Below are 72089 nucleotides of genomic sequence, written 5' to 3'. Positions count from 1 at the left end.
CATGAAGGAATGTTGAATTTTGTCAAATGCTTTTTCAGCATCTATTGTGATAAACATATGGTCTTTGTCCTTGAGCTGGTTGATGTGATGTATCGCATTTATTGACTTTCATATGTTGAACCATCCTTGCATCTCTGGGATGAATCTCACTTGATCATAGTGTATAATTTTTTAAATATGTTGGTGTATTCTAATTGCTAATATTTGGTTGAGGATTTTAACATATAGGTTCATCAAGGATATTGGCCTGTAATTTTCTTTTTTTGTTGTGTCTTTATCTGGTTTTGTTATCAAAATTATTGTTTGTTCAGGTTTTCTATCTCTTCTTTGTTCAGTCTTGTTAATTTATATGTGTCTAGAAACGTATCCATATCTTCCAGATTTTCAAATTCATTGTTATACAGTTGTTTATAATAGTCTACAATGATTCTTTGTATTTCTGTGGTATCAGTTGTAATGTCTCCCTTTTCATTTCTGATTTTTGTTATTTGGGTCTTCTCTCTTCCTTTTTTGTGTTAATCTAGCTAATTATGTGTCTATTTCATTTATCCTCTTGAAAAACCAACTTTTAGTTTTGTTGATCTTTTCTATCATTTTTTCTGTTGATTTTGGGGTCTCTATTTCATTTAGTTCTGCTCTGAACTTAATTATTTCTTTCCGCCTACTACCTTTAGGTTTGGATTGTTGTTGTTTTTCAATTTTTATGCAGCACAGTGTTAGGTCTTTCCAGTTTTTTGATATAAGCATTAACTGCAATAAATTCACCTCTTAGTACTGCTTTTGCAGTATCCCGCAAGTTTTGGTATGATGTGTCTTTATTTTCATTAGTTTCTATAAATTTTTTGATTTCCTGTTTAATTTCTTCTTGGACCCATAGGTCATTCAGGAGCCTATTATTTACTGTCCATGCATTTGTATAGCTTCCAGTGATTTGTTTATTGTTTATCTCCAGTTTTAGTCCATTGTGGTCTGAAAAGATTGTTGGAATGATCTCAATTTTTTAAAATTTGCTGAGACTAGATTTGTGACCTAATATATGGTCTATTGTGGAGAATGTACCATGAGCTGATGAGAAGACAGTGTAATCTTTAGTTGTTGGGTGAAATGTTCTATATATATCTGCCAAGTCCAGTTGGTCCAGAGTGTAGATTAAATCCTGTGTCTCTTTGTTGACTTGTTGCCTGGAAGTCCTATCCCATACTGAGAGAGGGGTGTTCAGATCACCCACTATTAATGTATTAGTTCCTATCTCCTTCTTTAGGTCTAAGAGTGTTTGCTTGATATATCTGGGTGCTCCGGTTTTGGGTGCATACATACTTACGATTGTTATGTCTTCTAGCTGGATAATTCCCTTTATCATCATATAATGGCCTTATTTGTCTTTTTAAATGTTTTTTGGTTTAAAAATCTATTTTGTCCAATACAAGAATAGCTACTCCTTCTCAGTTTTGGTTTCCATTTGCATGCTATATCTTTTTCCATCCCTTCACTTTTAGTCTATGAGTGTCATTACAGGTGAGGTGGGTCTCTTGAAGACAGCACATACTTGGGTCTATCTTTTTAAACCAGTCAGTCAGCCTGTGTCTTCTGAATGGGGAGTTTAGTCCATTCACATTTAGAGCAGTTATTGAGAAGTGTTTTTTAATTCCTGTCATTTAATTGCTACTTTTTTAGGTGGTTTAAATATCTTTTGACCATTATTTCCCCTTTTATTTCTCTTCTTCAATGTGAGTTGGGGATTTAAGGAGGAATGATTTAGCTTCTTTCTCTTTCTTGCTGGAATTTTTGTTTTAACTGTGGGTTTTGCTCTTTCTTGTGTATTCATGGTGATGGTGACCATTATTTAGATTCCAGATGAATGACTCCCTTGAGAATTTCTTTCAGGGCTGGTCATGTGGTGATGAACTCCCACAACTATTTTTTGTCTGAGAAATACACTATTTCTCCCTCATTTCTGAAGGAGAGCCTTGATATTTAAAGAATTCTTGGCTGGCAGTTTTTTTCTTTTAGTGTTTTTAATATATCATTCTACTTTCTTCTGGCCTATAGGATGTCAGTTGAGAAGTCTGCTGTTAGTTTTATGGGGGTTCCCCTAGAAGTGAGATGTTGCCTTTCTCTTGCTGCTTGTAGAATTCTCCCTTTGCCTTTGAGCTTTGAAAATTTAAATATCATATGTCTTGGGTATGATCTTTTTGGGTTGAATCTGTTTGGGGACCTTTCAGCTTCCTGGATCTGAGGGTCTGTATCTTGCTCTACACCTAGGAAGTTTTCTGTTACTATTTCCTTGAGTACGTTTCCAATACCTTTTCCTTTCTCCTGCCCTTCAGGAAAACCCACAATTTGGATGTTAGAACACTTGAGATTGTCTGCTATCTCTCTTAGGTTTTCCTCATTGTTTTTAATTCTTTTTTCCTTTTTTTTGTCTGCCTGAGTTATTTCAAAAAGACCATCTTTAAGCTCTGAAATTCTTTCTTTTGCTTGCTCTACCCTGCTGCTCAAGCTCTCAGTCATGTTTTTTATTTCATTGAGTGAGTCTTTCATTTCTAGAAGTTCTTCTACATTCTTTTTTATGGTATTAATCTCTTTGCAGATTTCCTCCTTCGTATTCTGGATATTTTGTCTTTTTTCATTGTGTTCTCTAATTGAGTCTTCCTTTATTTCTTCATGTTTTCTTAAGATCATTGCTCGAAATTCTTTTTCAGACATTTCAATGATTACCTGTTCCATGGAGTCTGACTTTGCGGCATTACTGTATCCTTTCAGTGGTGTCATTTCTTCTTGATCATTTGTACTTGTAGTATTCTTTCACTGATGTTCGGTCATTTAGTAGGGGGTTTACTTCTTCTATTACACTGAGGTTGGCTATGGAGTGGCCCTGGTTGCTACTGTGGGAGTTGAATTGTCTTTGCTTGACAGTAGGTGTGGTGGTGGTTATGTTAAACCACCTTGGTTCCCGTTGGAGACTCTGTGGTCATAGAATGAGCCCCTAGCACCACAGACTTCTGCTGGCCCAACCTTGGTGGGTCGGATCTGTAGGGTGGTGCTCCTCCCTGGGTCTGAGGCAGGTTGAGGGGCTGTGTCCAGCTGTGCTGTTCTGCTGGCTGGTGTTGCTGCCAGCCACTGCCAATGGGCACACCTGTGTGGCGCTGGTTCAGGGCATGGGAGCGGGGACTGGAACACTCCTCCTGCCTGTGTCTGAGGTGGCGGGACAAGGGAGCCTCAAGGAACCATGTGGTTCTGCTGGCTGGTACCCGAAAATGCATTAATTTTAAAGACCCTATTTCATTCCATAATAAGCATCAAATTGTTCATAGTAACAAATCATTGTAGCTTTTCTTCTGATGACCTCCTAGAAAAATGCAAAATCTGAGTAAACAAATAAGAAAATATATTGTCTTACATGAGCATTCTAAATATATAAATTGAAGTTATTCCTATCTGATTCATTTTCTTAAAGAGAAAATCCATTTAGTTGTATAAAAGATCTATTTTTATTTAGGATGGACTTTTGAAAATGAATGAAAATCTAGATCTCAAGTCACTTTTATATAATGCCACAAGTATTTATAGAAGAAATACAGCTGTAAAAATTATTTGCTGTAATTAAACATATAATACTCTCTAGTGTGTTCTTCATTTTAAAAAGACTTTCACATTTAGTTGCATATTTGACCAGCCTTCCCATAAGTGAGGCAAAAAAAAATAAGTTAAAGGAAGCTTGAGATAAGACAAATTATATGAATCTGTCCATTCTCCTGGGGAGATAGAGGGGGAAAGAAAATCAAAACATTATACTGTAAATAAATAATTCTCTCTTAGATTCGAAGCTTTATATTTGTGGGTAGAAATAAATAATTATTATAAGACCATATGCCCCTGTGGATTTTATTAGTCTGAATGTTATGTGATATAATTTTAATGATATTTCATAGTATATTATTGCTTCGTCTCACTGGGTAATCCTTATAAACATTGGTACATTTGTAATATTTTTAATTTTTGGTGATGTGTATTCAAATATTTTATATATATAGCTGGAAAGATGCCACAGGCAAAAGTCAATAAAAGGGAAACAACTATATTGAAAAAAATCATTGACTTCCTGTTTATCTGAGCTAATGTTTGGTATATTTGACTTAAGAGTAGGAAATCATTTAATACTCAAGTGAGCAATGCAAGTGAAAGCAAGTGTCTTTGGCATCTGGCTTTTATACCTCTTATATGAAATTATGTGCTCCTGTGCTCTTTTTTAATGTTAATGTGAATGGAGGGAATGAACTCAGTGTGAATATACTTCATGCTACAGGAAATAATGCCAAATATAGGACAAGTAGAATTAGTAATTAAAATTAGACATATACTAGTTATCACAGCATGAATATGTACATCTATATTCTCATTGATGAGCCTCATTGAAGATAGCATTGAAAATAAGTGACAAAAGCTTATTTCATAATACAAGACAAATGCAGTCTACACTGAGGACCTCAATAAAAAACTGTTTGTGTATGTGTGCATATGTGTGTAAGTGTGTATTTACCTGGTTTTCACAGAGGACAGCAACAAATGTAGTCAACTGATTATGTTAATACGTGAAGCCCCTGAGTACAACTCTTTACACAAAATAAGCTTACATTTCGAAAACTTTGTTCACTCACTAGCAAAGTTCTAATTGCTGCTACATCAAGTCCTGACATTTAAAAGCCAAATTGGCACCTCAAGCAGAACTACCAATTGCTATAGGATTAGAAACTTTGTAGTTTCTCACAACAGTCAAAGCCATTGAATGCTAAATATCCAAACTCCACAACTGTCTTCCATCATCACCTCTTTGACACTGACTTTAAAAAAGAATTAAAATAAATAACATGTGATGAGTAAGAGAGGGAGAAACAATGAGAGAGACAGGGACAGGGAGAAAATTAATAAAAGTCCAATACTTTCATAATCATTATTCTTCAGAAAATATAGTCAGTTGACTGTTCAGATTCATTTCATGTAAACCATACAAAGTCATTATCAATCCACCCATAAATATTTGCTGATTATCTGAGATGTGGAACTAAAAAAGATTTAGAACTTTGTTTGTCTTAGGTGTTTTTAATAAATATATATTAAGTGCTTATAGGACTTAATAAAAAACTGATAAATAAAAGATAAATAAAAAACTGATACATTGTCTAGAATGAAATTTAAATGCTACTAATTTACTAACCAAAATTTAAATAAATAAAATTTAAGTTACAATGATTTCAAAAAAAGTTGTGTGAAATACGACTCAATAATGAATTAATATCTATAATATGTAAGTAAATAGACACACATATAGAAACAGGCACTTCATCGTAGGAAGAAAATAAAACTTTCAATAAGAATATACTCCAATATGAATCAAATGTACAGTTAAAATAATAGCAGAACATTTACCCCATTAATAAATATTAGAAGAGAATGAAAATAAGCAGGTAGGTGAAGTGGTGAAATTTAATTTCTTATAATTACTAGTGAAAATACAAACTGTGGGAGCCAATCTAGTAATAACTGTTAATACATTTTAAGTACATATGTATATGCACATTTTATCTAATCATTAGTGCTATAGAAATGTATCTTATTAAGGTATATATGATACCGCTCAAATATATAGGTAAAATAAGCTCAACTAAATTCTATTTTCATATTAACAGTACAAATGTAAAGGATCAAAGGCCAAGTCAACTACATAATTATATAAAGGAATAGTGCAAAATGATTAAGTGCTGGGCTGCTGTTATAAGAAAAAGGGGAGAGTGTGTAGTGAGCAGCCATGAATAAGGGATGTTCTTCATAATGAGAATAATAATGTAAACTAAAACAAGGATAAAGATTTTATTCTGAAAAGTCGTCTCTGTTTTCATCCACATCACATATATTATGAATGGCCTCCATGACATGAAGCCATTGAATGCGTTCAGTGCTGTGCTTTTACATACCCACTGTGCAAAACCAGTGGCCATGGAAAATACTTATATTTACAGTAAAACAGAAGGGAAATCAAAGGAAGCCATCTATAAAACTCAAAATTTGAATGGCTACATATTTTAAAGAAATCTAGATTGTACTTTACAGAAAACGCTTCTTAGTGAGATTATAATAAAATTCTGGTTGGTATATTTACTACAATTTCTTCTGACTTTAATTTCCCACATCAGTTGGCAGTGCTGACCTCATTCTACATCCTAATATGGCCCCTATTCTTCCAACATTCTCTGGTCTTTGACAGCTTTCTATTAAATATGTCCTCTTAATTCTTTTATCACATCTTTGTCTTCTCTGTTTCTGTTTTTTCACTGAACTTTCAAAAAAAAAAATGTTCTACAAGATTTCAACCAATCTTTGTAATTGTTCCACTTCTATGACTTTATAACCATCTTTGAACTAATAACTAATACATTTATTTTTTTAGCCTAGACTTTCTAGTGAGTCAGTTGCACATTTCCAGCTACTAGTTTTCAATACCCAGATCAAAATGTTTTAACTGTGAGATAACTGACCCCTAAATTCCAGGTCTTATACATTGTCTTTCTTTCTTCTGTGATCTGTATTGCTTTGAACATATTCAACATGGTTTTCTACTATTTGAAAATGACTTATTTACATATCTGTCTTAAAATGATAAATAATGAATTTTTTAAGGAAATGTCTGTTTTATTGTTCTATACACAAGACCTAGATCACATTAAGCCATTAACTAGTCATGTAAAATAAAAGCATCTTCTTTAGTAAAATAATATTGATGTTGATAGTCATTCAGAGACTGCATAACTTCCTTGTCTATTCAATCAAAGAAAACCTAAAATTAGATTTTTTCCTAGGTAGTTGATTCTTTGAAAGACAATAGGTAAAAGTGTATCATCTTAATAAATCATGGTGCAAGAATTTCAATTTTCCACAAAGGAGTCTAATGCCCAGAATGTGATGAAAGAAATCACTGAAAAATAGAATGATAATAGAACCACAGAATAGGAACAAAGAATATTTTCTCACTAAAAGTTATTTCAGTGCAAAATCTAGCTTAATTGAGTTGCTTTCTGAAAACTTAATCCTAATGAAAAATGAATTTTGAATATTGTAGAGTAAGTACCATTCCAGTGATTACTTCCAAGGTTTGTAATAACTATCATCAATAGGGCCACAGAGATTTTAGAAGGCAACAAGGAGTGAAATAGGATTTGAATACTGGGTGCACAAAAGGAATGTTCCATGAAGAATCCACCCCTTGAAAAACACTGGCTGTGGACTTCTCTACTCCCAACCTTGAAGAAATCAAAGAAAGTACTATTATTCTTCTCTAAATCCCACTCTCTTTCTCCTGGCTCTTGCTAGATAAGAGAAAAGGGAGAGTGAAAAGCATATCCATGTGCCAAGGCCTATATGAGATTAAGAAATAGAATAAAAACAAAGGTATACCAATACCTAATACTCTGCTTGGCTAGTAACATGTACAAATGTAATGATCCATTAGCTGCCAAATAAAATTGTTCCCAAATGGAAGTACGTGTCATTTATAATGGGGAATTACATAATAAAATCAGTGCTCAAGCAATCGGGGTAACCAGCTGGAGAATTACTTTCAGGACCTACTGAAGGATAGATAAAATATGAACATAAAACAGAAGGAAATAAATCTGTACAAAATATTTCTTTGTCATTAATATTTGGGAACATTCTGATCAATTTTAGTTCTATATTCTCCTGGTATCTATTATACAGATAAAATGAGCCATAGAAAATATTAAGTGACCCTTTTATATTGTGGGTTTACTATTTTAATCATCTTTAGAATTTTAAGAACCATTACATTCAAATAAATGAGTGATTCATGAACATTCATAGAAGTAAAATTCATAGTCAGCATCTGAAAAGTGGTCACATTCCCAGACGTAACAATATAACTTCTGAGATAGTCAAACAAGGAGAAAGAATTTTGCTCACATTTCTGCATGAACAATTTGCAATATAAGAATGCTGAGAAATTCAAAAGCCAAGCCATATAGACTTGAGTATATTCATTGTAAAAATCAATTAGTTTGTGGTCATTTAGGGTGTTGGATATGGTTGCTATTAACCATACTATACTGGGATAAGAAATAAAATATGCATAAGTATTTCGGGGCAATTAGAGAAAATTATGAAAGCATAATCAGCCTCTACATAGTTTTTATTAATAAAGGTAAACCCAACTTTAGTAGAAAATCAAAATGTGTTGAGCTCATTGGAATATTTCTACAGATTTAGTCAAAGTGCATAATGCTCTGTTTTATAAATGGAAAGTTATCATCTGGAACACACTAAAAAAAAGGAGTCCAGAAATGAAATAGTTGCACTATGGTAATTGTACATATCCAAATATTGTCACCAGGAAAAATCTCAGATAGATAGATAGATAGATAGATAGATAGATAGATAGATAGATAGATAGATAGATAGATAGATAGACAGATAGACAGATAGATAGATAGATATAGATATAGAACATTTAATTCTTCTATTTCAAAGAACAACTGCATAAATGTGACTGTGATTGTCAAAACAGTAGTCCCATACTAAGTGGATAATGTGCAAAGCATTCTTGTAAACAATAGAATCTCAAAGGTGAATAAGATCTGATTCTTTTCTCAAAGTACAAAAAGTAGAGTTAAATTCATATATTTTTGTGTAACTGTATCTAACCTGGAAATATGTGCATGCATATGTAATTTATAAAGATGAAAATGATTCCTTTCCTATTTTCTGAATGAAACAACCTATAAGTATTACTTTTATGCCTGATTATTTCCAAAGAAGCTCAATAATGTAGAAAGTAAGTTCGCTTCAGCGCTGCTTTTCATCTTCCTGCAGTCTCCTGGCATGTAACAAACAACAAATGCTTCAACAGCAGAGGGGTATCAACAGGTAAGTAGGTCACCTGAGGGAGACTGGAATGAACAGAGTAAATATTTCATGAAGGGAATTAGTGGGAATTGCTGTTCTTGTGAACAAATCAAGAAAAAAATGAGGGGGCTTTGAAGTCCATTAGCACTTGATTGCTTTAAGCTTTATGCTGATTCCAAGTTTTATCAGTAAGAAAGTAAGGGGGCTGGATAGAAATGTGACAGACTTGGCTTTGGTAGACCTTAGTTCTAAATGGCCCCGTCGCTGTAATATTTATTACTACTTTATTCTCATTCTGAATTTCTAAATGTACTGAATTTTTTATTGTACAGACTAATGGAAGAGAAGATTGACATAGACACAACGAATTCAAGAAATATAAACTTTTTAATATTTAGCTTTAGTATATAAGATTTTCTTCCAATCCTCACTGAAAATTTCTTAATTATATTTAGTTTAGACAACATTCAAATAATGATTCAACATGTGTTGAAAATACATAAGTTGCCACTGGTAAACATGAAGTCTCTTGAGAGGCAGAGTAAACCAATTGTTAATGTGTTTAGGACATTTTACATATTGATTTTTTTAGTGCAGAATACAGAATATATATATTACCACTAATCTGAGAGCAAATTCTATTTGCGAGCTAGGCGCAAAAATATTGATCACATAAACAGTGTTTTTAGATTATAAATCTTAAAAAGTAGAGCCTTACATTTGCTTTTGTACCTGACCAACCTAAACTACAACACGTAACAATAAATTATGCAAGATCAATGACAAAGGCTAGTATGAAATTATCAAAAACTATAAAAACAATTTATACATATGGATAATCACAAAAATATGTTACATATTATTCAGTGTAAATTGAATAATACAATGTAACAATTAAACATAGCTGCAATCATGTAAAGATCTCTGTGCATACAGACAATAATAAAAAGAAAATTAAAATAAAGCTAAGCTCTAGAGATACTGTTGACATATCAGCTTTTCATTAAATGTTTACATTCTTTTGTGATATTATACTGCCTAAGAAGGAAACTACTAGAAAAAGATATACAAATATAATTAATCAGGGATTTTATATTCTGAAATATGACTTTACTAACTAGTGGTTCTTTTATTTTCATAACAATTTCCTCCATCTCAAACTTCAATAATAGTAAACATTAATTCAGTTACTAATGGATTAATAGATGTGCCCTTATGTCCACAAACTTTTGTGATATAACTTCAAAACTATCACATTATGATATACAAATAACAAGAACAGAAAATAAATTAATATAATTAAGTAATAATATAATGTGATTTTTATCAAAGGGAATATAAAGGAAATGTAAGTAGCACAATGTTTATTTATTGAGTGTTCCTACATTTGATACAATATTCTGGAAAAGAGATTTATTGGTGGGATACAATCTCTTGGGTTTTTCTAAGACAAGACAAAAGATAGGGAGATTTTTTTTTAATAATAGCTATAATTCCTAACCAGGATTTATTTATTCATTTATTCATTTAATTATTCTGTCCAATTATTAATTCATTATTCAACCCTTTATCCATTCAACAGATATTTGTTGAACAGAAGGTTGGTGCATGAGAATTGTATCCAAGTGTAAGCAAACTCTCATACAAACAAATGTTGCTGGTTTATATTTATCTATGTAACAAATAATTGCAACAACAACAAAAAACCCTCTATATAACAACAATGTATTCTAAATAACATTATATTTGAAATTATCAAGGGAACTCTTTATTCGAAGGTATCTTGAGGAAAATTGTATTCTGAAATGTAAATAAAAACTACTGAATTTATAAACATGAACTATTCATATGTGATTTAAAAATATACTACATAATTTGTTTTTACTACTAAAAAAATACCAGGAAAAGACTTAACCTTAAAAAAGTCTTCCTTTTAGAGGGTAGATTATCACAAACTTAGTGGCTTACACAACACAAGTGAATTACTTAGAGTTCCGTCAGTCAGGAAGTCTGACAGGGTTCTCACTTAGCTAATATCAGAGTCACAGGGCTGCATTCCTTTCTCAAGGCGTTAGGGGAGTCTCCTTTTTGGGGGGTCCTTCTCGGATTCCAAAGTCCTCTCATATTCCTTGTCTCATGGCCTTTTCCCCTATCCTGAAAGCTAGTCCCATCGCATTCCTCTGACTTTCTCCAATTTCACATCTCTCTCTGACCACAGCCTGGCAATATCCTCTGCTTTTAACATCTCATGTGATTAAATTTGGCCCACATAGATAGTCCAGGATATACTCCCCATGTCAAGGTTAGTAAACTCAATCACCACTTCAAAGTCATTTTTGCCATCTAAAGTAACATGCTCACAGGTTCCAAGGATTAGGGAGTAGACTTCTTTTGAAGGACGGCATATTCTGCTTTTCAAAGAGGACAATAGAAAAGAAGAATTGCAATTACAGCCCAGTCTTTAGAGAAATAATCATGTTCATCTTGATTTGAAAATGATCCTGACCACCAGAGAAGAAGCCAGAGCAGGGATATTAGACTTTTTTGCACTCCTGAGAATGGATAATAGAGTTTACTGCTTTTAAACAAAAATCTGGTTTTTTGGTTTAAAAAAGCATTCAATTATGATAGCCATCTATCCTTACTTATTTGTTTCCCAAATGATTTGCTATCTCATGAGTGTGGTTATGAATATAAATCAACTTTATCTGTAGAAGTTAACATTTTGTCAAATTCTGTCTGAAGAAAAAATTGTTACGTTTTTCCTAGGAAAAACACATTACTTTTTTCCCGAGGAAAAAAATGTGACACTGGAAGCACATATTAAAATAATAGTAATAATAAATTCTTAACTTAAAGATGCATTGAATTCTCCATATATATTGGAAAAGACCCTGACAATTCTTTTCCACTACAGATCCTTTTTAAAGTCCTGTGGGAATGCTATGTATACCAGCAGTCTCCTATCTATATCATAAGGAGTGCATGTCATACATCTGATCTGTCATGTTTGGATGTGCAAGTTATGCACTACCCCACTCTAGGAAACTTGCTTTATATGAACGTTCTAAATTTGCATATTTTGTTGCCACAATATTCTGGCAAATGGCCATGATGTATTTAGGATGATAATACTTATATTACAACAATTTTCTCACAGAGAAAATGGAGACATTGTCTAAATTCAAAAGCACAATATTGCCTAGTGGAATATCTGTCCTGAACTACTATTCTTGTATTTATAAAGCTTTTGCTTTAATTTAATTAGAAATTATTAAATGTCCTAGGCACCAGAACTGTGAAAAATTAAAAAAAAAAAAAAAAGGAAAGGAAAGAAAAGGCATTGTCTCTCCATCAAGGTACTTAAAATCTTTCAGAAAATCCAAGATATGTATATTAATAACTGACAGCAGAAAACTTAATATATTAGGGTATATTAATGTGTTTCTGATGCTTATAACAGAATACCTCTAACTGGGTGATTTGTAAGAAAAAGAAATTTATTGCTTCAGTTTTGGAAGCAAAGTCCAGGGAATGCATCTGCTGAGAGCTTTCTTTGGTGATGACTTCAAGGAGGCAGGGTATTACATTGTGAAATGGCAAAGCAGAGAGAGAGGAGAGAGAGACTCCCATGTGTTCTCCTTTTAAAGCCTGCAGAACCACACCCATGACCATTATTAATCTATTCACTACAGCATGGTCCTACAATCTATTCACCTCTTCAAAGCCCCACCTTTTGATTACTATAATAGGATTTCCCACCCACTTAGCAGTCAGAGTGGGGATCAAGCTTCTATAAAACTTGGAATACACAATTCAACCCATATCATTCCGCTCCCTAGCCCCCCAAAGTTTATATCCTTCTCACAGATAAATATGTTCATTCCATCCCCAAAGTCTTAACTTGTTTCAGCTCAAAGGTCCAAAGTCCAGTGTTCCATCTGTGACATCAAAACAAGTTATCTACTTCCAAGACACAATGGTGGGACAAACATAGCGTACATATTCCTATTAAAAAAGGGAGAAAGAGATCAAAGGACAGGGGTAGCAGGTCTAAATAAGTCTGAAACCCAGCAGGGCAGGCATTCTATCTCAAAGCTGGTGAATCATGAACCTTGACTCCTTGTTTGACATCCTCTGCACACTGCTGTAGGGTTTGGGTCCCCAAGTCCTCGGGCAGCTCCCCTTCTCTGGCTTTCTGGTCTCCCACCATGCTTTACCTCTGGAAGGCAGGTGTTGCACATTGGTAATTCCACAATTCTGGGATCTCTATGGCAGTCCTGCTCCCATGGTTCCACTAGGCATGGCCTTGATGGGGGCGGTTTCTGTTGCAACTCTGACCCCAGGTTTCCTCTTGGCATTGCTCTAGCAAAGGCTCTATGAAGTGAATCTTAGGCAGGACAGATTTCTTCCCAGGTCACTGGGCTTTTCCACGCATTCTTTGAAATTGGGGTGGAGGCTCCCAAGCCTTCACAGCTCCGGTATTCTACAAGCCTGCAGACATAATGACACATGGATGCTGCCAAGGCTTCTGGAGTGTGTCTTCCAAAGCTGCAGGTTCAGCCACACCTGGGGCCAATTTAGCTACAGCTGAAGCAGCCAAAGTAGCTGGAGTTTTGGTGCTGGAAGCAGCTTTCTGAGGTAGCCCTGAGCAGCGAGCCTGTGGAGTATGCCTCAGGCCTGTTCACTGAGACTATTATTCCTAGGCTTGTGGACCTTCAATGGAAGACATAGCCTCTAAGACCTCTGAAATGCCTTCAAGTCCTTTCTCTCATTCTCTACCACATGGCCAGGATTCTGCAAACTTTCCAAATCTTTGCACTCTGCTTCCTTTTCTTCTGTATTAATTTCCTTAGCAAATGTTCGCTGGGCTACACCTTGCATTTTTCTCCTGAAAATGCTCTCTACATCTCTACCACATGGCCAGGCTACAAATTTTCTAAATCTTTATATTCTCCTTTCCTTTCAAATTCTGGATTTATGCCATCCATGCCTTTGCTGCCATAACTCAGTGTTGGCTGTTACAAATAGCCATAACACTTCCTAAATATTTTGCGGCTTAGAAATTTTTCCACCAAATACCCAGAGTCAGTACTTTAATTTCTGCATTCCATAAAACTTTGGGGCATGAGCAGAATGCAGTCATGTTCTTTGCAAGTTCACAGCAAGTGTGATCTTTGCCCCAGCTTCCAATAAATGTCTTCTCATTTATATATGAGATCTTCTCAGAATGGCCTTTACCGTCCATACTTCTATAAGTATCCTGCTCACCACTATTTAACCAGTCTCTAAGAAGTTTCAAACTTTCTCTGGTTTTCTTGTCTTCTAAATTCCCACCCACAGCTAGACTTTTTCTAGCCTGTTCTTTCAAATTCTTCTAGCCTCTCCTCAACACCTAGCTCCAAAGCCACTTCCACATTTTCAAGTATTTGTTAAAAGTGACACCCTACTTTCAGTACTAATTTTCTATATTAGTCTGTTTCTGCTGCATATAAAAAAAAAAAAGAAAATACCTGGAACTAGGTGATTTGTAAGGAAACAAAATGTATTGCCTACAGTTTTGGAGGCTGGAAGTCCAAAGTCCAGGGAATGCATCTGGTGAGGGTCTTCCTTGGTAGTGGTTTCAGTGACACAGGGTATCACATTGCAGGAAGGCTGAGCAGAAAGACACTCTCACGTGCTCTCCTTTTAAAGCCCTCAGAACCATGACCATGACCACCATTATTAAGCCATTCACTGTAGCCTGGTCCTCACAATCTAATCACCTCTTCAAGGCCCCACCTTTCAATTACCATAATAGGATTTCATGCCCACTTATCAGTCACAGTGGGAATCAAACTTCTAATACATAAAATTTGGGGGACACAATTCAATCCATATCATAGAGGAAATGTATATTAAGGATGAAACCATGAAAAAAAAAAAAAACCACCATTACATTGGTACTAATTTAGAACCTGGAGAGTATTTAGAAATTATTTAGACCATAGTCACACAGTGTTACTAGGACTCAAGTCTCCCAACATCAAGTCAAACACCACTTCTGATGTTGTTTCTCTGTGTGTTTCACTGTAGAGTGAAAGTTGAGTCAAATGACCTCAAAGAGAGAAGACACTAAAGATTCACAGAAATTGGTCTTATTTTAAAACGCATATACTTTTAGCTGATGGTATGACTTCACAGTATAAGAGTGGTTTAATAAACAAAGTAGGATGGTAACTAAAAAGTGAAACCAAAGATTAATGACTTAGAAACCTCTTCTGAAACTAAAATTTTTATTTTTAAAATATTTTTCAGGATGTTTCAGCTAATTGTTTGCCATGGATCTGTTTGTCTAGCCTTTGCCTAAAGTTCTTCTTTCAAGCTTCTCTCTTTCCTTTTAGTAGGGATTGTCTCCTGGCCTCTTTGCCACATCTCCTTTCTCTACTCCACAAAGGAGGAGTAACCTACTGCCCTGTGTTCAGATGGGGTTAAGCTATCAAAAAAATTAAATGTGGTGAATTTATTTTCTTTTTTATTGTCTATTCACTGTGGCTGTAGCAGGCAAAAGAGAGAGGGAAGGAGAGACAGAGAGAGAGAGATAAAGAGAGAGAGATAAAGGAAGAGAGGGGGAGAGAAAGAAACCAAATTTTCTGCTAGGTGGGATTTTACACTGTGTAGTTTGGGGGTTTGGAGAGGATGGTGAGAAGAGAGAAAGCAAGCCTATTTTAGTCCTTGAGCTACCTATGTCCTCTAATCTAGCATTTATACATAATCTCAAAGTCACCACTGACAGAACATCCTCAGATTCTTCATTATACATTTATTTCCCAAAGTGTTCACTCAATTCCTCTGCTTTTTCTCTATTTATTTTAGGTAGCACATGCATGGATTTATATACTGTCAATCCCTCCATTTATGCAGTAAATTCTGTATTGTCTCATCTTCTCAATATCCCTGCTCCAACAATTCTTTTTGATTTATCCTACATGATTACCTCTTGTACTTTATTATATTAGCTCTATAATTTTACAAATATGCTGGTGTTTATTCTCTCTTAAAACAAGCACAATAATAAATTCTCTCTTGACTCCATTCTCCATTTTTGCCTACTATTTCTATGCTCACCTCCATAGCAAAATTCCTCAAATTGTCTCTATTCACATTTCTGATTCCTCCCTTTCATTTCTCATAAGCCTGCTCCCATTAGGCTTTCTCACTCACTTCTCTACCCAGATTGGTCTCATTAGTGCTCCAATGACCTCATATTGCAAAATTCAAAGGATAACTCTTAGTCCTCATGTTAGAAAATCTATCAGCAGTATTTGAAACTATGGATCATTCCCTCCTCATTTTGCTTAAGTTTTTATTAGTAATTAAAACTTGTATATATTTTTGGTGTACAACATGATGTTTGCATATATGTATACATTGTGGCTAAATCAATCTAATTACCATATGCTTTACCTCACATACTTATCATCAGAAGCAGAGAGTAAAATGGTAGCTACCGGGGGCTCTGTGTGTGGTGGCACGAGGGGGGAATTAAGGAGATGTTGATTAAAGGATATCACATTTTAGTTAAACAGGAGGAATAAGTTTGAGAGATCCATTGTAAAATGGTGACTATGGCTAATAATGTATTGTACACTAGAAAATTGCTAAGAGAGTAGATTTTAAGTGTTTGCACTACTCCCTCCTCTTTAATACAATTTCTTAACCTGTCTTTCAGGATATCATTGTTTCCTTCCTACCCTACTGGTAGCTCTTTTCTAGTCTCCTTACTCATTCTTCTTTTTCTCTCTAATCTTATATGAGTATTATATTGACCTATGGGCATTATTTAATCTTCCTCATTCTATATACAATCTTTCGAAGTATGGTTCAGTTCTATTCCAATGCCTTCTGAAAATTCTGAAATTAATATCTCAGATAGTCATCTCTTCTAAATCTAGACTTGCTTATCTAACCACCTACTCAAATGCACACCTGAATACTAATAGAAATTTTAATAGTTAACTGACACAAAGAATGATTATATATTGTAGTGATGAGTAAGTTAACTATCCTGATTTGACTATCAGAGATTGTACAAAACAATTGATAGTCAACTTTGTACCCCACAAACACGTATAATAAATTCTCTTTTAATAAAAAAAGAATAAATAAATAAATATGAATAAAAGTGAGCTCATAGTGTTTTTGTTTAAACCTGGAATCCCTACCATTTTTACCATGTAAGAAATGAAACCCCAATCTTCTGGTTTCTCAGGAGACAGAATTTGAGATAACCCTTCACTCGTTATATCCAAACAATTATAAATACTGATCTATTGCAATTTTCTGGAAGTTGGTGTTGGAGAATTCAAAGGTATTTATTTATCGATTTATTTATTTTTTTGGCAGCTGGCTGGTATGGAGTACTGAGCCCTTGACCTTGGTGTTACACGGACGCACTCTAACCAACTGAGCTAATCGGCCAGCCCCTAAAGAAATCAAATTTAAAAGCCTCTTTAAAATTGTTGCAAGAGTGAGGGGACATGAACCTCTGTGTACATAATGCTTGTAATGAATGTTCTGGATACAGAGCCCAATAACAACAACAACAACAAACAATGAAAAACGTTCACTCTATGGAGAGAAAGATGAAAGATTAAAGGCAAGCTTAAGACTTCATGATCAGTAAAAGAAGCCTTTTTCCTATATACATTATGTAAACTATTGGCTCTGTCTTATTTGCAAATAATTATTAAGGATATTAGAACAATTTCTGTGAGTAACCAGAAGTTCCTACTTGCTGTGTTTATTTTCATAACTCAGGTTAAAAAATGTAGAATTCAATCAAACCTAGTTTTCCTGCTAAAGTTGGTTTTTCCCTAGCATCTTGCAAAATGCTTAAAAATCAGAGCATATAAAAGAGTTACATACATTTTTTTTTTCTTTTGCGAGACCATTTTTAGAGTCCCCCCAATGCAGTGTCAGAAAACCTTCTGTAGGTCTTCATAATTTCATCGGACAGAAGCCATCATAGATAATTACCTTGACAACTGTTAAAGAAATAATTATTCTGACTCTTTTAAAATGATAAGGAAGACTTTATTCAGCACTTTTGCAATAGGTGTCAAGACTACTGTGATATGGGAGAAAGATTGTTCTCAATTCCAAATACAACAAAGACAGAGATTTATAGCCAATGAGCAGAATGAGAGGGTCAGTGACTGAAAAATTATCAAGAGAAGATCGCAAGGGCAGAGGGATTCTTGATAAAGTGACTCAACAGCATCCTTGTTGAAGGCATGCCAGGGTGATCATACACCAAGGGTGGGGGATGAGGAATTTGATCAGATATTGAGGAAATCAGATACCAAGAATGGGGGATTCTCACTAACCTGACTCAGGAGGATTCTTGCTATAACTGAGCTAAGAAGGCCAAAGACAAGGCTTAGGGAAAAGGCCTACTTGAAGAGAGTGCTCAGGGGAGCCTAAGTTTGGTCAAGGAGAAAGTCTTCATGACAACCACTGTTCATGAAAGACTTAAGGGCTTCTGGATGTTCTATTGCTTTTATTGTCTCATAATACAACAATTGACCAAAATTTTCAAGTCAATGTGGTGCCTTTAACAGCTCTGTACCTGAACCACTATATGACACACTACTTCTGTCTTCCAATTCATATATCTCTCTCCCAGATAAACATCTATGAGCCTTTTCAAACCTGCTTCTTCATGTATTTATTTTGCTATCTCCAGTTTTATTCCTAAGGTTTACTTTGCAATTTTTGCTCTTTGTTATCTTTTTGGATTATTGTTTACTTTGGCCTCTACCTTGGGCTTTTCCAAGCTGCTCTGTTTTATACCTTCAAATCATACAGCAGCATATTTATGTCAGGTGTTCTCAGGGGGAACATACCTCATAAGCCCTACCTTATTTCAGTTTCAAGGACTCCTACTTGTCTTAGAAGAGCATCTGGGACAAATTGTTCAATTAATATAATACTTTAGTTTATTTAATTTAATTGAGTTACTAATTACAATAGTGATTTAAATTCTTTAAATACCAAATATTTTTTTTTATTTTAAAAAAATCCTTGAATTAACTGACTGCCTTAATATAACATGTTTTATTAGTTTTAAAAATTAAAAGTGTTTTTTCATCTCTGAAAGTTATGATTCCACAGCTTTCTCCCTCATCATACCAAGTTATAATCCCAAAGTATTTTACCAGTAAGCTCAATGTCACCTTGTTTTTTTGTTTGTTTGTTTGTTTTGTTTTTTAAACCTGAACTGGAGGAGCACTTTCAGAACCTAATAAGTCCAGTTTGTTATGAGATTTGGATTTCTTTTTTTTCTTAAGATGGTCTATTTTTCAATGTGATTACGGCAACTTATAGAAATAAAATTAGTGACCAGTTGCCATTCTTTCTTCTATCCCATGTGATTCAATCCTCTGAGTGTGATTTCTATGTCAAATTCCTCACTGAACACTCAGTTTTTATTAAGACCAATGGTATTTTTGAACCACAGACCATATGTTTAAAATCCTAACACCTTTTCCAGTCTTTTCTGGATTCTTCCTCCTGAGAAATGGAATCTATTATATATAAATATTATAACCTGAGTATTTCTTATAAATGTTTTAAATATTAAACCCATATTTTAATTTTTAATATAAAATTTATTTAATATAAAAATTTTATTTAATATAAAATTCATATTTTAAATTTATTTCTTTGAATGTCTTCCCTCTAAGACTGGGAAGAAGGCAAGGATTTCTACTCTCAGCAATCTCATTCAATATTGTAAAGGAATTTATTTTTAAAAAAAATAAATTCTAGCCAATTAGAAATGAAGAAATAGAATTTTCTTATTCACAATATCTATAAAAACTACAAAGTGTTAATAAAAGATGTTAAAGACCTAAATAAATGGAGAGACATACTGTTGATATATTGCAAGACAGCAATAATGATATCAGTTCTTCCAAACTTTCCAAATTTATCTATATGTTTAATGCAATTCTAATTAAATTACAGAAAGCTTTCTTGGAGGAATCAACATGCTGATTCTAAAATTTATATTGAATATCAAAGGACAGAGAGTAATAAAAACAATTCTGAAAATGAAGAAAAACTTGGAGTACACACACTAATCAACTTTAGGAATAACTATAAAGCTACAGTAATGAAAATAATTTGATCTTGGAAAAATCTTAAATACATAAGTCAATGTTACAGAATAGAAAGTCCAGAATTAGACATATGCAAATATGGTCAACTTACTTTTGTGAAAGGTATAAGACAATTCAACAAAGAAAGCTTTTTTCATCAAATAGTATTGAAAAAATTGGACATCTAAATGAAAAAAAAAAAAAATAGCCCATGCTACATTTCACACCTTTCTCAAAATAAAACAAAATAAAGCAAACTTATCAAGTTCTATGCATTAAATATTAGCTTCTTAGGTTTTTTATATGTCAGTTATACCTCAATTCAATAGCTTAAAAAATTAAAAAGCCAATAATGAAATGTGAAATGAAAATTTGCATGATTTAAAGATAACAAAATAGATCATGAGAGCAGGTATAAATGTAAGACATAAAACTATGAAATTTTCAAAAACCTAAGACAAAATCTTTATTACCCTGGGTTACACAGAAAATAAAAATGTCTTAGATATAGAAGCAAAGATATATCTTTAAAAGAAAAAATTGGGTGCAGATATTGGTGAGGACCCAGGCAGGCGGAAAACTAGGGCAGCCACTGCCGCTTCCCCACCCCACTCACGCCACTCATGAAGAAGGCGGGAAGTCCACTGCCACTCATGGGGAGACCTCACACAGGCTGCACAACATCCATGATCTCAGCTTCTTCTGCTGCACGGACAGCTTGCAGCCACAGAAGTATCCATGACCACAGTGCAGTTGGCCCACCACCTATTTGACTTCATTGACACCAGAAGAGTCACTTGAGCAGCCTGGAAAAAGAGGAAGAAGTCTTCCTCCTCAAAGTTTACTCTACTGTGATAAAGAAGCAACTGATCTACCAAATGACTAGAAATCAATGTGGAGATACCAGAAATAAAAAAAGAACAAAAGAAGAAAGAAAAGAAAATAAGACACCACCAAAGGAATTTAGAAACTCTCAAGTACCAGACCCTACAGATCAGGAAAACCTTGAAAAGACTGAAAAGGAATTCTGAGTAACTATCTTAAGGAAATTCAGTGAGATAAGTGAGGACTCAGTTAGACAACACAATGAAATGAAAAAAGATATCCAGTATATGAAGGAGGACATTTACAAAGACATTAATACCTTGAAAAAGAATGTAGCAGAACTTCTGTCTCTGAAAGACTCATTTAATGAAATAAAAAACTCATTTAATGAAATAAAAAAAGAGCTTAAGCAGCAGATTAGAGCAAGGAAAAGAAAGAATTTCTGAACTCGAAGATGGTCTTTATGAAATAACCCAGGCAGACAAAAAAAGAAGAGAAAATTAAAAGGTGAAGAAGGTCTAAGACAAGTAGCAGACAACCACAAGTGCACAAACATTCAAATCATGGGTGTTCCAGAAGGGGAGGAGAAACGAAAAGGTATTGAAAATCTATTCAATGAAATAATAATGGAAAATTTCCCAAGTATAGAGAGAGACATAGACCTTCAGATCCAAGAAGCTCAAAGATCCCCAGACAGGTTCAATCCAAGATCCTGAAACACATTATAGTTAGACTGGCAAAGCCCAAACACAAAGAGAGAATGCTAAAAGCAGCAAGAGAAAAGCATCAAGTCATCTATAAGTGAGCCCCCATCAGACTTACAGCAGACTTCACAAATGAAACTCTACAGGTAAGAAGAAAATGGGATGACATATTCAAAATACTGAAAGAAAAAAAACCTTCCAGCCAATAATACTATACCCAGCAAGGTTATCCTTCAGAAATGAGGCAAAAAATAGTGTGTTTTCTGGACAAACAAAAGCTGCAGGAGTTCACCACCACACAATGAGCCCTACAAGAAATCCTCAAAGAAGTTCTGCATCTGGAATCTGAAAGAAAAACAATAATCACCACCATGAATACACAAGAAAGAACAAAACCTACTATAGAACAAAAATGCACATGATAACGAAACTAAATCTTGGCACCACAAAAAGCCATAGTGACAATATAATAATGCCTCTGCTTTATTTCTGATGTTAGTAATTTCAGTCTTTCTTTTTTCTTGGTCAGCCCAGATAAAAGTTTCCAAACTGTTGATCTTTTTAAAGAATGAACTTTTGGTTTGTTTTTTTGTTTGTTTGTTTTTTTCTGTATTGTTTTCTAATTCTCTGTTTCATATATTTTTGTTATAACCTTTATTTCCTACTTAAGTTTGCTTTTGGTTTAGTTTGCTCTACTTTTTCTATTTTCTTAAGGTAGAAGTTTATATTTCTGATTTAAGATTTTTCTTGTTTTTAATATGGGTGTTTACAAGTATAAACTTTCCTCTAAATAATGCATGAGCCCTGAATCCTATGAATTTTAATATGTTGTGCTTTGATCTTTATCTCAAAATACTCTCTCTTTTTCCTGTGATTTTTTTTTTTAACTCTTTGTTTATTTAGGAGAGTATTGCTTAATTTCCATACATTTGTGTGTTTTCTAAATTTCCTCCTGTTATTGTGGTCAGAGAATATATTTTCTATGACTTTAGATTTTTAGAGAGAATAAAAGGAAAAATTTAAACAAAATTCAGGGAACAATTTCCGTTATCTTTCAATTCTATTTTTCCACGAACTTTTTGAAGTGGCTTTGTGTTTATATTCTGTTTTATTGATTTTTATGCAATTTATATTGGTAAACTTTGATATTTAATTTATGCTTTTGATTTCTTTTTATTAAGTGGACTTTTTGATTTGCTTAGAAATTAATTGGCCTTTGAGTTTATTCATATTCCTCTGTTGAAATTAATTTTATATTTGCATGTTTTCAAAAGACTTTAGAGAACTATTTCCAATAATTATAGTGATTATAAAATAAAATATGAAAATTTTTAATAAGTTTAACTTCTCCAGTTCTCGTGAAAATTGGAGGCCTACTTTCTACAGAGTATTTCATTACTCATCCATTATTCAGTTTATGTGTGTGTTATTTGAACAAATAAATGTGTATGTCCTTGTTAGAAAAGTAATAAAATAAGAATAATATAAAGTAAAATAAAAATAAACATTCCCTTTTTTGTAATATATATTAACTTCCCACTGATGTTTTCCAATTGGTTTCTTTGGCTTTAGAATAACGGTATTTTATATCCATAATCTCAAAAAAATCAATTTTATTTCCTATTTTCTATCCTGAATCCTTGTGCTCTTACAAAGGATTTTCTAGTAAGTACAATTGAGAGATAACACAAACATGTTGGGAAAATAAGCAGATCATAGATTTTTTTTTAAGAATGACAATTGAGAGGTTGAAAGCATTTATGGAAACTTTTCTTTTTCATAGGATTTAATTGTCTTGTTAAATCTCATATACAAATAAAACATTTAAAAACGATATTCCTATAGTCTTTGAACAAACTGGCATTAAAGAAAACGTCAAAGTCTTCTTTCTTTATAAATACTAATGCCATGTCTTTCTGTGATTGCACCAGACAACAGGGGTGATGAGTTTGTTCATGTACTGTATAAAACCACTGACCTGAAACGCAATAGTAAAACTCATCTTTACATCAAATAATGATCCTTTTGTGTTGTTTCTTTCTCTGAAAGATTGATTTCTTAAAGCATGACAATGCTTGCTTTATGAAACTCTGCTGGCCTATTTTCAGAATCAGACTTTAAATAGGATCCTATGGGAAATCAATTTCCTAAATAAGAAGCCCAGACATTGTTTTTCTTTACTGTTTTTTATCTACTGCTACTATGTTGTATTATTAGTAAAATGAAAATCCACCATCAACATAAAATAACCAAATAACATTTCTAACACACATCATCCAGGTTAATAATGGATTTTTTAAAATTATAAATCAAAACCATCCAGTTTATGGATTACAGAAAGCATACAATGCACAAGAAATGTACAAATATATGGCTAAAGGCATTCTTTCTGTAGCATGAATATATTAGAAGCAAGGGGCAAAGACCAGAAGAATGATGGTATGTGCTGGTCAGTGAAAGATTTTAATTGCTGAGCTTTGCTTTGTGTTGAGCCACTTGGTTCTGCCACTATCACCATGTTCCTCAACAGTAACACTAATTACAGCAGTTGACTTCAAGTCCCTACTCCTCCCTAACAACCTGACCCTCTGCCATTATTGGCCAAACTTTATAACTTACTCAGTCTGAGCTTTACAGCCTTGCAGCTCACATGACTTGTAAACTCATCTCTCTTTGACTAATAGGACAGACTACTGATGAATCTACAACAGTGTGCCAGGCACAGCACAGCTCATAGCATCAAAAGTCAAAAATAGTACCAGCCAAAACTTTCAGGAAATTGCTGCAATCAAGATTAGAAATAATGCTCTTTACCTATGAACTAAACTGATTGCACAGCATGTGCTTCATCTTAAAAATACAGATGAATTTTAAATATGTCTTATAAACAGACATTTCTGTATTTTCTTCTAAAGTATCCAACTGATTTCCATGTGGGTCCCCTATATATGTTCTTATCAAATCTTGACAAAACACTTTCCTTCTTTAGATTAGACAGCAGGGCAGTTTGTTTTTATGTCATTATCTTTTCTTGCAGATTTTTTGTAACAGGCTCAAACTCAGTGGGTCTCAAAATATATGCTCACAAGTGTTACCAGAAATCTTTTTATAGATGTATGTATTTTAGTAGAGCCCACACTACAAATGAGAATCTTCATAGTTAAGTTATGAACACATATTAAATAAATGTAAAAAAGTGTCCTCACCAGAATTCTTATTAGGGATTACATTTTTTTTTTCTTTATGAGGAAGAAACACTTTCATAAACTACTAAATACAGTAGAAAAGACCTCAAAGTTGTGCTCAACTTTAAAATGCTATTATCATATCCACTACCTCATGCCAGAGACAAGAAGAACAATTTATTGTAAGCAGAAATATTTTAGTGAGTGAGATGGAGGAGAAGTAAAAGGAGAAATATGACGTGAATCTTCCCTTTAATCTCAAATATTTATTAAAGTCCAATAAAGTCATGAAACAATTGGCTTGAGTGGGCGTGGGGGTGGGGGAGAGAGAGAGAAAGAGAGAGGCAACCTGCAATAACTCAAGATGAGGGGAAAACAATATAGAATAGAGCCTTAAGTGTTTGAAGAAATCATGGGGAAGACTTTGAACATTCAGAGATCATGGAAACAGGAGTTTCATCCGAATTTACATATAAATATAAAGTATCATTGCAGAGTCGACTCTGGAACCAGATTACCTGTGTTTCAATTTTGACTCTGTCATTTATTAGTTTTGGCAAATAACTTATCATCCTTGTGCCTCAGTTTCCTCATTTGTAAAACAGGGATAATAATAAGTACCTTGTTGTATTATTTTGAGGTTGAAATGAGGTACTATATGTAAAGTGCTTAGAACAGTTCCTGAAACTTATTAAGTACAGTCATGTGTTGCTTAACAAAGGGGATATGTTCTGAGAAATGCAACCTTAGGTGATTTCATCATTGTGTGGACATTCATAGAGTGTGCTTACACAAACCGAGGTTGTGTAACGACACAGCCACTCTACATGATATAGCCTAGGCTACAAACCTCTACAGCATGTTACTGTACTGAATACTGCAGGCAATTATAACACAATGGTAAGTATTTGTGTATCTAAATATATCTAAACATGGAAAAGGTACAGTAAAAATATGGTATGATAATCTTATGGGACCACCATTGTACATGCAGTCTCTCATTGACTGAAACATCATTATGTTGTGCATCATGGTAAAAATATTTGCAATTATTATTATCATTATATTTTTTGTTGTATCTCTAAGAGGAAGAGGAATTCCAACATGAACAAGGTAAAAACTGCTCTGTTAATCAGGACTGCCTGTTTCCAGAATCATTAAATTTCCATTGTCCTTGATTATTCCAAACTGATCTTTGTGAAAAGTGTAAATCTTATTATCTTTTCTTTTTATAAAACATTTTATTCATTAATTCAAATAATTATTTGGAGCTTATTATGCCTTGGCATTTTCTTTCTCTCTCTCTCTTTTTTTTTTTTTTTTTTTGAAATACAAAAAATAATCAAATAGAAACAAATTTTTGGGCTTATGGAATGGAGAATACAAGAAAATAAATATAATCAATAGGTAAAATTTAGGATACACTAAACAATGGTAGGGTTTAAGGAAAAAAAGATAAAACAGCGAAATATGAAACTGTTGAGAAGTTTTGAAACTTTATATGGGATTTCCAGGAAAATACTTACAAAGCAGATGATCTTAAAATAAAAAGTTAAATGACAAGGTCTCATGTGCACTTAAGGAAAAAGCATACCAGGTACTAGGAACAGCAAAGGCAAAGGCCCTGAAAGGTGAAAATTGGCTGGAGTGGAAAAAATGAGTATAAGTAAAAGGAGATAAGGTCAGAGAAGCTGATCTATATGTAAGGATGTTAAAAATGAGAACAGTTGAAGATCCTGATCAACTAGGGCTTTGCAGGTAACTTTGAATTTGACTTTTACTCTGAATAAGATGGCAATCACTCACAGGGTTCCAAACAGAAGAGTTCCGTACATTGACTTGCATTTTTAAAAGATCAGTTTGGCTGCTTAGTTGAAAATAGATAGTCATGAGACACAATCGGGATAGTAGGAATGCAGCTAGAAGGTGATAGCAACACACCAAGGGAGAGACAATGGCTGCCTGGACTAGATGAAAGTGTCTAAATATTTTAAAGTTAGAGCCAACACTGCTGGTGATGGATTAGATGCTGAGATGTTAAAAATGAGAGCAGTTGAAGATAACTTCCTCGAATATTTTCCAAAACCATCCTTTCCCAGAATTTTGTCTCATTTTAGCCAATAATGGCCGTTGATGATGTTTTTTTTTATTTTGGAAACTCATAGAAAAGGAGTTGAAGTATATGTTTATTTCTTGTCAATTAACTCTTTGCCAAACGTGCATGTCAAACATGTTAGAGAGGATAGGGTGTTACCAAGCAACATCGAAAACCAAAATTCAAATGGATTTATCACAGAGTGAATTAATACCTAAATCCACTTAAAAACATCATTGAAGTTGTAGGCCAACTACTCATCAAAATTTTCTTTCTGCACGTTTACCAAACCTACAACGCTCTTTCTTGAGGCATATTCACAAGGACTATCCTCTATGCTTAGGATATATCTTGTACCATGTCTTTATCTTCTTTGTTTCCATATTCAGTTTTGGCATCTTCTAGTCATAGCCTCTTCCTTGTAACATTGTCTGAACACCATAATTCTCTTATGTGCTGTGAAGTCACCTTATGTATATATATACATTAACATTCATCATGAACTCCAGAAATTGTTTCTGTTTCTTACTAAAAGGAAATTTCTTGAGGAATGAAATGAAGGCTGTGTGCTGCCTTAACCTGCATAGTTCTTGGGGAAAAAATCATTAATTAAACTCAAGTTATTATAATAAATATTAACAATATATATGACAGAAAAGTGTTAGTATGAAGTTGTCAAAACTACTTTAGCAACTATTTTTGTATTTTCACTAAGATCCCCTTTACACTCACCCTTACCATGTGTGTACTATGTCTTTGATTATGCCCAAGGGCTTTCTATATTCCTGAGAACATACTCAGTCTAGGTGAAGGGTACATGGCAGGGGCTTCAGATCCTCACCATCAGGAGAATGATCAAAGACTAACAAGAGTTAATCTAGCAGTATTTTTCTCAGCCCTCGAGTGGGACAATTCTGAGGCAAGTTCTACACAATTTCCAGTCTCCAACATGATTAAGCTTCATTTGCCAGCAGTAGTAATATGCTATTTAATAAACATGTTTTAGTTTCCTCTTGGTGCTGTGACAAACTACAGCAAACAGTAGCTTAAAATAGTGTGGATTTATTATGCCACAGTTCTGGAGGTCAGAAGTACAAAATAGTCCTCCTCCATGGGCTAAAATCAAGGTGTCAGCATGGCTTCATTCCTTGTCAAGGCTCTAGCAGAGAACCCATTTTCTTGCCTTTTTCAGCTTCAAGAGGACGCCTCATTCCGTGACATGTGTTTTCTTTCTCAGTCTTCAAAGCCAGCCAGATAGCATCTTCAAATATCTGACTCTAATACTCCTGCCACCCTCTTATAAGGACACCTTTGATACACTGGACCTACTCAAATGATCCATGATATTCTTCCCATTTCAAATTCCATAACTTAATCACATCAGAACAGTCTCTTTTTCCATGCAGAAGCATAAGCAATAAACATATATGCTATTTTCTAAAATAAACAAGAAAAATTTCAAATAGTGATCTGATTTTCAGAGAATTAAAATAATGTGACTGCAAAGTAAATAAATAGTGGTTAAGTGCTATTTTAGATTGGGTGGTCAGAAAACAAAGAATAAATAAAATATACATAAACTTGGAATTGTTGATGAGTTTTTAGACATACCAAAAGCATAATCAATGAAACAAAAACTTACATTTGGACTTTATTAACATTAAAATATCACTCTGAAAGCAATAGTTTTAAGAAAATTAAAAAAAAAAACACACACACACACAAGCCATAGACTGGGAAATATTTTTGCAAAATACGTATCTAATAAGGTTTGTATCCAAAATATTTGAAGATCATTTAAGACTCAACATTAAGAAAATAAACAATCCAATTAAATTAGGTGAAAGATCAGAACAGACACTTCACCAAAGAAGAAGTACAAATGGCATATATGCATGTGAGAACATCTTCAACATAATTTGTCATTAGGGCATACAATGCACATTAAAACAACAAGTGTTCACTAGATACCTATTAGAATGAGTAAAATCCAAAAATCTGACAATGCCAGTTGCAGGCAAGAAAGCATAATGACGAGAGTTCTCAATTACTGCTGGTAAGAATACAAAATCATACAGCCACTTTGGAAGACACTATGGCAGTTTCTAACAAACTAAACATTGTCTTGTCATTTAATCCAGCAGTTGTATTCCTAAGTATTTATCCAGCTGAATTGAAAATTTATTACAAGTGCTCAACATCACTAACCATCAGGGCAATGTAAATCAAAACCACCTTGATATATCATCTCACCTTAGTGAGACTGGTCAATGTTAAAAAAATGAGAATGACAAATGCTGACAAGGATATGGACAAAAGGGAATTCTTATACACCATTGGTGGGATGTAAATTAGTACAACCATTATGGAAAACTGTATAGAAGTTTCTTAAACCACTATGGATAGAACTGCCATATGATCCAGCAATCCCACTACTGGGTATATACTCAATAGAATGGAAATCATCATGTCAAAGGGATACCTGCACTCCAATGTTTATTGCAGCTCTATTTACAATAGTCAAGATATGGAAAAAACCAAAATGCCCACTGATGGATGACTGAGTAAGGAAAATGTGGTATATATACACAGTGGAATACTACTCAACCATAAAAAGCATGAAATTCTGCCATTTGCAGCAACATGAACAAGCTTGGAGAAAATTATTAAGTGAAATAATCCAGGCACAGAAAGAGAAATACTGCATGTACTCATTCATGAGTGGAAGCTAAGAAAGAAGGAAAGAAAGAAAGAGATAGAGACAGAGATAGATGAGAGAGAGAGAGAGAGAGCACATTCAAACATTGAACTTTCAGAAAGAGAGAAAAGACCTATATATTTACTAGAGGTGGTAAAGGTGAAGGAGGAGAGGGGTTAGGGAGTAATTGAGTAAGGAACACAAAGAATAATTATGACTTGTAATGAAGAACATGCTAATAATATTGATTCGATCATCACATACTGTATGCAAATACTGATAGTCAACACTGTATCCTATAAATATATAAAATCAATTATGTTTCAGTTAGAAAGAAAGAAAGAAAGAAAGAGAGAGAGAGAGAGAGAGAGAGAGAAAGAAAGAAAGAAAGGAAACTATGACCACACAAACACTTGTACCACAAAGATTAATAGCAGTTTTATTTATAATTTCCCAAAACTGGAAGCAATTAACATGCCCTTCAGTGGCTGAAGGGATAAATAAACTGTGATACATCTGTGCAATGGGTTCTTATTGATCTATAAAAAGAAATGAGCTACTAGGTCACACACAAAAAAGGGTGAACATTAAATGTATATTGCTAAGTAAAAAAGCCATTGTGAAAAGTCTACATATACTAAAATTCCAACTATACAACATTCTAGAAAAGGCAAAATTAAAATGACTATGTAAAGGCTAGTGGTAGTCAGGGGACTGCAGGTGGTAGGATTAATTAGGTGAACCAGTGGGGTAATAAAACTATTCCATATGATATGTAATTGTGGATATATAACACTATGTATTTGTCAAAGCTCAGAGATCTTTATAGCACAAAGAGTGAACCTTAATGACCGTACATGTCAAAAGACCATTTAGAAGGTCAGAGAATCTCAGAATGGAATGCAGAATGTGATAGGACAGTTTGATAAAAAAAAATCTAACAATCTATTACAAATCTATGAAAGAACCTCACTGAGTACGTGAAGGTGCTAACCTAAGCAACTTTGAAAATGAATAGAATCTGTGTATAGTCCATTTCTGTTGCTTAAAATAAATATCGAACTAAAAAGCTTCTGCACTGCAAATGCAACAATCAACAGAGTGAAATGACAACCTATAGAGTGGGAGAAAATTTTTGCTAACTATGGATTAATATCCATAATATACAAGGACAAAGCAATTACGCATTAAAAAAAAAAAACAACAACAACAAATAACCCAATTAAAAAATGGGAAAAGGAACTGAATAGACATTTTTCAAAGGAAGACATACAAACGGCCAATAGGTACAAGAAAAAATGCTCTACACCACTAGTCAGCAGGGAAATGCAAATTAAAACCACATTGAGATATCACCTCACTCCAGATAGACTGGCTATAATCAAAAAGACAGAGAATAACAAATGCTAGTGAGGACATGGAGAGAAGGGAATGCTCCTACACTGTTGGTGGGACTGTAAATTAGTACAACCACTATGGAAAACAGTATGGAGGTTTCTCAAACAACCACAGATAGATCTTCCATACAATCCAGCCGTCCCATTTCTGGGTATATAGCCAAAGTAATGGAGAGCATCATGTCGAAGGGACACCTGCACTCCTATGTTCATTGCAGCTCTGTTCACAGTAGCCAGGATACGGAACCAACCTAAAGGTCCATCATTGGACAATTGGATAAGGAAAATGTGGTATATATACACCACAGAATTCTACTCTGCCCCCCCCAAAAAAAGAATGAAAACCATTTGCAACAACATGGATGAGCTTGGAGAAACTTATGTTGAGTGAAATAAGCAAAGCACAGAGGGATAAATACCACATGCAATCGCATAGGTGGAAGCTAAGAGAGAAAGAAGGAAGGATAAAAAGACCACAGTGGTGCATTGGACTTGCAGAGGCAGAGAACATACCTAGGGATACAAAGTGGAGTGGGGAAAGCGGGATGGGGAGGGAGATGGGGGTAGTTGGGGGGATAATTGGGTGGGGGACATGGGGTATAATCACAATTTGTGGTAATGGGCATGCTGCCAATATGGATCTGACCATCACATCTTGGGCATGAGTGGTGACAATTAGCTTTGTACTCCATGAGTATTTAAAACCAATTTTAAAAAATACCTTGAACTGAGTAATTTGCATGAAAATGAAATTTATTGTGAACAATTTCAGAGGCTGGGAAGTCCACAGTGCAGGAAACACATCTGGTGAGGGTCTTGGTGGTTGTGACAGTGACACAGGTTATCACATTGTGAAAAGTGGTGGAGCAGAAAGAGCAGAGACTAACTTCCTTATTCACCCTCTTTATAAAGCCCTCCAAACCACACCCATGACCACCATTTTTAATCTATTCACTACTGCATGGTCCCACAATCGTATCACCTCTTCAAGGCTCCACCTTTCAATTACCATAGTAGGATTTCTCACCCTTCCAACAGTCATAGTGGGGGTCAAGTTTCTAATACATAAAACTTGGGGGACACAATTCAAACTTCAATTTTTTTGGAGGGGGAGACATTCAATCCACTACAATCTGTAAAACTAAATGCAGCAGAAAGTATACATAAGCAGTGTGCTCTCAGTGATAAAGTTTCCAGTGGGGTGCAGGGTAACAATACTCATACTGCCATAAATATATACTGGATTTTAGTAATTAAGTAAATGGATGACAGGTCGTAGATGCCAGGTTTCTTATTGTTGGGGTGGGAGTTGACAGATAAGCAAGGGGAAGACACTAGAATCATCTATGCGGTAATGGAGTAGAGTTGATAATGTCAGTATGAACTCATGTTTAGCTCGACATGCATACAGATGACTATACATGAAAAAATGTATAGGTATTTGAATATACATGCTTTAGCATGTGTCAGCAGAGAAGTTCAGAACACTGACACCCCCATATCAATAAGCACACCTAGCACCCAGATCTTGATTTCTAACACCTTTCTCCCATAAAAAGAGTCAGATCTTCTTAGGGAAATGGCTGATTCTAGGACTTGGGCAAGAATTATATGAGATTAACCTGTAACATTTTATAGAGTCAAAGTAAGGAGGTGACCCCGCATCAAAAATCCCACAGTGATTAGAATATGTCAAATGGACACAGGAGTCAACTGAGAGAAGTTCCAATGGCCATAGCTGAAAATATTTGAGCAACAGAATTAAAACAATATTACTGGATTGCAATGCAAAGTATAAAATAAATATTCATTTATCTATTTTAATATGAGTAAATGACTGAATAAATAGATAAGTTAGGGAGAAGAGACTAATGTCACCAATAGAAAAATTCTTAATGAGTTATGAAAATATCCTGTCTTTAACTGTGAGTTGCATATATAACTTCCTTCCAAAGAGTATAATACAGAAAGGGAACAAATGAATGTCCTTACGGTAGATGAACTTGAATTCAGATCAAGGTCAACCTCCACAGTGATTAGTCATATTGATAGCATGTATCCTGATTATGATGTGATAAAAAATAGTTCTTTACTTTTGTGATATCCGTCCACAAAACATATAATCCCCTCATAATCTTCAGAAAAACATCAAAAAATTCTAATGAAGGTACAGAATACTTGATGACAACTCCTCAAAACTTTCAATGTCATCAGAAACAAGAAAAGTCTATGAAAATGTCACAGCCAAGAGGAGCTTAAACACAGAAAATGATGAAATGTAATGTGGTATCCTAGAAGAAATACTGAAACAGAAAGAGGACATTAGATAACAACTAAGGAAATCTGAAAAATTAAACATTTAGTTAATTAAAAGTTATCAATATTGCTTCATTAATTGCAACAAATGTACCATAGTAATGTAAGATGTTGATAGGAGAAACTAGGTGTAGATTATTTGGGAATCCTTGATACTACCTTGGCAATTTTTCTGTGAATAGAAAACTGTTATACAAAAATCACGTTTACTTAAAAACAACAACAAAAAAGAGATGAACACTTTTTAAGTTTGAACTTGAAAAAATAAAACAAAACAAATAATAATACAATACTTGAAAATAGTCACCAAGTAGTTAACAGTGGTTATCCGTAGGAGATGAAATTTTAATTATGAGAGAGAATATTTTTCTGTTATGTATTTTAATCGGTTTTAATCCTTCATAATGAATACATACTGTGTTGAAGTTTTGGGAAAATAATTAGAGTAAAAGAAGGAGGAAATAAGAATATTGTAAAGAATACCAAGATTTGTAACTATTCATATTATTTATTATGTTTTTCCTGGAAATATACATATATATATATACACACAATTATATACATAAGTATATATGCATATACATAATATTTAAACTATGCATACACAGTGCTCAAAACTGTAAAGGAAATCCAAATAATATGTACACATTTAACTATAATGATTTACTTTGGAGGTAAAGAAACGATAATGTAATCCATAAGGGTTATACAGGAGACCTCAAAATTATTGTAACGTTGAATTTCTTAAATAGGGTGATGAAATACTTTGGAATTTGGATTTTAGAATATCATTTTAAAACTATAAACAAATACCATATGACATCTTTATATACTTATAATGAAAATATTTAAATAATATTTTACAAAAGCCAGCAATTCATAGCCTTTGCTCATAGTTCTAACACAGGTAAAAGAAAGACTGGTATGATATCTCCAGAGGATTTTGTATGAAGGTGCACAGATGACAGGATAAGTTGCTGCTCCAACATTTGTTCCTTAGAGGAATTAGACCTCCCTGATAGATGGAAGGAGTTGAGTTTCTGTTGACATAGTCACACTCTGAGCAAGTTCACTACGTGCAATCACTTACCTCTTGAATATTTGTTTTTACCTTACTATCCTTAAAAATATAGATTATATTACGTAGTTGAATATTCTTTTCTGGATATACTGATATAGATGATTGATAGATATATACACATGTGGATTTTTTATTTGATGAACACGCTCTCAAAGAATTTGTGACTTGTGAGTGTCCTACTCAGGAAAGAATTAAGCTGGAGTACTGGACAATTTTGAATAATTTGTGTTAGCAACAGTTTCTCCAGTAACTTTCAGAAAGAGTTTCAGAATAAAAGGGTAATATCTAACAGTGAGGACTTTGCTGTTCAAGTGGCTATTTATTGAGTTCCCACCTAAATCTATTGGTAAATATAAACAGAGAAAATACTCCAATTTAAAGGACAAATTGTCAGCCTGGATTTTTAAAAAATCAGTATATGATATCATCTCTATAACAAAAATACTACTATGTTAAAGATTCTATATACTATAGAAACATCAACAAGGAGAAAGCAGGTGTGGCTACATTAACATCAGTTCAAGTAGAATTTAAGGCATAACATATTAGTTGAGATAAAGAGGCACATTTCATAGCCGCAATAGGGAATTTAAAACAAAATATATAACTATAGGTACATATGTAGTTTCTAAATTAGAATGTAACAAGTAGCATCAATTCAAATGTATAAAGCAAAAGATGACATATATTAAAGAAAAATTAAATACTTCCGTAATCAGTATATCATTTCTTGTACTATATATCACTGCACACACAAGATCTTTGCAGTAGTATAAATCAATTTACACTCCATCTATTCTTTGTTATATTGTTTTTATATATTTTAGAGCTATATTTTAGCTCTACAAACGTCATATATGCCAGTATATTCTATATCATTTTTATTCAATGCCCAATTCACTTTCATAAAATTTAAGAAAAGATTAAAACTAACATTTTATTTTTAACCACATATTTTCTATATCCAATGTTCATTTCTCCCTTTAGACTTTCAAATCCAAATTTCAGTCTGGTATTATCATTATCATCATTATTATTTTAGTATTTCTTGTGTTTTTCTTCTGCTGTGAACAAATTTCCTCCACATTTTCTGTTGTTTTTATATTCTGAAAGTTTGTTTAGTACATTTTCATACAGAAAAATCACTTCACTGGATATCGAGTTCTATCTTTTATTGTCCCATGATTTGGGGATTTCTCTTTTATGTTTTTTCCTAATGACATTAGTAGTCAATCTTATTGTTTCCCTGTGTGTAATTTGGTCTTTTTACCTCCAGCTTCTTTTAAGACTATTTTTTGTTTGAATTTTTATTTTCTTATTTTTTTATTTTGTTTTATTTTAATGGAATGAGGTTAATAGCAGATTTAACACTACCTAAAAATATACATATGAAAAGTATCCATGAACTTGGAAACATGTCCAAACGTCTTATTAAACAGAGACACACAGAGGGGGAAAATAAAAAAGATTTAAAAAGAGACGTCCATCAATGATCCATAGTATAATATCTAATAAACACACAAGCATTTCTCATTTGATTAAATCTATAAGACAATGGAATCTCAGAAGCAAGAAAAGTATAAAAAAACATGCTCAGTCACATCATAATCTAATTGTTGAAAATTAAAGATGGAAAAAAAAGTGTTAAATCTGCTATTAATCTCATTCCATTAAAGTATGATTACCAATATTATAGTTTCCAAATCTAGACTTTCAATTTATTATATATTTTTTCTGATAATTCTGAAATTTCAATTCTTGAATTGTTGACCCCTCTCCCCCCCCCCCCCAAAGATATGTCTACATTTTTCTCTTATTTCAGGGTCAAATCTCTTTCATGTTACAATTTAATTTATGCCTAATTTTGTTGCTCCCCGGTGTCTTCATTCAGTTATTTTATTTTTATGTTTAAAATACTTAGATTAAATGCACACTAGTTTGCTGTTACAAAAAGCTTTGAAAATTTCAAATTAGCTTTATCTCAGTGTCTGTTACATGGAAACAATGAGCTTAACATTTGAGGTTTTTACACTTTATTCTATGCATGTTACACCTCAGTAAGAACCATCCCAACAATTGCTTGACAATTCTGATACCCTTATCTTTGGCAATGGCTCCAAACATCTGTATATTTATGGACATTACAGATGTTTCAAACATGACATATCCAAAATTGTGATTTTCTTGAAGCTATTTGTCTACGAGTCTTACTCATATAAAAAAAAAAAAATGCCAACTTCAATTTTTATTTTGGGCTCAAGACAAGAATATTTAAGAAATCCTTAAATTCTCTCTTTTCCATACAATACATATCTTATTAGCAAAATTATCAATAAGTAACTGTTAAATGTTGAATATGATACATCTCAGGAATCTAGACATGATATAATAAAGTTACATGTGATATTTCTTTCCCTCACATTTATTCTCCACATAAATTGAAAATCAATCTCAGCCCATATGCCCTGCTATCTCTCTAAATTATTTCTTTATCATCTCACATCTGACTTACTTGATTAACCTCAATTTTTTGTTTCCTAACTTCCCACTTTATTTGTCCTTACATATTCCTATTGAGTGAGTTTCTTACTCAAAAAAACATTATTCGAAAGGAATTGGGGGGAAAAAAATACAGTGAGTTTTTATTTTAGCATAATTGAATTTTCCAGTCTGTTGAGATTAATAAATATTGTATATTTTATAATTAACCATTCCGACCACCAAGGTTAAAAAAAAATACTCATGTTTAATTTAAAATGCTGCTAAGTTTAATTTTCACATTTAAATGCTTAATTTTGGTATTAAATTTTATAATTTATATACGGTGATTAACGTTTTTTTAAATAGAGAATAAATTTTCCACTTCTGTTTTAGGGATTGTCTCTCCTTTCTGCATTGATTAACGTACTTCTGGCCATCTGTTTTGTTCCATTGTTCCACATGTTTTAAGTGTTTTTTTAATGAGTATTGATACATTTTAGTACAAACTCCTCTCCCCCCACTTGGCTCACACTACTTATTCTACATCTTCAGAAGTATCTTGGTTATTTTTGGCCCTTTGCTCTTCCACATATATTTTAGAAACAGCTTGGCCAATGCCATGAAAAAGTAAGTTGGGGGATTTTATTCTATCCATAGTTATTCTTGAGAAGAATTGGGTCATCGTGGTACTGAGCTTTCCCCCATTAAAGAGTATCTTCTGCTTCTGCTGCAAGCCAGTGTGCATCATCCATCAGCATTTGATCTTTCTATGGAGAGAGTCCTGGGTCTGCAATTTTCTCAGTTTTGGCTGTTGCCACTTACCTATTGCTTCAAGGCCCAGTAGTATTGTAGACACTCACCCCAAAGAGCAATTTTAATCCTCCTGGTTACATGCACTCCAAGTCATTGTTGAAAGACTAGCAATGACTCAAAAATGTCTTTTTCAATATTAGTAGTGCTAGAGCAAAAGGTCCCTACTATGCACCTGGTCTGTATAATTACCCTATTCATTTTTTAACCTTTCAAAAACAACAACGAAAACAATAATCAGTTATGTATCAAGAATTTAATAAAAAGGGAACATCCATACATAGCATACAGTCACTAGAAAGATAAACATTACTAAGAATAACAATGACAATACATTTGACAATTTAAACAAAATGAATAAATTCTTTAAAACACACAAAACTGATACAAGAAGAAATAAACCAAAAAGAAAAATATTTTTATCATCTCCATTTTGTAAATAAAAAGACACAATCACACAGTTTATTAAACTCCTTTTAGGTCAAACAGGAAGCAAGTGAAGAATCTCCAGTAAAACTCAGTTTAAATTTCACACATTATGAACTCTTATCTAACCATATAGCTCACAGTGAATTCTTTCTCCTTTAATATTCCATATTATTTATCATTAAAGCAGAAATGAAAAATGGGTCTTAACTCATGGCCCTGTCAAATTAATAGTAGATGCATGGGGCATTGTTATGAGTTCTTATTTGTGTACAGTAGGATGGAGAGTTATGAATGATTAATTACGTGACATGTAAAGTGGTGAATAATGCAGAATGCATATACTGTCCTTGGAATAAACCACAGTGCATTATTATAATGTTTTACTTTATTATGTACATATGTAATTTCTACCAACTTTAAGTACATGAAGGACAGAGATAAATTTTTAGTTTTTAGATTCCCATGAGCCCAAAAAGAATACTACTTAGTAGATATTGGTGGAACAGATATAAAACACTAATTACTTTAAAATCATATAAAAATTACAACTAAAACTCTGGATATTACATTATATATATATATATGTATATATATATATATGTGTATATATATATATATATACACACATGAAGACTGAAATATGGAAGAAAGATCCAAGGACCTGTGGAATGAAAGGATTGTTAGTCACCGAGGTATTATTTTTGCATCATATATCCAAGACTACATACAGAGAAGCTAAAAATACAGAAACTCCAATGGGCACAGACAAAGAAAGTCCAAAGTAAAGCCTATTCCCTCTAACCAAAAGACCAGGAAGGGAACATCTTAGCAAAGCAGGAAACTTTAGATACTAACTGCTATACTTGAGTCAAATAATACAGAAATAAATTGTGGCTCCACTTCATTTCTCCCAACAAATGCTAAGAGGAAAGCCTAGACCTCTAACTTTTCCAGATGTCAGGGGGTATGACAACCCCTCCCTGGGGTGGTGTCAGAGAAGGCTGAGTGGGAAGCAAGTGAAAAATTTTATATCTAGTGAACAATTAAAAAGTTGTTCTTCACAACATGGAGTTTGTGAGGACCACACCATAGACTTCTACTCCTGTATACAGATAATGAGGCATCCTCGCTGTCCTCACTGGGTTGGTATCAGAGGAGGCTTGCTAAAAAATGAGATTTAAATAAGATGTAGGGTCCTATAAAATGCTAACCAGAATGTTCAGGATTCAATTTAAAAAATCACTTGTCACAGCAAGAAACAAAATAGTCACAAGCTAAGTTTATTGGTAAAAGTAAATAGTGTAAATAATCCAATCTGAAGAACAAATAGCATAGAAGTTAAAAAAAAATCTCTGTATGAAAAAATTACTATGATAATAAAAATATAAATAGTTTAAAGTTATTTTAAAAAGAATATGTGTGTGTATATGTATATATATTAGAATACTAACAAGGAAAAAACTGGTGTAGCTATATCAACATCAATAAATGTCTCATTTGAGACATCAAATATTAGTTCACATAAAGAGGACTATTTGCTAGTTGTAATATAGTACGTTCTAAAGAAAATAAATAGATACAGATAGATGGTGATAGATAGATACATAGATAGACAGATATTTCCTAAATTGGAATGCAACCAATCACATAGAATGTATAAAACAAAAGATGGGAGACTTTTTAAAACAATTAGATAAATTCTATAACAGGTATACTGTTTCTCACACATCACTTTACATAAAAAATCCTAACAATAGTGTAAGTCAATTTAGCCTTTGTTATATTGTTCTCACATATTTTAATTATACTAATATTGCATATTCAGAGATATATCACATTATTTTTTATTTGATGAACAATTCATGTTCAGAGAATTTAAGAAAGAATAAAATATATTTTTATATTTAACTACATATTTTCCATGTCTAGTGATCTTCATTTTTCACCTTTGATCCCAGTTTCAGTCTGGTGCCATTTCTCTTTTGTATTTCTTCGTTTCTTGTATTGTTCATCTGCAGGGAACAAATTCTCTTTACATTTATTTTCTTTTAATCTGAAAATGTGTTTATTAGTGATTTATATAGACTGCTTGTCATGGCAAAAACAAGAAAGATCTCTAACTATCTGAGAAAAGACAACAGATTCCAACACTGAGATAACACAGATGTTAGAATTATCTGATATTAATTTTAAAGCAGCTATTATAAAAATCTCTCAATGAGCAATTATAAACACCCTTGAAATAACTGTTTAAAAATGGTCATCATTAAAATACACAATACAAAGAAAAAACACATGAAAATTTTAGAACTAAAAATATTATAACAAATAAAATATTCAGTGTATGGGCTTAACAATAGAGTTGAGAAGAAAGTGGAAAGAATCGGTGAACTCAAAGATAGGACAACAGAAATTACCAAATATGAACAACAGGAATTACATATATGTGAATACCACAAAAAATTAAGGAAAAATAGAATTAAAAGACAGCACAAATATTTTCATGCAGACCTTTGGATTCAGGAGGCCCAAAGATCCCCAAACAGATTTAGTCCAAAAAGGTCCTCTCCAAAGCACATGATAATCAAATTGGCAAAACTCAAAGACAAAGAGAGAATCCTAAAAACAGAATGAGAAAAGCATCAAGTAGCCTATAAAGAAGTCCCCATCAGACTAACAGCAGACTTTGCAACTGAAACTCCACAGGCCAGAAGGTAATGATATATTCAAAACACTAAAAGAAAAAAACTGCCAGGCAAGAATACTATGCTAGCAAGGCTATCCTTTAGAAATGAAGGAAAAATAGTGTATTTCTCAGAAAAACAAAAACTAAGACAGTTCACCACTACACAACATGCCCAGAAGAATTCCTCAAGGGAGTCCTGAATCTGTAATCCAAAAAATAATAATCACTACATGAATGCACAAGGAAGAACAAAACTCACTGGTAGAACAAAAATGCGAGCAAGAAAGAGAAAGCAACTGTATCTTACCACCTCCCCAAACCAACGAACATAAAATGGAAAGGAAGAAACAAAAAGATATTTAAAACATCCAAATGAAAATTGATAAAATGCCAAAACTAGCACAATGCCTTTCAGTAACAACCCTAAATGTAAATGGATTAAACTCCTCAGTCAAAAGACACACACTGGCTGACTGGATTAAAAAGCTACACCCAACTGTATGATGTCTACAAGAGACTCTCCTCACTTGTAAAGACACACACAGACTAAGAGTGAAGAGATGGAAAAAGATATACCACACAGATAGAAATCAAAAACTAGCAGGAATAGCTACTCTTGTACCAGGTAAAATAGACTTTAAACCAAAAACTACAAAAAGAGACAAAGAAAGCATTTATATAATGATGAATGGATTTATATAGGAAGAAGACATAAAAATCAAATTTTATACACACACACACACACACACACACACACACACACACACACACACACACACACACACACACCCCCAACATTGGAGCACCCACATATATAAAGGAAATACTATTAGACCTAAGGAAGGATATGGACCAAAATACGATAATTGATGTGGACCTGAACACTGCTCTCTCCACATTCGACAGATCACCTAGGCAACAAATCAACAGAAAAACACTGGACTTAAACCACATTTTAGACCAATTGGACTTGACAGATATCTACAGAACTTTTCATCCAACAACCACAGAATATAAATCTATTTCATCAACACACATCTATTAGTTTGTTTCTATTGCTTATAACAAAATATCTGGAACTGGGTGATTTGTATGAAAATAAATTTATTGCTGACAATTTCTGTGGCTGGGAAGCCCAAAGTCCAGGGAACACAAGTGGTGAGAATCTTGGTGGTGACAGTAGCCTGGGTTCTCACATGGCAGAAAATAGTGGAGCAGAGAGAGGCTATCCTCTCATGTGCTCTTCTTTTAAAGCCCTCAGAACCACACCCCTCACCATTATTAACCCATTCACTATGGCATGGTCAAACAATCAAATCAATTTTTCAAGGCCCCACCTTTCAATTACCATAATGGGATTTCCCATTCTAAACAGTTGCAATAGGGATTAAGCTTCAGTGATTATCCAATCAACAGCTGCATAGAACATTCCCTATGATAGACCACATTAGGTCAAAAATCAAGAATCAACAAATTTTTAAAAATTTAAAACATTTCATGTATCTTCTCAGATGACAACAAATTAAAACTAGGACTCAATAATAAGTGAAACTCTGGAAACTGGACAAAGAAGCAAAAATTCAACAACTCCCAAATAACATATGGGTACAAGAAGAAATTAAACAGGATATCAAAAAATTTCTCAAAACTAATGAAAATAAAGACACATCATACCAACACTTGTAGGATGCTGCAAAAGCAGTACAAACAGGGAATTTTATTGCAATAAACAATTGCGTCAAATAATAGAAAGATTTCAAATAAACCACTTAATGCTACACCTCAAAAAGAAAAAATAGAAAAACAAGAGCAATTCAATCCCAAAATCAGTAAATGGAAAGAAATAATTAAGATAAGAGAAGATGTAATTGAAATAGAGACCCAAGAAGAAACACAAAAGATGAATGAAACAAAAAGTTAGTATTTTGAAAGGATAGATGAAATAGACAAACTATTAGCCAGGCTAACTAAAAAAAAAGAAGAGAGAAGGTCCAATCAACAAAAATGAGAAATGAAAAAGGAGACATTACCACTTACACCACAGAAATACAAGGAATTGTTAGAGACTGTTATAAACAAATATATGCAAACAAATTTGAAAACCTGGAAGAAATGGATAAATGTCTGGACACACGTAAACTAGCAAGACTGAACTAAGAAGAAAAAAAACCTGAACAAACCAATAATAAGTAACAGGACTGAAGCAATAATCAGCAGTCTACAAACAAAGAAAATCCCAGGAAAGGATGGCTTGACAGCTGAATTCTAACAAACAATTAAATATGAATTAATACCAATTCTCTTCAAATTTTTCCAAAAAATTGAAACAGAAACCATTCTCCCAACCTCATTCTATGAGGCCAGCATCAACCAGACACCAAAACCAGATAAAGAGACAACAACAAAAGAATACTACAGAACAATACCCTTGATGAACATAGATGCAAAAATCAACAGAATACCAGCAATCAGATTACAGAAAAACAACAAAAAAATTGCATATGATAATCAAATGAGATTCATCCCAGGAATGCAAGGTTGGTCCAACATATGCAAGTAAATAAATGTGATACATCATATCAAGGAAACCTAGGACAAAAACTATATGGTTATCTCAATTGATGCAGAAAATGCACTCAACAAAATTCAGCATTGCTTCATGATTAAGACTTTCAGCAAATTAAATATGAAGGAAATTATCTCAATACAATAAAAGCCATTTATGACAAACCAATTGCCAATATCATCCTGAATGAATCAGCTTTTTCCTTAAAAACAGGAACAAGATAAGGATGCCCACTCTCACCACTCCTATGTAACGTAGTATTGGAAGTACTAGCCAGAGCATTCAGGCAAGAAAGGAAATAAAGGGCATCAGAATTGGAAAGGACAAGATCAAACTGTCCTTGTTTGCTGAGAACATGATCTTATATATAGAAAAACCTATAGACTCTACCAAAAAACTCTTACAGCTGATTAACAATTTCAGTAATGTTGCAGTATAAAAAAACCAACACCCAAAAATCAATAGTATTTTTATACTCTAACAATAAACTAGCATAGAATAAATCAAGAAAGCAAGCCCATTTACAATAGTCACCAAAAAATAAAAAATCTAAGTATCAATTTAACTAAGGAGGTAAATGATCTCTACAATGAGAACTACAGAATGCTCCTGAAAGAAACTAAGCGGGACACAAAAAGGTGGAAAGACATACCATGCTCTTAGGTGGGATGAATTAACATTGTGAAAATGTCCATTCCACCCAAAGTGATATATAGATTCAATGAAATCCCCATCAAAATATCAATGATATTCATCACAGAAAAAGAAAAAGCAATCCAAACATTCATATGGAACACCAAAATACCCCAAATAGCCAAAGCAATCCTAAGAAAAACAAATAAAGCAGAAGGCATAACACTGCCTGACTTCAAGTTATATTACAAAGCTGTTATAACCAAAATGGCATGTTGCAGCATAAAAACAAACACTCAGATCAATGGAACTGAATAGAAAACCCAGAAATCAACCCACATGTTTACAGCCACCTGACCTTTGATGAAGGGAGCAAGAACATACATTGGAGAAAAGACCGCCTTTTCATAAATGATGCTGGAGAAATTGGACATCCATAAGCAGAAAAATGAAACTGTACCTATACCTCTCCCCATATACCAAAATCAACTCAAAATTGATTAAAGACCTGAAACCATAAAATTACTAAAGGAAAATATAGAGGAAATGCTTCAGGTATTAGGACTGGGCAAAGGCTTTGTGAATAAGACCCAAAAGCACAAGCAACAAAGAAAAAATAAATAAATGGCATTATATCAAATTAAAAGACTCCTTCACAGCAAAGGAAATAATCAACAGAGAGAAAAGACAACCTACAGAATGGCAGAAAATATTTGTAAACTGTACATCTGACAAGGAATTAATATCCAGACTATACAAAGAACTCAAACAACTATATAGTAATAACAAATAATAATCCAATTAAAAAATTGGTGAAGATGAATAGACATTTTTCAAAGGAAGACATACAAATTGCCAGCAGGTACATGAACAAATGTTCAGTATCACTAGTCATCAGAGAAATGCAAATCAAAACCACACTGAGATACCATCTCACCACAATTAGACTCACTATTATTAAAAAGATGAAGAATGACAAATGCTGGTGAGGATGCAGGGAAAGGGGAACTCTTCTACACCATTGATGGGCCTGTAAAGTAGCACAACCATTGTAGAAAACAATATGGAGTTTTCTCAAACAACTACAGATAGAGCTACCATGTGATCCCATAATCCTACTGCTGGGTATATATCCAAAGGAATGGAAATCATCATGTCAAAAGGATACCTGCTCTCCCGTGTTCATTTCAGCTCTATTTACAATAGCCAAAATATGGAACCAACCTAAGTGTCCATCAATAGATGCCTAGAGAAAGAAAATGTGGTGTATATACACAATGGAATACTACTCAGTCATAAAAAAGAATGAAATTCTGCCATTTGCAACAACATGGATAAGTCTGGAGAAAATTAGGTTAAGTGAAATAAGCCAGACAAAGAAACATGTTCTCACTCATTACTGGCTGCTTTGAAAGAAGCAAGGCTAGGAGAGAGGGAGTGAGAGTAAAAGGAAGTAGGGAAGAAAGAAGTAATGAAGGAAAAAAAGAAAAGACCACAAAAATATTTTGAACTTTCTTTTTTTTTATTTATTTTTATTTTTTTTTTTAATTTTTTATTTTGTCGATATACATTGTGGCTGATTATTGCTCCCCGTCACCAAAACCTCCCTCCCTTCTCCCTCCCCCCATCCCCCCCAACAATGTCCTTTCTGTTTGCTTGTCATATCAACTTCAAATAATTGTGGTTGTAATATCTTCTTCCCCCCCCCCCCGGTTTTGTGTGTGTGTGTGTGTGTGTGTGTGTGTGTGTGTGTGTGTGAATTTATATATTAATTTTTAGCTCCCACCAATAAGTGAGAACATGTGGTATTTCTCTTTCTGTGCCTGACTCGTTTCACTTAATATAATTCTCTCAAGGTCCATCCATGTTGTTGCAAATGGCAGTATTTCATTCGTTTTTATAGCTGAGTAGTATTCCATTGTGTAGATGTACCACATTTTCCGTATCCACTCATCTGATGATGGGCATTTGGGCTGGTTCCAACTCTTGGCTATTGTAAAGAGTGCTGCGATAAACATTGGGGAACAGGTATACCTTCGACTTGATGATTTCCATTCCTCTGGGTATATTCCCAACAGTGGGATAGCTGGGTCGTATGGTAGATCTATTTGCAATTGTTTGAGGAACCTCCATACCATTTTCCATAGAGGCTGCACCATTTTGCAGTCCCACCAACAATGTATGAGAGTTCCTTTTTCTCCGCAGCCTCGCAAGCATTTATCGTTCAGAGTCTTTTGGATTTTAGCCATCCTAACTGGGGTTAGATGGTATCTCAATGTGGTTTTGATTTGCATTTCCCGGATGCTGAGTGATGTTGAGCATTTTTTCATATGTCTCTTGGCCATTTGGATATCTTCCTTAGAGAAATGCCTACTTAGCTCTTTTGCCCATTTTTTAATTGGGTTGCTTGTTTTCTTCTTGTAAAGTTGTTTGAGTTCCTTATATATTCTGGATATTAATCCTTTGTCAGATGTATATTTTGCAAATATTTTCTCCCACTCTGTTGGTTGTCTTTTAACTCTTTTAATTGTTTCTTTTGCTGTGCAGAAGCTTTTTAGTTTGATATAATCCCATTTGTTTATTTTTCCTTTGGTTGCCCGTGCTTTTGGGGTCGTATTCATGAAGTCTGTGCCCAGTCCTATTTCCTGAAGTGTTTCTCCTATGTTTTCTTTAAGAAGTTTTATTGTTTCAGAGTGTATATTTAAATCCTTAATCCATTTTGAGTTGATTTTAGTATATGGTGAGAGGTATGGATCTAGTTTCATTCTCCTGCATATGGATATCCAGTTATCCCAGCACCATTTGCTGAAGAGGCAGTCCCTTCCCCAGTGAATAGGCTTGGTGCCTTTGTCAAAGATCAGATGGCAGTAAGTGTGTGGGTTGATTTCTGGATTCTCTATTCTATTCCATTGGTCAGTGTGTCTGTTTTTATGCCAGTACCATACTGTTTTGGTTATTATAGCTTTGTAGTATAGCTTAAAGTCAGGTAGTGTTATGCCTCCAGCTTTATTTTTTTTGCTCAGCATTGCTTTGGCTATGCGTGGTCTTTTATTGTTCCATATAAATGTCTGAATAGTTTTTTCCATTTCTGAGAAAAATGTTTTTGGAATTTTGATGGGGATTGCATTGAATTTGTATATCACTTTGGGTAGTATGGACATTTTCACTATGTTGATTCTTCCAATCCAAGAGCATGGGATATCTTTCCATCTTCTTGTATCCTCTCTAATTTCTCTCAGCAGTGGTTTGTAGTTCTCGTTATAGAGATTTTTCACCTCCTTGGTTAACTCAATTCCTAAGTATTTTAATTTTTTGGTGGCTATTGTAAATGGGCAGGCTTTCTTGATTTCTCTTTCTGCATGTTCACTATTGGAGAAAAGAAATGCTACTGATTTTTGTGTGTTGATTTTGTATCCTGTTACTGTGCTGAAATCATTTATCAATTCCAACAGTTTTTTTGTAGAGGTTTTAGGCTGTTCGATATATAGGATCATGTCATCTGCAAACAGGGACAGTTTGACTTCATCTTTTCCAATCTGGATGCTCTTTATTTCCTTCTCTTCTCTGATTGCTCTGGCTAGTACTTCCAACACTATGTTGAATAGGAGTGGTGAGAGTGGGCATCCTTGTCTAGTTCCTGTTCTTAAAGGAAAAGCTTTCAGCCTTTCCCCATTCAGGATGATATTGGCAGTGGGCTTGGCATATATGGCTTTAATTATGTGGAGATACTTTCCCTGAACTTTCAAAAGGAGAGAACAAACCTCAGGATAATAGAGATGGATTGGAGGGAGGCAGGTTTGGGAAGTGATAGGTCAGGTAAAAGGTGTAAAGAAATATCATGATTTGTAAGAATGAATATGCTAATAATATTTTTTCAAAAGTTTTTAAATAAATAAATATAAAAAGAACTAACACAAATTATTCTCAAACTATTCCAAAAGATTGAAGGGAAAGAAATTCTTTCAAACTCATTCACTAATCCAGAATTACACTGATAGTAAAACCAGACAAGGGTATAACAAAGCAAAACAAAAAAAACTACAGGCGGATATTCACGATAAATGTAGGTGGAAAAATCCTCAACACAACAGAGCAAACAGAACCTAACTGCACATAAAAAGAGATTATACACAATGATCAAGTGAGTTTCTTCCCGGGGATGCAAAGATGGTTCAACATATGCAAATCAATAAATGCCATACATATTGTCAACAGAATGAAGGACAAAAACCATATGATCATCTCAGTAGACTCAGAAAATGTAATTAATAAAATTCACCATCCCTTCATGATAAAAAACTCTCAACAAAGTAGGTATAGGAGGATTGTAACATACCTTAATCCAGTAAAGGTCATATATGTCAAGATCACAGTCAATATCATACTGAACGGAGAAAAGTTGAAAGCTTTCCCTTTAAGAACTGGAACAAGACAAGGATGCCCATTTTCACCACTCTTATTTAACACAGTACTGCAAGTTCTAGCTAGAGCAACTGGGCAAGAGAAAGACAAAAGGGGCATCCAAATTGGAAGTAAAGAAGTCAAATTTTACCTGTTTGCAGAAAACACGACTTTATATATAGAAAAGCCTGAAGATTTTACAAAAAAAATAGGATTGACCAAGAAATAAATTTAACCAAAGAAGTGAAAGATCTCTTCAAGAAAAACTATTAAACAGTGATGAAAGAAATTGAAAAGGACACACAAAAAAATGGAAGAACATCCCATGTTTATGGATTGGAAGAATAATATTGTTAAAATAACTGTGCTGCCCAAAGGGATTCACAGATTTAATGGAATATCTTTTAAAATGCAACAGACATTCTTTACAGAAATAGAAAAACAATCTTAAAATTTGTATGGAACGACAAAAAAAAACCTCAAATAGCCAAAGCAATCTTGAGGGGGAAAGAAAAGCTGGAAGCTTAACACTATTTTATTTTAAAATATACTACAAAGCTATAGTAACCAAAATAGCATAGTACTGGCATTAAAACAGACATATAGACCAATGGAACCAAATAGAGAACCCACAAACACATTTACGCATTTATAGTCAATTGGTTTTCCACAAAGGCACCAAGAACATACGTTGTGGAAGAAAAAAACAGTCTCTTTAATAAATTATGCTGGGAAAACTAGATATTCAAATACTGAATAATGCAACTAGAACACTATCTCTCACAACTTAAGAAAAATCAACCTCAAACGGATTAAAGACTTAAATTTAAGACCTGAAACTATGAAACTACTAAAAGAATACATATGGGCAATGCTTCAGGACATGACTCTGAGCAAAATTTTTATGAATCAGACCTCAAATGCAGAGGTAACAAAAGTAAAAATAGAAAAATGAGATTATATCAAATTAAAAAGCTTTTGCACAGAAAAGAAAACAATCAGCAGAGGAAAGAGACAACCTACAGAATGGGACAAAATATTTGCAAACTATTCATCTGACAAGAAATTAAAATATAAAAATACAAAAAACTCAATAGCAAAAAGAAAACTAATGATACTTCAATTAGAAAAAGTGGACAAAGACTCTAAATAGATATTTTTCAGAAGACAACATTCAAATGACCAACAAGTGTATGAAAAAAATGCTCCACATCACTAATCATCAGGGAAATGTAAATCAAAGCCACAATGTGATATCACCTCACCCCCATTAGAATGGCTAACTAACTAACTAAATAATAATAATAAAAAGATCACCCCCCAAAAAAAAAAAAAATAACTGAGCTGGTAAGGATGAGGAGAAAGGTGAATTCAAACACTCTTGGAGGGAATGTAAATTAGTGCAGCTACTATGAAAAACAGTATGAAGATTCCTCAAAAAACTAAAAATAGAACTACTATATGATCCAGCAATCTCACTAGTGGGCATATAAGCAAAGGAAAGAAAATCAATATGTTGGAGAGATATCTACACTCCTATGTTTATTGCAACCCTATTTACAATTACATGATAGCCAATATATGTAATCAACCTAAGTGTCCATCAACAGGTAAATGGATAAAGAAAATGTGGTATATACACACAATGGAATACTATTCAGTCATAAAAAAAAAAGAAATCCTATCATTCGAGGTGGCATGGATGAGGCTGGAGGACATTATGTTATATGAAATAAGCCTGGCACAGAAAGACAAATACCATATATTCTTATTCACAGGTGGAAGCTACTATGGTTGATTTCACAGAAGCAGAGACTAGAATAGTGGTTACTAGAGGCTGGGAAGGGTAGGGACAAAGGAAAGAAGAAAGAAGTTTGTTAATAGATACAAAAGGATAGAAAGAAGTTGGTTAATAGATGCAAAATTAATTACACTAGATAGGAGGAATAAGTTCTAGTGTTCTATAGTACTGTACTGTGATGTTAGTCAACAATAATATATTGTATAGTTTCAAATATCTAGAAGAGAGTATTTTGAATGTTTCAACACAGAGAAATGATAAAATCTTGAGGTGACAGATATACTAATTACCTTGATTTGATTATTACTCATTGTATAAATATATCGAAATATCACACTGTATCCCATACACATGTACAATTATTATGTGTCAATTAAAAATGATTAAAACATCCTTAACAAAATATTAGCAAGCAGAATTCAGCAATATATATATTTAAAATTATATAACATGACAAAGTAGAGTTTGTAAAGTCGGTTTATTATTTGAAAATCAATCAATTTAGTCCACCGTATTAACAGGCAAAAGAATAAAAATTACATACGTCAATCAATGAAAACAAGGCATTTGATAAAATTCATCAGCCATCTGTGACAAAAACTCTCAGAAAACAGGAATAGTTGGATTCCTCAACTTCCTAAAGAATATCTACAAATAAAACAGCTAATTTTATTGGTGAATAATAAATGATTGAATGTGCAAATTTTAATGGTGAATGATGAATGATTAAGAGCTTCCTGATGCAATTGGGAACAATGATGCAGGGATGTTTTCTGTCACTTATTTTTCAACACAAGGATGAAAGTTTTAGATAGTGCAATAAATCAGGATAAATACATTGAAAGCATACAGAGTAAAAAGGAAAAAATAAAACTGGGTCTATTGTCAGATGACATATTTTTCCATGTAGGAAATCCCAAGTGTGGGAGGAACTATTAAGGGGTAGCGTAAAGGCGATTTTTCTGGTGATGGAGTTCTGTATCTTTATTGTGGTGGTGGTTACGTCACCACCACATAATGTCATATAACTATACTCATACATTGTACCAAAGTCAAATTCCTCTATTTCATATTGTACTATTATTATGTAAGATGTAACCATTCGGAAAACTGGGTACATGGGACATTTCTATACAATCTTAGCAACTTCCTTAAATCTATACTCACTTCGAATACAATTCTTTTTAAAAATATCATATTGTAGAAGAGGGATAAAATACAAGTGTACACCAAAAAGTTCAACTCCTCTTAAATTATAATGTCCTTGAAACCAGGAATGCGCTGGTTTTAGTTCACCTATAAATACCTGGACCTAGCACTGTGAGCAAGAAATGATAGAAGTAAAAAAAAAAAAAAAAAAAAAGTGATGAAACACAGGAAAGAAGAATTTAAGTGTAGATAGTCAGATGCAAACTGCGATTCAACATAGAGCTATTAAATACTAACACAGATGTAGCAGATTGCAATTAAAGCCATGACAATGTTTGAAATTACCCTACAAAACACTGGAGTTAGAGAAAATCTTTGAGTAGCTAGCCAGGAATGTTGAATAGCTAATTGAATGTTCCTGACACAAAGTGACAAATGTTTGAGGTGATGGATATACTGAGCACCTGATATCACTGCGCACAGTATGAATGTATCCAAATATCATATTGTACTCCATAAATGTATACAATTATCATGGGACAATTAAGAAAAATGAAAAGAGAAAAACAGAAATAGAAAGTAGAATAGTGGTTACCAGAGGCAAGGAAAGAGGGAGACATGGTGGGGAAATGTCAGTAGCCTGGTACAAAGTTACAAAGTTACAGTTAGGAAAGAAGAATAAGTTCTGGTGCCCTCAGATGACAATAGCTACTAATATTGTATAATATATTTCAAGATAGCTAGAAAAGAGGATCTTGAGTGTAATAACCACAAAGAAATGATAAATGTTTAGGTGATAGATATCTAACTATTTTGATTAGATCATTATACAGTATATGCATTTACTGAAAGAACAAACTCTACCCCATAAACATGTACAATGAAAAAAAAATAAATTAATCTTTTTTTTTTAATTTTAGAAAAAAAAAAGAAAGAAAGAAAAGGCGTTAATAAACTACCACTCACTGTCCCAACCCCCTGGTTTTGTATATGAAGTTTATAAGACACAACCACACCCATTCATTTACATGCTGTCTAAGAACACTTTCACACTACAATAGCAGAGCTCAGTAGTCACGACAGAGGAATTCATGATGTGCAAAGCCTAAAATATTTACCATTTGACTGTTTACAGAAAAAGTTTGCCAACCCCTGAGTTATATCAAAAGGCTTCAGGCAACACACACACACACACACACACACACACACACACACACACACACACACACACACACACACACACACACACACACACACACACACACGATGTTTTTGTGAATGAGAAGTAGTCATGTGAGGAAGACTGAAGAGGACAAAGAATAGAGGGAAATCATTACAGCACGACTTAAAGGAAACCAGAGGAAAATATTACTTTAAGAAACAGAGTCGTTACCAGCCTCAGATGCTGTGCAGAAAGCTCTCGGAGTCAGCTATAAGCAGTATTCAATGAATTTAGCAACATCCTGATTATCACTATCACAAAGAGAGCAGTTGTAATGGGATGGCAAAGAAGGTATCTATAAATTAATTGGCTCTATTGTTTCACTAGGGTGGTCATTCATTAAGAAATATATGACTGCTATTGCATTTCAAATAAATGAAGAAAGAGAGATTATATAAAAACTTCTGCATTCAAGCTTAAAATTTTCCAAAGTTTACTATGTGGTAAAAATAATATGTGTATCATACATGTACATATGTGTAGGTGGATTTATTGTATCATTGAATCTTAGATGTTCAGTTTTTTTCCCCACAGGGTGTAATATCTACTTAATTGCCTGATTAATCTGCTCAATATTCTAGCATTATTGAGAGCATATGAAAACTCTATGTCATTGTGTGTGGGGAGTGGAGAGGGAGAGAGAGTGGAAGAGAGAGCAAAAGAGAGGGGTTTCTGTGTAAAGATTTGTGTGTTTATATCTTTAATATTGGTCTCCTCTGCTCCTACTACCAGAGAACACGTACAAGTATTCTTCAAAACACACTTCGGTTTTATTGGCTTATTCTGAAACATACAAGGTAATAGACTTTGGCTGTATTGTCCTCCCAAAACTCGTGGAAATCTGATCCCCAATGTGGCAGTGTTGGGAGCTGTTTGAGTGTTTCAGTCATGGAGGTGGATCCTTCATGAATGAATTAATGCTTTCCCTGGGGTGTGAGTGTAGTGAATGAGTTCTGGCTTTATTAGTTCCCATGACAGCTGATTGTTTAAAAAGACCCTAGCATGCCCCCCCCCGGGGGGGGGGCATGTACTTGCTGATCTGCTTGTACCTGCTTGCTGCCTGCTGCTTTCTGCCATGAGTAGAGGCAGCCTGAGGCCCGCACCAAATGCAGCTGTGTTAGAATTGTGAGCCAAATAAACCTCTTTTCTTTATAAATTACCCAGTCTCAGGTATTCTGTCATAGTAACAAAATGGACTAATACACAAGAGGTCTTCAAAAAGTTCATGGAAAATGCATATATGAAAAAAACTGTGTATGGATTTCAACTTTGTTTTGTACCAAAATAAACTGGTATTAATTTGATTAAAAAATTGTCTAAACAGGATCTAGTTTGAGGCACTAAGAATGATGACATCACTTTGAAAAGAGCCCCTATCAGAGCAACATGAATTCTGTGAAAATTGAAGCAAAAATAAACATCAAATTTATGGAGAAGTTTGGGTGGATTGATAATGAATCACTGATACTTTAGAAAAAGTTTATGGAAGAAAATGCTCCTAAGAAATCAGCATTTTAAAAATGGATAATTTGTTTTAATTAGGTATGAGATGATATTGAGATGAAGTCTGTAGTGGAAGACCATTCACATAAATTTGCGAGGAAAAAATTAGCCTTGTCTGTTATTTTTCCATGAACTTTTTGAAGTCCTCTTGTATTATAAATATATCAATTCTTGCTACTTAAAAGCAACAAAAATGAAATATTTTGAATAGTCACAAAGCGAAACATTATATTTTTAAGATTGTTCATTATTTTCTGATTTATTCTTTAATGTCTGCTTTAAGTCCAGAGAGAAATAACAGTAATTTGTTAAAAGGTTCTGACTTACCTTTGACTATGTCAAAACAAACAAAAAATATGTAAGCTAGTGTATTGGTTCTTTTTGTGTTGCTATAACAGAATACCTGAAACTCGGTAATTTATAAAGAACAGAGGTCTATTTGGCTTAAGATTCTGGGACAGCTGCATCTGGTGTGGGCCTCAGTCTGTTTCTACTCCTGGAAGAAAGCAGCAGGCAGCTGGTGGGTACAAGCAGATCACATGGCAAGAGGAAGTGAGAGAGAGAGACAGAGAGAGACAGAGAGAGAGAGAGAGGAGGTGCCAGGGTCTTCTAAACAACCAGCCCTCGTAGGAACTAATAGAGCGAAATCTCACTCATTAGTCCCCCCACCTAGGGAGAGCACTAATCCATTCATGAGAGATCCACCCACGTGACTCAAACTGCCACACTGGGGATCAAATTTCCACATGAGTTTTGGTGGGGACCATACATCCAAACTCCATCAGCAGTGAAATAATTTAAATGGAAAATCTTCTTGGAATTATAAGCATTTGAAATGTACTTTATTTTTATTTTGGAGATTGAGATTAGCATCAGAAATCATTTTAATACCTCTTTGGCATCTTAAATATTATTTAATTTATATATACAGAATATAATATATTGAGTCCTCAGTTCATTATCATTTTCTAAAAGCAGAACAAAACAATGTATTTTTAGGTGTTAAATTGGGACAATTATCTTACACTTTTTAAAAAGTATGAGATTAACTTCTAGCATCTGGCTCTCAGGGGATTATATAACCATGCATAAGGGCAAAAGATCTGTACTATTTATTTACACCTTTAATACTTAACCAACTTTGAGCAATTGATTTTTAAGCATTCATTCCTAATATTTCAGAATAGCTGGTTATCTTCACAAATTACCACATCACAAATCACTGAATAACATTTTGAAATATCTTACATTTTTGCCAGTTTTTGCAAATATGCAAACAATTTTGTATAACATTCTGATTTTCATGTTCCAAAATAAAATGACTATACAATATTGTGAACTTGGTTAAATAATATCCATTTCTATCAGTTTTCTAAGTCATGCCTGTCAACAGTTCTCCATGAAATACTCCCCACAGAGAAGAACTGAATGAAATCTTTTCACAGATTTCAACTTAAAATTGTTAAAGTTTTGTTTTGTTTTTTAATGGAAACTTTACAAGTATAATTAATGTTCTTTAAAAAGCTATGGGCTGGTAGTTCGTTGGACTTGCAGAGGGAGAGAATATTCCTTGGACTACAAAGTTAAAGTGGAGTGGGAGGAGAGGGGGAGGGGGAGGAAGGTTGGGAATAATTGGGTGGGCGACAAATGCAATTTGTGGTAATGGGTATGCTGCCAGTGTGAATCTGGCCCCCACATCATGGGCACAAGAGGTGACAATCAGCTTTGTATCTCATGAATATTTATAACCAATTAAAAAAAACTCTGTCCCATCTGTCAAAAATAAATAAATAAATAAAAAGGCTATGCGCAAGTCTTGAAGAAAATAGGTTAATCATTTTACTTAGTGAATGTTCTCATCTATCCTCTTTTTCTGCTGTGGAGGTCTATCAGGATGTGCCTTGTTGAGATGGAAAAGATTACAGTGGGGCCATAATTCACTCTTACCATACTAGGAAACCCAAAGGAATGAATCACTAGAGGGGACCATCTCGCAAAGGTGCTGATGACCAGACCTCCCTGATAATAGTGTTTCCTAGAAGAAAGGTATCAAGAGAGTCCCTAATTCTGAAAGATTTTTAGCAGGATATGTCTAGTCTTTCTAGATTGCTTACTGCCTTTAAAATAGGAATGTATACATTTATGGGACATGGTTGGCTGGAGAATGGAAGGTGGGGGTCAATAAGCATTTTGCTGTCTATGTAATTAGTGGGTTATAAAATGGAAGAGTTATAAAATAGAGACTGTTTTGTTTATGAACAGTATATCCACATGCATTGTTCAAAATTTGTTCTTTAATCTGAAACCGAAACATGATTTAATGAAGGACAAAAGAGAGTCTTGGAAGCTACATCTGATAGCTCCTTCAGGAAGGGATTATTTAGTCTGTGTCTGGTGTTGGCTTCTTTCCATTGGATCATTATTAAAGTTTGGAGTTGGAAGAGATCTATCACCAGTCTGCTTTGACATTTAAACCTTTGCAGTAAAAAAAAAAAAAAAAAAAAAAAAATTGGTGGCAGCTGTAAGGTTACCTTTAAGATCCAGGAATTATAATGGCTAATGCACTATTTGGAAAAAAATAGGGTGGGATGAGTTTGGAAATATAATGTGAATTTAATGCTGGAATGTCTTTCCATGCATCCTTGTTATGAAGTGGTAAAAGTCTCATAGTGGACAAGTCTTACCAATGGAATCAGTACTAAACAACCTTAGACCCAGAGGAATTGGCCAAACAGGTAATTAGAAAATGCCAAGCAGACAAAAAGTTAGCAAACACTATTACTATTTCATGGCTGTTATTATTACCTGTGCTGAAAATCAGATTTCATAAGGATAGAACTAGGATGGTCACTAGGGGAGACAATATACTCACTTGCAAAGTAATTCACTTATAACTTTTTTTATCCAAAATATATGATCAGAAGTCCCTACAGTCCAAAGTGTATTCTGTTAAAGAACTGGGACTTTCTATAAAGAAACTAAAAGATGCTTGATAAATCCCTGCTAGCACAGATTCTCAGAATAAATATCAGGAGGGCACAGCACTAATTTTAAACACCACCAAACAAAAGGGTGTATTAGTCAGGGTTCTCCGGAGGAAAAGAACCAACAGAATGAACCTGCATCTGAGCAATTGTGAAGGCTCAATAAATTGAAAATCTGCAGAGTAGGTCAGCAGAAGAAAAGTTGCTCAAGTCCAAAGGTAATCTGTTGGCAGAAGGCCAGTTTTTAAGGTCTCCATATAATGAAGGGTAATATTTACTTAGAGTCCACCGATTTAAGTGTTAATCTCATCCAAAAGACACCTTCACAGAAACATCTAGAGTAACATTTGACCAAATATCTGGGCACCATAGCCCAGCCAAGTTGATGCATAAAATTAACCATCTCAAAGGGATCAAGCTGATGACCTAAGAGGTTACAAATCTTTTTTAACAGACATCTATATGGTATGACAATTAATTTCTTCTTGGACCAACAAATCAAAAACTCCTTCCAAAGTATATTTATGTTACAGGTGTGGGCAAAACTACATTTGGTGTATGATTATCAAAGTATCAAACCTAATTTGATGCCATTGACAGATACTCTGATGCAGGGACTACCACAACTGTAGATGCTTTATGTATTTCCTGGGAACTAAGAAAATATTCAGAAAACAGGAGGTTAGCTTCTGCAAATGATGCTGGAGTTGGGGAAAGGACTGTAAAAATAAAGCAGCCTTAGCCATAATTACAAATGTTAGTTTCCTAACAAATTGCTTTCATTATGAAGAATGTATTTTAGAAAGAAACTGCTTAAGCAGGAAGTTAAATATACCCCCTTGATAAAGTCATAGAATATTAAAAGAACTGACTAAAGGTACAATCTGTTTGCCCACCTCTCAGTAGAGATCTAGAGACCTTTAAAGTGATGTGGATAAAATTACCTAAGAAGTTTAGGCAAGTTTTTTATGATTACTGTACACCTGAGTTCAAAGTGCAGTGATTCCTATAGAAAGGGTGATGGTTTATTTTTATTTCAACCTGAAAGGTGTTTTGGGAACAGATTAACATTTAAAGTGGTCACTATTAGCTAAAGCTGATTGCCCTCTATAATGTGGGGTGGGCCTCATGCAACAAGTTAAGGTCCGAATACAAACAAAAAATACCAGCCTTCTCAAGCAGGAGAGAATTTTCCAGCCTGCCAGCCTTTGGGCTGGAACTATAGCATTGGCTCTTCTGGTCTCCTGTTGCTCTACTCTGCAGATTTTGGACTTTCAGCCTCCATAATCACATGAGCAAATTCCTTATAAGAAATCTGTTTACATGTAATGTATATACCCAGTTGGTTCTATCTTTCCGAAGAACCTTGACTAATACACAAAGAAAGAGAGAGAGAGCTTTCTAAAAGGCCCAAAACTGAAATGGAGGATTTAGTGATTCTGTGGTAATGGTATTAAAGTCATAGTTAAGCTATAGACTGAAATATGTGACTGGAGAAAGTACTCTGTGGTTTCGTATCCTGCGGTGTTTTGTTTAATTGCATAATTGGAATGAATATCATTTGCAAATAGGTGAGAGAGCTCTGTCTTTATCATTCTCACTTGAGATGTCAACTAATTCTGCCCTTTCATCAGGTTTAATTGGACATTCTAAATGAAATCCTTTGGAATTGCCCAACCCTTCTTTTACAGTAAACATCAAGAAATTTTGAGAGGGCAGTAAGAGATAATGGCTCTGATTAAGGAAATGGAGAAAGCAAGAGTTTGATCCTAACTTAATTTTTGATAGCCACTTCTGGCCATATATGAAAATTATTTCATAAATACTGACAGTAGATGTATTAGTTTGCTAGACTGCCATAGCAAAATACCATAGACTGAGTGACTTAAATAACAGAAATGTATTTTCGCACAGTTCTGGAGGCTAGAAAGTCCAAGATGCAGGTTCAGGCGTGGTTTAGTTTCTGGTGAGGGCCCTCTTCCTAGTTTTTTGTTTTTTTTTTTCACTGTGTCCTCACACAGCCTTTTTTTTTTGGGTCTCTTATTCTTCTTATAAGGACATCAGTCCTATTGAATTAGACCCCACACTTATGACCTCATTTAACCTTTATTACCTCCTTATAGGCCCTATTTCCAAGCACAGTCACATTGGGAGTTAGGCTCCAATGTATAAATTTTGCGAGGACACAACTTGGTTTATAGTGGTAGATATCAAGGATTACACAGGGTGGTACCACCTTTGATTGCTTCAGTCATCCCTCATATGCTAAAACTGCTCAAGAAGTGCAGCAGCCTGAGGGTAATTGGTGTAGTGTAATGGACTTGGCAAATATCTTTTCCTTTTCTATCTCAGGTTCCATTAAGGCACATTTATATTTTCATGAAATAACACTTGATATACATTTACGGTTTTGCAATCAATATGCTTGAATTCACCAGCATACTCTCATAATCTGGTACTGCCTGATTCCAATTTGATAAACTTTCAGGGTAACTTAGTGCAGTACACTGATGGTCGTATAATGATTTCCTCCTTAGAAAGTAGGATAAGAAAAGTTAAGGAATCTAGGCACCCATGTGACAAAATAGAGGCTGCTGAAATTTACCACAAATAGCCAAATTAAGGTCAACCACAGTGAAAGAAGCTCCATTACCAAGCATCAGAGACAGTACTTTATTTACTTGTCCAGTCTTACAACATCTTTACTGGAATGGAGCAAACAGAAATGTTGAGGCAGACCAATATTATGCTGTAGGTGTGAGCAATACAGCCAAACCAGAGAATTCCACCAGAGGAGAAAGGATATAGATGCAAATGGGTAACAAATGGAAACAGGAGTTCATGACAAAAAGAATGGAGTGGATTATTATATCAGAAAAAAATAAAATCCATCCATGCCTTTCACACACTAAAAAAAAAAAAAAAGAAAAGAAAAAGATGCAATAAAATCATTCCCAAGATATCATCACAGAATAAGAGATTAAGACTATCAGCTATCTCTCTTAGATCTGGTGCTAATTGTTGATATATTTGCTCCAGTTATGGAAAATTTAATCATGCTGATTTATGGACTCTCAAAGATGCCACCTGGATATCAGGAAGTGATATGGTGTCGCAATACCTTATCTGACCCATATGTGACCAAAAACTATAATTTGACTCATAATTTGTAGACAGTTTTGCTATTTTGTTCATGAGAGACAAAAATACTTCCCTGAATCATCCAGGACATAAGTTATTGAACATCAAAACACAGTATGTGTTTATGGATTAAGTTGACTCATTAAGACAGCATTTCTAGGAAGAGAGGCAGATTTCTGGAACCTGCCATATCTGCCAGAGCTTGATGTGATCTGTGAATGTGGGTGGGATTCCTTCAGTAATAACAGCAGTAATGGAATCTGTGGAGTTTTGTGAGAAATGGTTTTACAGGTAGTATGGTAGCCATGTATCATTTATGACTGTGCTGTTGGACAGTCCATTTGGCACACACAGTCTGAGCTATAGAATATATCCAATGATATTTTCATATATCTCACAATATTCTTGTGTGCATCTGATATGGGTACCTAATTGTGCCCACAAAATGGGCTATCTTGCCTTTTTTTTCTCTCTGTTTTTCAAATTTTTGTCTTTAATACTCAATGTGATATCTAACAAAATGGAAGGAACTGTAAAACTCTAATGCAGGGAGAGATTTCAAGGTTCATGTGGGCAATTACATTTGAGAGATCTATCAACTGAGTCTAGAGACAAAAAAGTGTTACTTTCAAAATTAATAAGTTTATCCAAATCTTCTTTCATTTAACAAATATTGTATTCTTATGGTATGCTGGACACTGGGGATGCAATGGTGGAAAATGCAGACATGGTATTTTTATTAGTTTTCATGACTACTTTAACAACCACAAATTAGTGGCTTAAAACAACACAAATTTATAATGTTACAATTCTAAAGGTCAGAGGTCTAAAATAGGTCTTACTGTGCTAAAGTCAAGGTGTCCGCAAGGGGTGGGATTTTGTTCCATTCTGGAGGCTGGAGGGGAGAATGTTTCCTTGCTTTTTCCAGCTTCTAGAATCTGCCTATGCCCTTCTCATCTTGAAAGGCAGCAATGACTGGTTGAGTCTTTCTCACATTATGTCACCCTGACACTGCCTCTTCCACCTTCCTCATTCACATCTAATGTGATTACATTAGGTCCCCCCATATGGTCCAGGATAATCTTCCTATTTTGAGGTCAGCTGATTAGCAACTTTAATCTTATCTGCAAGTTCAATTCCCCTTTTTCATGTACATAACATATTCATAGATTTGGGGGATTGGAACATTTTTGTAAAGGCCACAATTCCATCTAGTATTATTCATAAAGCCTGAAGGCAACCAGATTTTATGTTAATCTTTTCTGACTCTAATGGCCTTGCTTTGTTTGTTTTTTATTTAATTTATGCAGAATATGTTTTTATTGTTCTAAATGTAAAATGTTATACCAGTGATATTAATAATCTTAATATGGTAAAGTCCATGAATTATCATTTATATGTCTTGCAGTTTGCATCTTGCCAGCAGTACTAAGTAACCTCAGGATAGCACCAGCAATGTAAGTCAGGTTGGCATTATTCTTGTCTCTGTTTTACAAAGTAGAAAACAATTAAGGCTTAGAAGAGTTTTGTGGTTACTCTACTTGGCATGGTTAGGAGTACTGAAGCAAAAAAGAACAGTTTTCTGTTTTAAAGCCTCTGTATTCTAATCTATCTTCAGATGTTCTACAGTATATTTGCATAGATCAATTTTCATTAATCCATATGTGGTCACTAAAAGATGTTTAATTTCATAGTTACTAGAGAAATCCATGCTTACTTTCAAGTTCTTGCTCAAAGGAAGTCTTCTCCAGATAAACTTCCCAGAGCCCACCCATCCATGACTAATCTTTCCTTTCTCTAAAACCCGATAGTTTTTTGTACTTACATTAGAGCACATTTGATTGATGTTGATCTTATTGTTTCCAAGGTTTAACTTTTTTTAATATCTACATAAACCATGAACAATACTATATACCTATAGCAACCAATACAATACGGTAATAATTTTAAAAAGAGTAGAATTGAAATGAGTTTTTATAAGTTTTAATACCAAAACTCTTATCTTTCTTATTTAAAAGGAATGGACTTGCCCAACCTGGCAAGTCAGTAGAGTTGAAAATAGTTATTTTTACTTATCTTGTGAATTCAGAAAGTCAAGACAGACATTGATTCTTGTTATTTGCACCCACATTTTGTTTCTAAATGAAAACATTGCCTTATTCTGTACCTTTTAGTTGGAAAAGGTCAGGTGTACACACTTTTAAAGTTAAGAAGAAAAACCAAAACATATGCTTTTCAAATAATAATATAAGCAACTGTGTTTCCTGTCACATGCTCGTGTTTTCTCTGTTACTTATCTCTTTGGTGATTATTGGAGATAATAATAGAATTGGGATACTGCATTTTAACTTAAGATATTAATAATGTAACTTCTAAGTAATTTTCAACCAAAAATAACAATTACTATCCAAAAGGGAATATGTTTATCCTAAATTATTCTTGAGATTGTTGAAAAATAGACATATTTTAAAGCTTATTTACAATTGTCAGTGATGTTATTGATTTAAAAATAATTTTCCTTCATACTAAATATTATTTCTTATATGAAAGATTGTGCACTTAGATCTATTCAGGTAGATATTTTTTTAAATAATGACCATTAAGTGTGATCATAATGTAGTTTCATGTTGCAGAATGGATTAATCCATTAATACATAAATGAGAAAATAGCATGCAGGTATTTTTTTCTTTTTTCCTTGTATATACAAATAAAATTTGATTTCTTAACTTGGAAGAGAACACTGACAGATGTACAGCTAATATGAGATATAAAAAAGTAAATAGGAAATAGATTGCTGTTGAGAACACCAGGCTGTCTTATCCCACCCTTTTTTTTTTGCAGAGTCCCCAGTTGTTCACACATTAACCTGAATAGCCTTTACATTTCTTCCCTAATGGCACTGATGTCTGCTCTATTGTGTCATGGGAGACCTTTTACCATGACTGCTGATGTCACTGCTATGTCTGCTTCTTGGAAGGCCTACATTACCACATGCTATTATTGCTACCTCAAGGCACCCATGGTTCTCCAACAACCCAGACTCCAATAACTCTTCTTGATGTTATAGAGGTTCTATATTAGTTCTATTAGTTGTTACTAACCTAGGTCATCCTATCCCCCTAGGTCAGCTGATATGAAGCTGTTCAATCTCATAGCTGCTCTTGCTGCTCTTACTGAATGGACCACCCTATCCCATTTTCATTTAAACATGTGGCTAAAATCCCCTAAAAGATACTCTTTTGTGTATTAAAGTGGAAATATTATTATACCATTTTATTATGATGGCTTTATTTAACCCCCTTTGTCAAAAAGTATGAGATAATTTTCTGAGGCAATGAGTGGTATTGCACATTTTAATGTCCCAAATTACACACACAAATACACACACACATGCACAAGACCCCAGTCCCAGAAACAGAGTTTCGGGGCCTTAATTCTCTCATACCACAGTACATCGAGAGGTCATATGAAGTTCCTCCTTTTCAAGTGTTCATCTTAATATTTAAACATCTCTCCATTGGCAAGCATACTAAAATGGTAGAAACATAATGGTGAAGTGATTAATAGCCCAGATTCAGAGGCGTGTCCTCTCTTTTCAGTCCAGGGTATTTTCCTCACTAGTTTTCTTAAGCACAGTCCTAGAACTTTGTGTGCCTAAATTTCCTTATCAAAATTTCCTATCATAATAATAGACCAAGAGAATAAAATAAGTCTTGACATATAATGTGTTTAAACAAACTGACATAAGTGCTTAATAAAAGTCAGTTACTTTTATTATTTCCAAGTTCAAAATAAGTCTTCTAAAATCTGGTATTTATAATTTCGTGATATAAATTATCAATGAAACAAAAATTTTTGTTAAGTGTCCACAATGAGCTCAGTACTTTATTGGGCATCACCAGTCCTTAAGAATCTAATAAGATAGCACCATGATATGTTCCAAACTTGGCATTATTAACTTGCTAGAATCAGCTAGAATGGTTTCTTAGAATGAACTCAGCTCAACCATATTGCAACTCTGCAGGCAGCAGCATAGATTCTGTCAGCAGGACAAGTGCAGGCTCCATGTCAGCAAGCTATCCACTCACTTCCTGTGTGCTGGGCTAAAGTAGAATCACTGGTGGCAGAGAAAATTGATGAAACATACCAAAGATTTGCTGTGGAAGAATTTCAAACATAGATGTTGACCTCTGGGGAACTATATCTTTTGGCAGACCAAAGGACCAGGCAATTGCCCTTTGGAACTCAGTGTCTCAAAGCCGGAGAAAGAAGAAACAGAACCTGCAATAATAATAGGTTATATCAGACATGAGTCTCCAGAGGCCAGTGGAGAAACGAGCACAACCAGTGCAGGGTCCACTGGGAACCACTGCAAGCACAAGGTCACACAGACCAAACTCATTATCAATGACTATCATGACTATCATGACTGTACTACTTACTTGCAATCTTGTGGCACACTACAATTAGCAAAACAATTGTCTAACAATTATACTCGTACAATAATAATGTGAGGTGGGTGGGCAGTATTATTTTCATTTTGTAAATTGGAAAACTGGAAGTCAGAATGTTCAAATTAGGTTCTCAATCCAGTTGACTCTAAGCAGCCAGACTGTCTGAAAGCCAGATTTTTTAAATTTTATGTTAAGATTTTTTCTATTACATCAACCTTTATTTCATGTAATAAAAACAACTGTGTATATATCTATAAGATATGATACAGATAAGGAAAAGTAATAAAGGTAAACATTTCACAGAAGAAACTAAAGTGCCAGGAAAATTATTGAAAGTGCTTCACACTGTCTTTAGATGTATTCTTCTCAATGAGAATATTTTCATTCCATAAAATAATGAAAATTGATCCACCACAAAAATTTCTCTCCAGCTACCACACAGACAGTATTGCTTATATTTGACAAATTCAGTTTTAAGAGTAGTCATTCAATTGTAACTAGGATGGTTCAGTATAGTTTACTGAACAGTTCAGTGGTGTTTTCCTGTGCTATTTCTACATCTGTTGGTTAGCTTTGAAATAACCCTTTTTAAACCCCTACATGTGATACAAGGAATATTTCTTCTCTTGCCTAAGACATCATTTATAGCTGCTCTGTTTACAAAATCTTTGGACTACACATGGGGCTATATATATTTTCATAAATCTTCACAAAAATAAAGCAGTGGTCCCAGAAGTGTTTTGTATCACTGATTTGCATTGCTTTCAGAAACAAAATCTTTATTAATAGTTTTCTGAACTCTTCCATCTAGCCACTGAAAAAAAAACTAACACAACTTTCATCTAGCTAAGATTAAACTTAAAGAAAGAAACTTAATTGGGTTATTAACATATCTTACCAGGAATCAAAAAGCAGTTTTTTTCTTTTATTTCATCTCAGCATGAATAGAGCTACCGCTCATTTAGTAGATTTTTTTTTTTTCTCTTCCCTTATTCCACCTTGTAGTAGGATTTTGACAGGCTCTTTCACCTGCCAGACCTGCAGTTGCCATCCTGGGAAATGCCAACAATTCTTTTAAAGTACATTTTAGGTTTTTGACTTTAGATTTACAAATTAACTCATCTTTAAAGTTTTGGAAAAATAGTATCCACTTTAACATAAATACTTGATGAATTAGGACTTTAATATCAATTCAATTTAAACGAATCTGCATAGTAATTCCTCCAGTTTTCTTTAGAGCCATGATATTCCTCATCACTACAATGCTCTTCAAGGAGAGAATGACAGATCTTTGAATAATACTACAAAGCAAAACCTTGAGTGCTTTTGTGTATGAAATGGATGTAGTCTCTCTAAAATCTCTGCAGAAAGTAAATCTCAGCTTCGTCTTCAGCAACAGCTCTCTATGCTCATCATTCTTTACGTGTCCCTCTTCTGTGTTATATCCCAAACTTGTGTAGTTGTTTACATCTCTGTATGAGAATACCTCAAAAAGTTCATGGAAAAAATACAATTTAAAGATAGTACAAATCTTTCAATGAAGTTTTTGAAGTATTCTTGTATAACTGTTGTTGCTTTAGTTATATGGAGTTTAACTGCAGAAGAAAAAAACTAATTTTAATTATCTACAAAATAATTATTATTGATTTACTTCCACAAATTATAGAAATACATGCTTTGCATTATTATTTCCTTCTAGTAAATTATAAGCTCATAAGTGCTGCATTTTACATATATTTTATTTCATTTTATCTTTCAAATCTCTTTGATACCTGAAATTGTTATACAGACTGACTTTTAACACCAATTGCACTCACATTACAATCTTTTTATTAATTATGCATATTCATGAACCACCATCACCACCTGTGCCCAAGATGGGATGATCAGATCAATACTATCATCATGCCCATTACCACAAATTGCAATTATTCCCCATATCCCCCACCCAGTTAATCCCTACCCTTCCACCTCCTTTCTCCCCTAACCCCTCCAGCAGCCCTAGGTATGCTCTCTCCCTCTACAAGTCCAATGCACCACTGTGGTCTTTCTTTATTTCCTTATTTCTCTCTTAGCTCCCATTTATGAGTGAGGACATATGGTATATTTTACTCTATGCCTAGCTTAATTCATTTAACATAATTTTCTCCCAGATCATCCATGTTACTGTGAATGGCAAAATTTCATTCTTTTTACAGCTGAATAATATTCCATAGTATATATATATACCACATTGTCCTTATCCAGTCATCCATTGATGGACATTTAGTTTGGTTCCATATCTTGGCTACTGTAAATAGAGCTTTGATAAACATGGGAGTGCAGGTATCCCTTAAACATGATGATTTCCATTCCTTTGGGTATATACCTAGAAGTGGGACTGCTGGATTGTATGGCAGATCTGTCCATAGTTCTTCAAGAAATCTCAATACTGTTTTCCACAGTAGTTGTATTAATTGACAGTCCCCTACAGTGTAATAGCATTCCCCTCTTTCCACATCCTTGCCAGCATTTGTTATTCTCAGTCTTTCCAATTGTAGCCAGTCTAACTTGGTTGAGATGATATCTCAGTGCAGTTTTAATTTGCATTTCCCTGATGACTAGTGATGTTGAGTATTTTTTTAAGCACCTGCTAGCCATTTGTACGTCTTCCTTCAAAAAATGTCTACTCAGCTCCTTTGGCCATTTTTTAATTGGGTTATTTGGTTTTTTTACTGTGTGATTACTTGAGTTCCTTGTATATTATGGATATTAATCTCTTGTTGGATGCATAGTTGGCAAAATTTTCTCCCACTCTGCCAGTTGTCATTTCCCTCTGTTGATTGTTTCCCTTGCTGAGCAGAAGATTTTAGTTTGATATAATCCTATTTATTTATTTATGTATTTTGTTGCTTATGCTCTTATTCATAAAGTCTTTGCCCTGTCCTACTTTCTGAAGTGGTTCCCCTATGTTTTCCCTTAGTAGTTTTACAGTTTCAGGTCTTAAACCTAAGACTTTAATCCATTTTGAGTTGATTTTGGTGCATGGCGAGAGGTGCAGATCTAGTTTCATTCTTCTGCATATTGATATCCAATTTACCCAGCACCATTTATTGAGGAGTCAGTCTTTTCCCCAATGTATATTCTTGTTGCCTTTATCAAATATCAGTTGTAAATCACTGTGTTAATTTCTGGGTTCTCTATTCTGTTCCACTGGCCCAAGTGTCTGTTTTTATGCTTATACAATGCTATTTTGGTTACTATAGATTTGTGTTATAATTTAAAGTTAGATAATGTTATGCCTCTGGCTTTTTTTTTTTTTTTTTTTTTTGCTCAAGGTTGTTTTGGCTATTCCTGGTGTTCTGTTGTTCCATATGAATGTTAAGATTGTTTTTTCTATTTCTGTGAAGAATGTCACTTGTATTTTGAGGGGGATTGCATTGAACCTATAGATCACTTTGGGTAGTATGGACATTTTCACCATGCTGACTCTTCCAATCCAAGAGCAAGGAATGTCTTTTGATATTTTTGTGTCTTCTTTAATTTTCTTCAGTAGTGTTTTATAGTTCTTATCGTAGATATATTTCACCTCCTTGGTTAAATTGATTCCTAGGTATTTTATTTTTTTGGTGACTATTGTACATGGGCTTACTTTCTTGATTTCTCTTTCTCTTAGTTCATTATTGAATACAAACACAAGAGATTTGGGGACATTGATTTTGTGTCCTGCAACATTACTGAACTTTTTAATCAGTTCTAAGATCTTTTGATAAAGTCAGTCTTTAGGTTTTTCTATATATAGGATCATGTCAACTGCAAATAGGGACAGTTCGACTTTATCTTTTCCAATCTAGATGCTCTTTATTTCTTTCTCTTGTCTGATTGATCTGGCTAGTACTTCCAGAACTATGTTAAATAGGAGTGGTGAGAGTGGGCATTCTTGTCTTGTTCCTGTACCAGATGATATTGGCAGTGGGCTTGTGGTAAATAGCTTTTGTTTTGTTGAGATACTTTCCCTCTATATCTAATATGCTAGGAGTCTTTATCATGAAGCATGTTAAATTTTGTCAAATGCTTTTTCTGCATCTATTGAGATAATCATATGGTTTTTGTCCTTGATTTTGTCGATGTGATGTATCATATTTATTGACTTGCATATGTTGAACCATCCTTGCATCACTGGGATGAATCCCACTTGACCACGCTGTATAAATTTTTTGCTCTGTTGCTATATTCTGATTGCTAATATTTTATTGAGGACTTACTTCTATGTTTATTAGAAATACTGTCTGTAGTCTTCCTTTTTTGTTGTATTTTTGTCTGGTTTTGGTATCGAGGTGATGCTGGCCTCATAGAGTATAGGTCAGTCACATTGTTCTCACCTTACTGTGAGAAGGATGGGGTTCCAGGGAAGAATAGGAGCACTTGGAGAGAAGCTAGCACGCTCTATGACAGAGGCCAAGGAAGAGACTCCTAGAAGTGATGCTATGTGAACCTGAGGATAAGTCATAAAGAATACAGTTTACTCTCTCTCTCAATCTCCCTCTCCTCCAGGCCACATGGAGGGACCACATGAAAATGTTCGGGCTGATAGCTCCAGTTAAATTGTCAGCTGGTAGCTAGCACCAAATTCTAGACATGCCATTGAATGAGCTTTCATATGATTTCTGCTTCCTAGTCTTTCAACTGAGTTTCTAGACAGCAACAAGGAGATATTGTCCTTGTACTCTGTTTGAATTTCTTCTTAATTCACAGAATCCATGAGCATACTGATTGGTTGTTTTATGCCATGAATTGTAAAATAGTATGTTATACTGTGGTGCCAATCATTATCCCAGAAGATACAATACCAAATGCCATAATCCCAAATTTTAAAATCCAGAAAGTTCAAAATCCTAAAGTCTAAATTTCCTGTAACCTAAAATCTCTAACATCTAAAATCCTCAAAGTCACAATTCCAATAGATCAAAATCCCATATGTTGAAATCCTGAAAGCCAAATCCTGGAGAAGGGGATAGTGTGTTTTAGTTATACACAGGGTAGTTGACTTACATTAATTGCATTATGTTAGGAGGAACTTTTACCTTGTTATTGTCTTTATTTGGAAATTAAGTATGGTTTAAGTAGATGTGTATGGGTGCCAAGTTGACAAAGAGTGAATTTGTAAACATGAGTTTAGGTGTCAACTTGATTGGTCTAAGAAATACCTACAAGCCTGGTAAAGCATTATTGTGGCTGTGTCTGTGAGGTGTTTATGCATTTTTTTGCAAATTTGACTTCATGAAAGTACATTATCACAACACTGATTTTGCATGTAACCACTGTGTATGTACATAACAACATTAAAACTTTCTCAATAAATGATGAGATGTCCTTTTTTATACTCCTGCATTTTTGAAAGATAAAATTTCTCAAGATCTCAGCTCTTTGGGCAACTGCATATGCAGTTATAAAGCTGGGTGCACACAATCACCAACCATAATGACATGCATTTATACATTTCTCTTTTTGACCTATTTCCTTATGAATACAGTTAGCATGCTCATAAATGTTATATCTATGTAACTGTCATTAGTGTACCTGAGTGTTTATGCTTGCAAAAATATGTGTGTTATCGTTGCCTATTTTATTGTGTAAAGAGGCCTATGAAGTGTTGTATTTTTATGTTTCTCAAATAAATTCTTTCTTTAAAAAGTAAATAAATTTATTTTAAATAATTTTTAATTATTTTATCCAGAATTATATTTTCAGGATCTTTATCTTTGGGGATTGTGATTTTTGAGATTTTAAACTTTAGGGATTTTGATATTTTGGGATTTCAGCATTTGGGATTATGGAATTTGGGATTGTGTCTTTTGGAACAATGACCTAAACCCCTTATATAGGTCTCATAACAGTATAATACCTAAATGTCTACACATATATTTTTTTTGAAAATTTTATTTGAATTTTTCAGCTCACCCATAACTTCTTAAGAATTAATTTTGAAATGTTTTATCTGAAAATTATTAATTCCACCATCATTTATGTGTATAATTTATGAGCCTATGAAACAACTTGAACAAGAATAGTTCCCACCCTATTTTAACTTTAAAATTAGTTTCTAAGCAAGCCTGTTGTAAGGATTAAATGAGATTAGATCCATAAAGAGTTTAGGCTGAGTTGACTTCTACATAGTAAGCATTTAATGGTTACTATCAATAATACTCATGCTGTGAAAAGGATGATTTTCAACATAACTATAGGATATTTACCTGACACAAAAATGCATGCTCAAAATAATATTTAATCTCCTCAAACACCCACTTTGTAGAATGACAATAAAAAATTATTTTAATAAAATATTGAAATAAAAGAATGTTAGTTACAATGTTTTTGTCTTTTATACACTAACATTCTAGCCGTCAGAATTAAATACTAGTCCATTCATCCTGAGAATTTTTACTGGCAGTACTTTCACCCACATAAAAAAATATTTATATTTATTTGGTACATATGTGAAAGAAAAAAAAAAATAGAAGAAACTAAAATGCATCTCCAGGAGAGACAGAGTCAATTTGAAAAGAAAGAAATACTCTCTTAGAAAATAACTCTTTAGATTTAACATTAGGTCTCTGAGGATGAGCAAAATGCAAAGGACAAACTTTCCAGCTGAGAATTTTCTTGACAATTAGATGGTGGAATCTTAAATGTCAGACAATTCCAAAGTGAAGAAGCAAGCAGAAAAAAAATGCGTTTTCTCTAGTGTATGGTAGATTCCACACGGTGCAGGCTGAATAATCATCCAACATACTAGCATCCCCTGGTCACAATGACTTCCCTCAGAAAATTTTACAGAACATTTTTTACTTACTTCCACTTGTCTTGAAACCATTAGTTAAGCATATTTTTTCTGCAGCATTTTTGTTCTCCTAGCTCAATGCAGTAGAATTAAAATGCAACTAAGAGTTTGGGACATGATGAGCAGAACAGGTCAAAAGATTCCCTACACATGAGGTAAATATTTGGTAAATTAGAAACAATTAAAAAGAATGAAGAAAAAATGTTTTCAAAGAATGAAACTAGATCTTTTGTCTGGACTTTCTGTAGGCTGTACATTCCCTGCTCTGTTCCTCAGGTACTAGTGTGGGATTTTGTGACCCTGAAGCTGTGATCCCAAAGTATTCTACACATTTCCAAGAACAACAAAAAATGAATACAACTTTGAGTTCTTTTCAGGGCTCTGGTCAAGATGGCAGAATAGACAGTCTCCAGCCTTTCTCTCTCCTACTATTCAACCAACTTAGAACCATTAAAAAGCAACCACAGCTAAGCTGGGGCTGCTAGAGCTCAGAGGAAGAGGAGGAGAGACCTACGGGGTGCATTAAGGCAGGAAAAACCATAATGAAAGAAAGAACTGCTCAGACTGTTTCGAGCCCCAGCTGCTTCAAGGCTGGAGCTGTTGAGTGCATGGAGCAAGAGCTGGCAAAAGCCACAGCTGGGCCATTCAGA

Source organism: Cynocephalus volans, chromosome 9 (genome assembly GCF_027409185.1).
Source record: "Cynocephalus volans isolate mCynVol1 chromosome 9, mCynVol1.pri, whole genome shotgun sequence".
Taxonomy (NCBI): domain Eukaryota; kingdom Metazoa; phylum Chordata; class Mammalia; order Dermoptera; family Cynocephalidae; genus Cynocephalus; species Cynocephalus volans.
This window is presented reverse-complemented; position numbering follows the sequence as displayed.